This window comes from Convolutriloba macropyga, chromosome 7 (genome assembly GCF_964194025.1).
Source record: "Convolutriloba macropyga chromosome 7, txConMacr16.3, whole genome shotgun sequence".
Classification (NCBI taxonomy): domain Eukaryota; kingdom Metazoa; phylum Xenacoelomorpha; order Acoela; family Convolutidae; genus Convolutriloba; species Convolutriloba macropyga.
This window is the reverse complement of record NC_134474.1, coordinates 55,442,845-55,514,933: the sequence shown is the minus strand read 5'-3', so window position 1 is coordinate 55,514,933 and position 72,089 is coordinate 55,442,845. Positions and strand designations below refer to the sequence as shown.

General features: G+C 35.9%; 2 protein-coding genes across 3 annotated transcripts in view; both read left to right on the top strand.

Annotated features, from left to right (window-relative positions):
• The window catches only part of LOC142343169 (uncharacterized), a 6,433-nt gene extending 2,385 nt beyond the window's left edge, over positions 1 to 4,048 (top strand). The window contains exons 2-4 of the mRNA XM_075394870.1: positions 214 to 368; positions 2,645 to 3,000; positions 3,504 to 4,048. Coding sequence (XP_075250985.1) covers positions 214 to 368; positions 2,645 to 3,000; positions 3,504 to 3,933 — 941 coding nt within the window. The 3' untranslated portion in view covers positions 3,934 to 4,048. The remainder of the gene's footprint in view (positions 1 to 213; positions 369 to 2,644; positions 3,001 to 3,503) is intronic.
• A 17,571-nt stretch (positions 4,049 to 21,619) lies between these two features.
• LOC142343168 (uncharacterized) lies at positions 21,620 to 67,771 on the top strand. Of its 2 annotated transcripts, XM_075394869.1 has the most exons (13): positions 21,620 to 21,786; positions 30,175 to 30,268; positions 32,852 to 33,027; positions 37,036 to 37,171; positions 37,721 to 39,462; positions 39,760 to 40,747; positions 56,146 to 56,170; positions 56,246 to 56,269; positions 57,373 to 57,559; positions 57,956 to 58,213; positions 58,732 to 58,999; positions 63,821 to 64,037; positions 67,688 to 67,771. In XM_075394869.1, exons 1-12 carry the CDS (start codon positions 21,646 to 21,648, stop codon positions 64,027 to 64,029), a joined length of 4,248 nt encoding a protein of 1,415 aa, XP_075250984.1. In that variant the 5' UTR covers positions 21,620 to 21,645; the 3' UTR covers positions 64,030 to 64,037; positions 67,688 to 67,771. The 2 variants fall into 2 exon arrangements, with proteins under 2 accessions (XP_075250984.1, XP_075250983.1); XM_075394868.1 differs by having other exon boundaries at positions 37,721 to 40,747.
• Positions 67,772 to 72,089: the final 4,318 nt, after the last annotated feature.

The window sequence follows — 72,089 nt, the reverse complement described above, 5'->3', positions numbered from 1 at the left end:
GGCACATTGGGTATTTTGGAATTGGGTATTATGGCATTGGGTATTATGGTATTGGGTATATTGTCCTGACACCCTTCCGTCATTGCCTGCAAGAACCTGACTGATTTTGTGCAAAATTTATTATCTCAGAATAATTAAGTCGTCAGTTTTAAAGGCAAGCATTGTTTGAACTATTTCATGCATCGATGCTATGAACTAAGTTGCGTTTGTTAGGAGTGTCTGTTCGAAGAGCCAGCTCTCCACCTCCACTACTGCCAGAAATAGATGTGGCAGGTAGTGTCGATGGAGGTGTGGAAGTGGAGATTGTCTCCAGACACTGTTCTGATCTAACCGCCACTGATGAATTCATTGTGATTGCCGACAACAAGGTAAAAAGTTTTGGAACGATGTCAAATTTCACAAACAGAAATTAATAATAAATGATTGTGACGTCAGTAGCAGCATCGTTGCAAGAAGAAAAAATTTATCGAAGTTAAATTTGATGAAAACCATGATAAATTTTGTATGCTCAGAAAACGTCATACTATTTTGCTAAGATTTTCTAATTATGTATTTGTAGGTTTTCTAGAACCTTCTCATTGCGTGGTAGTATCAGAACAATATGATGTTCAATTGAAATTATAAAGTAATAAGTCTGAAATTCGTAAATGTGTCAGTTTTCTAGAGAAATGGTGCTTTGAGTCGAACTAAATTGTAGCGACCACAATTGATTTGAAACTCTTAAACGCTGAAGCCGCAAAAGCGTATGCTAAGGTTTTGATTCATTTACTCAGGTAGCGGCCAGTGGGCATTAAGTGCTCTTAGAGCCTTTCAGCTCACTAGTCTCCAAGTATGCGATTCACAGAAATTCTTTTGGAGACTTAAACTTATGGTGTGAAGGACAGTTCTTAAAGGTTGACCCCCTCCCTACATCAGTCCCCTCTCACTTCACACCACCCCCCCCCCCCCCTATCCCCAACCCTGCACATCGTTCAGGCCGTAAGGGCCCCGTGTAGCCAAACCCCCCAAATCATTTGGTATTTTTTTTACTTCAATAGCGCTAGTTTTTGTAGGCAATTTTGCAGAAGTGTAGTTTCCACTTCAGCAGCAAGAATCTTTTTTTTGAACAAGCTCTTCTTCTGTCTTTCAAAAATTGCAAATATCACATTACTGGAATTTTCTTTGCTATTGCTCTACTGCGTTTTTCACCAACATGTAAAGTTTAATTTCACAAAAAAATTGATCAATATTTACTTTTTTCAAACCATGCCTTTATCTAATGTGAAAACTGCTTTAAATTTTTAACTAGGGAAAAAAGTTTTAAGTAAATTTTCATTTTTGATACTGATTTTTTGTTCACGTGCGGCGTTTCTAATTTTGTTTTTCTGAATATTTTGTGTAGGCCATTCCTAGTAACTTCGAAGTCTAGCATTTGATATACTTTTCGAACGTTTGATTCATGTCAAAAGTTGAAGTTAAAAGTTGTTGCATGCTCAAACGCACTTAAAAGAGAGAACAAACAATATTTTTGTTGCTCCCAATAAGCTCGAAGTAATTTTCGTGAATGTTATTTTTTGTCTTGGATAAAATTTTGGGCGGACTGTTATAATTTTAGCTCAAAATTCTGGAACCTTCTTTTCTGCTCGCTTAAACTATTTAACTTGACTTTTCGGTTTAAAAAACTAGATAAAAATTTGTATCACATCTGTAAGCAGCAGCTCTTTGAGCTTTAGTATAGAGGCTCCCGATGAACGCTTGAAAACGCAGATATTCATGTTTTCAATCATGCTCACCCCCACCCAACACATACACTTTACCCATCACCAGCTTTTATATTCGCCCCTTGAGGCTAGCCTCCTTATGCTCAAACTAGCTACAACAAAAGTCAGCCTCATCTTTTTTCACGTAATGGTTTTCAAAGCTGTTTTTTTGCTTTTAATTTCACGTTTTTTTATCGAATTAATATCACTATTCTACAGTGTCAGCCTTGGAACTGTTTGGTGGCTGGATTTTAAGATATTAAGCTGGAGCTTTGTTTTTAATGCGTGTCCAACTGTTTTAATGATTTCGAGGTTTTTATTATTTTTTGGCTCATATTTTTGGTTTTTGTGACAGAGGAGGAATTGAGGAGCTAGCAGTTTTGTTGATGTTCGACTTTTTGAAATTTCTAAACAATTTGTGGAGCCGGATTTTTTTACTCTTTCGGGTTTCTCCAATTTGTAAACAATTAGTTGTGAAAATCAAAATGACATCTAGGAAGATTTATCCCCGAATTTTCATTATTTAATCGTTTCAGACGTTTGTCTACTGGTTTGAGAGGTTCTTGTTCATTCCCTCTGCTCGCAATTAAAATATCGTCAAGAAAACAATGTGAATTGTGATTACCCTAGTCGAGCTTACACGCCTATTTGGTAAGATCTTGTAAGAATCTTGCAAGACTCTTGTAAGATTATACAATTTGGTACAAGAGTCTTGCAAGATCTTACAAGATATCCCTGTAAGCTCAACTAGGGTAATGTATAGTCCATAGCTTTTTGCAATTCCTCTGGCATATCAGTGAGTCCATTGTATATGCTGTTGAATTATTGGTGGTATGAGCAGAAATGTGGGAAAATTTGTTATTAACGCATATAACTTTATAACTTACATAACGCACATTTGGCAGGCGATTGGATTTTACAATGTGGATGAGAGGAACACTTCAGTTACTCCGATTGCAACTCTGCCTGTTTCCAAGAAACCAGAAGTGGTCAAGATGTTATCAAAATCGAGCCTTCTATTCGGTGCCTATGAAGACGAGACCGTGCAATACATCTTCCAGATAATTCTGTTGACTTTTGACATTGATACTGGAGTGACCAGGGAACAGATTCTGCTTGCAGCTCCTGGGATAGCTTGTGTGGCATCCACTTTCGATGGTCAATTGGTTGGGAATGAGAATCTGTTTTTCGTGGTCCAGGCAGACGGAATGCTGCATCTCTTCAAAGGAGAAACGTCACTTCCTGTCATGTCTCAGAATTGGTGAGTGTAATTGAATGGAACTACTGAACAAGAGCATTTACGACAGAGCAGCAGTGTTTCTATTTGTTCAAGTTTAAAGCATTATTTCAATGCCAATTGAGAAAGATACGGCGAAGCACGATTGACGGATAACGCGTTACGAAGTCTTAATCAATGATTGTAAAAAGGAAATCTGTTTTTGGTGCTGACATTTTTACCGATTGCATCACAGAGAATTTCGACTATTGTATAGAAATATCCAACAAATTGTGTGAAGAAAAAATAGGACATGATCAACTCTGATACTGTACTGGCCCAATGTTTGCAATTTCTCTGATTCAGGATTGTTCAGTCTCAGCGTATGAGTTAATTCTATACTAAGTTTTGTGTTAGGCAGTGCTTAAACCCTCAGATCAGTTTTTAAATCGTTCCTTGAACAATTGATCCGATGTCTCAAAGCTATGGTAACCTTTGAAAAATTTATTGCTGTTGTATTCGATATCGAGTTGATATGTGATGTTTAGCTTCTCGGTGAATGTCTATGATTCTGATGCAACGTCCAATGGGTCTCAACAGTCTCTTGTTACGTCATGCTTCGAACATCTATCCTACATCGAAATAGTTGTGGTGAACCACCGTGACAACACTGCGACCCTATTCCAACAAATCATGGTTGACAAACCGAAGCGGGTGTTATTGCTCAACAGGCAAACCATCCTGATTGGTTCATTTCCTGACAACACAGCTGGCTGTGTGGTTGTTCTGAACAGAGCTAGCGACAGTTCACAAACGAGATTTCAGATCACGAAAAATGTGAACACGTTTTCCTGTTCACCTAGATTGGACAATATTTGGGGTTTGGGTTTGATGAGAAATAAAGTGGCTATTATGCACAAGAAGTCAGCTAATGGAAAAGCTAGAGTCACAATTATTCCATCGAATGAACTTCTTTGAAACTTCACTTCTCATTTGACTGATATTTTTTATCTGTACATAACCTTCTAGTTTAGCTGGACTCATTTTTTGTGCTGATAATGAGTGCTCATAAAATATCAAATATTTAAATTTATTGTTTGTTTTGTATATCAAAAGGAAGAGGAGTATAATAAGGGAAATGAAAGAATAGAAAATGAAAAGGAGTATAATAGTCAGTCGGGCTTTCTCAACTTTCGTAAATCTCGATAATACTCAGAAAATATAAGAAGTTATTCATACTAGGTTTGATGCTGCGTGCGATTTTAAATTTTAATAAAAGTAAAACCTTATTTGAACAATTTTTGCTTATCTTGGGCAAGTTTTTTGTTCACATGCGGCAGATTTTGAGATGTTGACATTATGATGTTGAGCCCTTAGCTTAAATGCTTTAAATGATGATTTCACAGGTAGGAATGGGCACTTTCTGGAAAAATCCTTTTGACAAATACAACTCTTCGATTCTTTTCCGGAATTCTTCGGGGCTATGATTTTGTTTTTCGTCAATTTTTTTTCGTGACACTGACTTCCTCGTGTTTGTATCGTTTTGCGGATTTTTTTTTGGACTCAAGCTAGTTTCATTCGAACACATTAACAGGGCAGCTGTTCTGCAAAACAATCTTGTATTTACACCGTTAAGCTCAAAAAATGAAATAAAAATAGAAACAGGGGAAACCTATAAAGCCCTCTTTGAGATGTCCGTGGATATGCTTTAGCTTGTTACAATATCACATGGGACGTTCCTCGTTTGTATCTGAAACTTTCTAAACGCCTTAGTTATGGTTGCTACCAAGAATGACCTCTCTGCACTTGAAGTATTCCTCTGAAAACAAGCCGAGAATCTAGTTATCTAGGGTTAATGATTTTCGCGCTCTTTTTCTATGCTGTACATTTATGTTTAACATAGATTATTTCAATTGGATAGTGTTTGTCCGTTTCACGTTTGAAATTTTAAATTACTCTCCAGGGCAGTTTGAATCAATTATTTTTAACGTGTGCGTATTTTTTCGCGAAATTTTTGCTTTGACCTTGTTTTAGAACCTCGCTCGCTTAAGAAATTTGACTTGTGGTGCTTGGCTCAAATTTTGCCGTATCTAAAATTCTCGGGTTCAAAAATGAAGTTTCTCGCTAAAGGTGATTATAAGCAGCAGTATGCAACGGCACTATAGCTTATTGGTTAATGTAGGACACTTTTATCCGGAGATCGCGGGTGCGAACTACTATGGCCGGGATTTTTGCACCATCATATATCTCTAGGCTACGCTCCCCTCTGAATTATATTGCCCTGCTTGTCGATCGAGAGCAATTCGACATCAGCCGATTTATTTTTGCTATTGCCAGCTTTTTCCCACGAAAGAGATCAATTTCGTCTAGTTCGAATGGAATGTTGTGAATGATTTAAAAATGAAGTAAGTTGAACCTAGCTTATCCCAACTGAAGAATTTTGAGCCTTTTTTTTGCAAAGTAGGTAGTTATAAAAATCCATCAACTTTTTCCTGCGAATATCTTATTACAAACGAGTGGCTCAACAGTGAAGTCAACTGATCATATGAGCTTTTATTCCTCTCAGTGTTCCTAATGATGCTGTTTTTGGTTGTGGTCTTTTGAATGCAATTTCAGCTTTCTGCCACTTTCTCAAAGACTCTGTGCTGGAGTTTTTTTAAAAATGAAATTGAAGCATATTACAACGTAATAAATGAGTAACGATTAAACTTCCAATGAAAAACGATTGTGCTAATTTTGAATAAACATTAAATACACTAGCAATTATTTCATATTTTGCGTTATCGGTAAATGTTATCCAAATGACAAAATTGTCCAACTTTCTAAGTGCTTTGATTTGCTTACAGTATAGTGAATTAAAATTATTTTGCGGCCTGACAATGTATTTGGACATTTTTATATAAAACCAAGCATGCATGGAGTGACCTGAACAGTTTTTCGAGTTCAAGGAATAAATTATTTCCTTTTATGGTTCAAACGACATTCTGCAATTATTTCGTAAAATGGAATATTTCGTAAAATGTTTGGTTTTGACTATTTTCACTTTTCGTCGTAACTTCCTTTGTATGCGCTGGCCTCCATAGTCTACTTGCTTTTACCAATTGTACTAATGAACCTCGACCAATAAGACGGGATAATTTTTGAGTCTATGAGAATACTTCGAAAAGATCTTTAATAAATTTTGATTTGGAATTTTTCTTGATTTCTGTGGACGTTTTTGACATCTAAAATAATTGTTTTGGCGATAATACTCACTGATTTTTTGGCAGAGTTAACTGTCTAATTTCAACAGATATGTGGCATAATCATGCAATAAATCTCCTTTCTATTAATAAATCAAACATAATTTTTTATAAGTTAGTTTCTTTGAGTTTTTGCGTTTGCAGAAAGTTGACGCCCTTCATTCGTCGCCCGACTTAGGAATTTTTGTCGATCAGTTTACTTAAAGTAACGATAAGTCGCTTTAATTTTTCTTTTTTGTCACGTAACATTTTGTTTTTTTTTTCATTTCAATGGTTGTTTTAACGGCAGCAGATTCCAAACAACACTAAAAGATAAGGGATTCCGTGACTGATTACAAGCGAAAGTTTGATATATCCGATAACAGTCAACGTCTTCAAAACTCAGCCCCTAAAAGTGCATTTACACAAAATCAAGTAACGTGGATGGCTCGCCTTGAACAACTTTAATGCAGTTCAAACATTTTTTGAACTGTGATTTAATGCTTTTTTCCGCAATTATTATCGATCTACTCTCTTTTTGAATAAAAGTTAAAGCAGTGTTTGTGGCATGTGTTCCCAATATTTTTTGCGAAATCCCTTAAATGAGTGTGTTGTATTTATTTATACGAGCTCTTTATATTACCAACGGTACCACATTATGCATTAAAGAAACAAATACAAAGGAGTGCATGAACATTGATGTAACTTGCAGTTTTTTGAGCGTCGATTTGGTCGTCTGTCTAATTTCTAAAACTTTCGATTTCCAACTGATTGAACCTTAAGTATGTTCTTTTTACTCCGGAAAATGATTCAAACTAGAGCTTTTTAATTTTCATGAGGCTTTTAACTGCCTTGAAAAGAATGCGTAAGCAACAAGGAGGTTCGGTAATGTGCGTTCGCACATAAAGTTTCGACCCCGCTCAACATTTTTGACATAAGTGTCTCTCAAATGAGGAACAGATAAAACAACCCAAAAACTAAAGGGTTTTTCAAAAAAACTGGTGCATTGACAAGAAAATTGCCTCCAACTCAAATAATCCGTTGGATTTAAAAAAAGCCGCATAAGATTGATGCGTTATGCCATTATTAAGAAAGCAAGGATAGACGAAATGAAATCAAACAACAACAAACATTAATTACATCCAAAACTTTACGTCCATTAAAAAAAACTTAATAACAAAGTCAAGATAGCGTCAGATAAAACTTGAAACTAAACAAAATAACTTGCACTTATTTGAACGGATGTGGGACCAGTTCATAAAAAGGCTGGGTAACAATTAGACAGAACAAAATTAGTTTCAAAAGTAATGAAAACCATTAGATATCAACTCAACTAAAAACATCCAAATGTTTTACATTAACCCAGTACTCTAATGCCTCTATGGGAAGGCTCTAAGACCTGTCGCTATTCCATTTTTATGCGGTTACAGAAAAAACAACAAACAGACAAAAATTCAGTTAAATTTTGCGAAAAAGCTGTCGAAGCCGTAAAGCCATATTTCGCCCCATAAAAATGTTTGACTGTGCCTTCTTCGATAAACCCAAAAAAGTGCTGTGTGACCTCTCATTCTTGACTAGGTAAAAAGTAGACAAAAATAGAAAAAGAGGAAAAATTAAGAAGTACTTTTGTATTTTTCGAAAACAATTATTTTCAAAGTCATGAACGCCATTAGCTACAAAATGAAATATTTATATAGGTACGTTTTTTCGTCCAAAGGAAGCGCTTGTGAACTTCTTTCTTCAGAATATGTCTCATTTCTACAAAAAGAACATCAGACATAGACAAAAACTCAAAATTAGTTAACTTTTTTGCGAAAAACCTGTGTGGAAGCCGGTAAAAATAAAACGAATTCTTTAAAAACATTACATTTTGTAAACTTGCACCTTCCCTTGACAACAGTATAGTCATCTGTGACCTGCAATTAACGAGATTAGGTAGCAAAAAGACGAATAGTACAAAAATGCAAAGTTGAAGTGATTTTTTTTAGAAATTTTTGAAAACAATTGTTTTCGAAGTCATGAAAACCGTCAGCTATCATTTCAAATCAGAACATAAGCGCATTTATTCCTCCATAAAAAATGAATGAGACCTGTCATTATCCAGGAAATTTCATTCGACTTTAAAGACAAAGTGAAAACGGTTAAAGACAAATGAAAAAAATTAATTTCTTCGAGAAAGGTGTGTCGAAGCCGTTGAAACCATAATCTATGCCTCTAAAGACCTTTTTTTCTTCTATGGTTCCTTATTTTGAGCGCCATTAATATAAAATGTGAACTGACCTGAATAAGATAATGTGATAAAACGAGAAAAACGTGAAAAATGGGCCCAAGCTTAAAAAAGTGAAATCTATTAGTATCAAAGCCAGAAAACCACAACTTAACGCGTAAAACGGCAAAAAAGATTAAATTTTAATTCAGGAGACAAATGAGCAAGAGGGAGCATTTTTTTTTCTTTGCTGACACTAAGCTACAAGTTGACCAAATACTGAGAAAAATAGTGGCAAAGTTCAATAATCATTGTTCATTTAATGATCAAACATTTTTCAAAGTCAAAACGCCCATAATTGTTCAGGTAAAGAAACTAGATACATTAATTTGGAACTGCTTAGGAAGCCATTTGGTCCTATCAACAGTGAGCTTTGATTTGAATTGTTCTGTTCTTTAATTTACAAAGAAAAGATCGAATTTATCTTTAAAATAAAAAGACCGACTGACAACAATCAGAATTATTTTTGGATTGTAACAGTGCAAGATTGGACCGAAACCAGCTTTTCTATTGCTGTTCGTCCATTAAGAACAGTCAATTGTTTCAAATGTTATAGATCTAGATAATTTGTTAGTTAAAAGATCAAAAACAAATTCTGCGTTTTTGATAATCATAGAGTAAAGTTAGCAGAAAACGGCAAAATTTTAATTCAAGACTACTCTCAGCGGATTTGGATGCAGTCATAGCTCTTTCTGTCGTTTAAGAAGGTTGTATTAGCAGTTTTTGGTTTCTCACTTCGGTAGATTTAATCAAAGTGGACTATAGAGGCTTATTTCGGGCAATTTTTGATGAAAGGCCGAATTTTGAGATATTTCGATAACTCGCTCTAGAACAAGAAATTCAAAGAAATCTTTTTAATTCCATATGTTACGCTGGACGGGCTTTTTAACGATACCACTCAAAACTCTGTTTGATGAATCTATCGACCGGTCAAAATTGTCTGAACAAAAAAACCATTTGTGTATATAGTTCCTCCCCCCTCAAGAGGGTCGGAACAATTTTTGTAGCTAGTGTGCCTCTTAAATACAAAAGTTTTCCCCTTCTTTTTTTTCTTTTTTGCCCACTTAGCAAATGTTTTATTTGCGTGACTTTTTCACGATTGGTTCTTCTGTGATTTAAATCGTTCTTTCAGACATTAAGCGTCAAACTTAATCCATGACGGTTCACTTCAAACAAGATTTTCAAAAGTTCACCGGGGGTTTATCTGCAAAGGAGTTTATTCATTTTGGTTTTTAATTGCTCTCAAACGAAGTTTGTGGCAACTATATTTTTAATCCTGTGGTATTTTTTAATGCAATTTTTTCTTGACCAATTTAATTATATGACGAGAAAGCCATATGAATATTGGAAAAAAAAGTTTGTGGCAACTATATTATTAATCCTGTGGTCTTTTTTAATGCAATTTTTGCTTGACCAACTTTTTAATACGACGAGAAAGCCATATGAATATTGGAAAGAAGAAAAGTTCTGAACATGCAAAGTATTTTGAAACAAACAAAAATTTGAAACAAACGGTTTAAACCAAGCTGAATTAAAACACGCCTGTTGTGCAACAATCAAGTCAGAAGTGAAACTTGAAAAGCATTGACTTTTGTCCTTATCGCAACCAAAACGAGTTGAATGTTCCCGCAACTAAAAACTGATATTAAAAAATGGGTAGAACTATGTAATTGAATCCTTATCTACATTCTCTTACATTTTATGGTTTACCCCTTGTTCAAAGAACAAAACCTGCCTTCTTTCTCGAAAACAATTTTGAGGACAAAAGTTGCCCCTGTTAACGTCAAATAGTTTCATAGGACAAAGAAAAGACACAGAAGAGACATAGAAAAGACAGAAAAGAACAGACAAGCGGTTTTTTCAGTCGTTGCCCAGCGAAGACGATTTTTTGTGAATTGGGTTTCAGACGTCACCCCGAGAAGAGGATCTAGTTTTTTTTCTGGTTTCAGACGTCACCAGCAGAAGTCCGCCCGAGGTCTCAGACGTTAACTCTGATGTCCTGTTCCCCGGTTAGATCCATCCAAAATCTCTACTTTTTTTCGACAAAAGCCTACAAAAAATTAATATTTGTCCCCCAAAAAACTTTTTTTGTTACTATAACACCTCGATTGATAAACCCTGACTAGTTTCAACGTTTTTAAAGCGAGTAAAGGCAATTTTCTCACTTTAAAAGAAAAATCAGCGAAAAAAAAACAAAAAACAGAGAAATGTTCCTTAAATCAGAAAATTCAAAGACAATTTAGTTTTTTGTCAGATCCGTTTGAATTGCGGGAAAAACTATGAAACCAGTCTTTTGAATTGGTTTTCGATCAAACAAAAAGCCACTTTTATCGATATATCATGCCAGCATTATATAAATAAGAAATGTCTGAAAAAAATTTTCGAATTCAGAAAATTAAAAAAAACACAATTTAGTGTTCTGACTGCAGATCTGTTTGAATTGCGGAAAAAAACTATGAAACCACTCTTTTGAATTGCTGTTCGATCAAAGAAAAAGCCACTTTTATCGACATATCATATTACCATTATATGAATAAGAATTGTCAGAAAATTTTTTGAATTCAGATAACTCAAAAAACAATTCAGTTTTCTGACTCCATATCCAATTGAATTGCGGAATAAACCATTGAAACTTTCTTTTGGATTGCTTTCAATCAAACAGAAAGCTATTTCCATCGGTTTATCAAATCAGTATCATATAAACAAGAAATTCAGAAAATTCAAAAAACGCAAGATAATTTTCTGACCTTATATTCTTTTGAATTGCTAAATAAACGACTAAACAAGCCCCTAAAACAAGTCATTGTCAGTCGTTTTGATATTTTCACGTATATAGGGAAGAAAATAGGAAGTCATTAGGCGCCACGCCAAAAATCAGAACTTTCATTTGACGAAAACAAATACTAATTTATTTTTTTTTGGAAAGAACTCCCAAAACTTGATTCTGCAAAAGTCCTCCGTCTCAAACGTTGCCGTCTGCCAAGTCCCTTTATCCCTATTGGTTTCAGACTTTACCATCAGCTATAGAGGAGTTTTCGAAGAAAATTGGTTACAGTAGTCTACAGAAAATTTGATGTCCTTTTTTTCTTACTTTCAAATTTTTGAAAGGCAGATCTCAGACCTTATATGTCGAAGAGCGCTTTGAAAGTTTAGTACAGTCAATGCATAATATAAATATCGAAGAGAGAGTGAAAAAGAGCAGATAAAGTCAAACATTTTTAAAGAAAACGAAAAAGTTTTTGCAGAACCCGAAAAAGACAATATCCGAAACAGTTCTAGAGTTTTCCACAATATGACTCATCTATGCAAATTTCTAGCATTCAGTAGCCCTGCTGTAACTCTTGTTGCCTAAACGCATGGCGTTTTGACAAATTTCTTAACTTTAGCCATCACAACAACAATAAATTCCTAGATAAAAAAACAGGTTTCAAAGTTATTAATTCGCAAAAACTGTGAGAGGTGTTTATTAATCATAGTGTTGTGTTAGGTTAAGGGAGCTCAGACAAAGTTTGCTTGGTAGTTTCAGAAGCTTTCTGGTTGGTAATTTATTTGTGTTTGAGAGAAACAGACGAGTTTTTTTAATGTTTCCAGAAAAAGGAGTTTAATGTAGCGATTATTTGAGTTCTGTTCTAATATTGGTTCAACTGCAGAATTGTAGCAAAGCACAAGTTTCCTGTCAACCACATTAGACAGACACGATAGTTAAAACAGTTAAAGCCAGCTATTTATCCAATAATTGTGTTTATTCAACACAAAACAAGCAATTATTTAGCTCTGTTGAACGAAAGTCGATTACAGCCCGCGAACGTTTGGGAAAATCTTTTAGGTTTTTTTAGTGCAAAAAGCTAGATTTAGCACACAAAAACATCGTAGGACGGCAGTGTTTGAGAAAATTTGCGTCTCTGGTCTTTTGAACAAGAAAAAATTTGGATCATTAGCATTCAAACCTTAGACAACTTTTTTTACATCAAAAATTTTCGTTGCTCCGGTTCTCAAAGACGTTTTTTACCTTCAGTGACGAGCTTCTTCACCAACAGCATCAACAATCAGCTAAAGAAAAGGAACAGCCACCAAGATGTTGAAGCAGAACAGCGCTGAATGTCAGTTTACCATCAATATGTTCAAAGCGACAGAAATGTCAATGAAGAAACTGCTCGACCTCCTTGAGAAAACTGTGGAGCAGAAAAAGAGTTTCCGACCATTGTCTTTGGTAATCAACAAAATCAAAGGCCAGGAAACAGAGCTCAGGAAACTCTCAGAGGAAGTAATGAGACAGCAGCCGCATCAAAGCACTGCATCATCAATAATTAATAGGCAAAAGACACTAATAACTCGCCTAAATGAACTGGAACTGCAAGTCGATCTGTTGGACGATGATGGACCACTCAGTCATTCTTCCAGTTGCATTAGAGATGATTTCAGCTTGATCTCCAGCAGAAGAAACCTGTCTCGGCAATCAATACCTGCGCCCAGTGACAAGGAACGAATTCAGCATCAGCGAGATATAGAAGAAAAGCAGACCAGTAGTAACATTTTCAATCAGCCGCCTCCAATACCACCACGGCCAAGGCAACCATCACTGGTTCTACAACCATCTAATGAAACAGGAGTTCATTTTCAACATGTGCTTGAAACCCATCAAAGAAATCCTTAAAAGAAAGTTAGTGAAAAGTCTTCTAAAATCAAAAAATATCCTTGGAAACTAAACAAAGGCTCCGAATCCTTTCCTCTGCTTTGACAAAGCTACCAGCCAAGAAATCACATCTCCGAAAAGATTAGGGAAACTCGAAATTGCCTCCAATCTGGTAAATAAAGATGTCCGCGAAATTGAAACAGCTCAAATCAACTTGAGTGACAACTTCAACACGTCGCAGAACCTTTGGATCCAACTCCTCAACTACATGCAGATGGTCTATTTGCCCAAAACTCGGGATTGGAGAAAACCTTCAATTTAAACTCGCCAAAGCAAAGAAATAATCATGATTCAAATGCCAACAGAATTTCTCAATACCATAATTTTTCCAATCTGCAACAGGTTTTTGGACATTCTCAAGCTCAAATAGGAACAGGTGGACACCTCGATAGTCAACTGTTGAACTGTGATCTGCAAAAATTCCCCTGCTTACCCACAGTGGCAAACAGAACCTCACATCTTGCAAGTTACACTAATAAAATAGTCGCAGGAAACCATTGCCTACAATCCAATCATTGTATTAATCCTATAACTGGGGAACATTCCGGAAATTTTCCTTCAATTACGGTGCCCCTGATGGAACAACAGCATCAAAATACCGCCTTAAACCCTGCAGCTTCTAGTTTTCTGCCAAACCAGGTAGCTTGACAATCAAACGGAATTGCTGCTCCTCTGCAATTTCCACAACCTGCTAACAGTCAACCCGGCCTCGCCAGCACTTTGCCAATTAAACAATATGTGGCACATTCCAGTCAGTTGCGCAACAACCAGTTTGTTCCTGGCTCTCAAGTTTCATCGAATTTTCAAGCTCCAGTAACTTCAACGATCCATGCCCCAATGTGCATTAATCAACAGCTAAATCCTGTTGGACAAAGTCAAATAAGCCAGCCCTTAATAAACCAGAGTTTACTACCCACTGTCAGCAAACATATTACCTCTGTACACTCGAACTCTAATGTAACACAGGAAAAAGGAAATGTTGTTTTCAAACATTCAATCAAATTGCCAACTCTGAATCTTCAAAATTTCAATGGAAACCCTATCCAATTTCACGAATGTATCAATAATTTCAACACAATGATTCACAACAACACTTCCAATACAGACACGCATTGTATAACTTTCTTGCAGAATTCTATAAGTGGGAAAGCAAAGGACCTGATTCAAGCCTATTCCTGCGATCCATCTTAATATCAGACAGCACTGAACGAACTAATCCGACATGTCGGTGATCGTTCTTCAATTGTGAATGCGTTCATAAACCAGCTCGAAAACTGGCAAATGAATTTCCAAAACAAGCAAAGCTTCATGGCAGTTTCCTCATTTTTGGAACGATTTGTGCAAGCCTTCCAAAATCTTGGCTTTACAGCAGACCTCCAGTCTACAACACTCCTTAAAAAATCCAACGAGAAAACACCACATCATTTGGTTCTGAAATGGACAGAACATTGTCTTACCGAGCTCAGCTCAGACCCGAATCTTGTGGATTTTCAACAATGGTTAGAGCTCCAAGCTCAAATCAACGTTAAAGTCAGTCGAGAAAGCGATCAAAGAACCATCAGTTCTCAAGCCTCAAAGTTTGTCAACTCGAACAACTTGCAAACCAAGCAATACAATAGCAACCTCTGTGTCAGTCAACAACGCATCAGCAGAAAACATTGGAACTTTGCGCCTCAGCGAAAACAACCGTCAAAATCACAAAGCGCTCCAAATAAAACTTTAGTCACAAAACGATCTTGTGAGAAGTGCAAATAAGAACACATCATTGCCACATGCCCTGAGTATCAGTTGTGCTCACCAAGTGATCGATACAACCCTGTCAGCCAAAACAATTTGTGTACAATCTGTTTGAGCAACAAACACCACAAACAATTGTGCCCATCGAAAGCGATGTCAGGTTTGCAGTTGATTTCACCACACAACTCTTCATGATCCTGCCAAGCAAATCAAACGCCCTACAGCAGTTTTTTCTACTGAAGTTTGTGGTAACAATCCAACAGCTTCATCTACTACTAAAGCTTAAAGTCAAACTCCAAGTACATCTTCTCATCAGAAAAGTCAAACAAACAAAGCCCACAACAGCCGTTTTGGCCAAACTTTCAACAACCCAAGCCAGCAAAACGTGCAACGACGTAATTTACACGGCGATGCAACCAACCAATCGTTCAGCATTAACCAATGCTCAGAAGAATTGGTATGAGCAATTGCAGCTTATTCCTGTTTCATTGTTCAAGGGGAATAAAGCTTTCGATACCTACGCCCTCATAGACCCCGTTAGCCAAATCAGCTTCGTATTAGACGCCATGGCTGAGTTTCTGGAGCTTCCCCCTGGAAACTCAACAGTCAGTGCCACTACAAATTCTCAATACAGAGAACAGCATGTCTCTCTCAAGAATTGTTGAGCGAGTCACAATAACTCAAAATAAGTCAACTGAAACATCGTTTGAACTCTCTCGAACGTTCAGCGCGCCCTCCTTGAACGTCGCAGCTGAAAAAATTACTGAACTTAATCAGATTTGTGATGTCTTCAACAGTTTGCGCCACATACACGTCCCAAATTTTGCCAATAGCAAAATAGGCACACTCCTCGGTGTTAACGCATTCGCATTCACCTACCCTACACATGTTATACCTGGCAGCCAAAATAAACTGTTCGGTGTAAAAACTAAACTTGGTTAGACCCTCGCCGGTGAATATGAGAATTGTATCTCAGCCACCTTTCAGCACCCCACATTTATTTTTCATGTGTCAAGAAACAGAATAGATGAACCCGGACTTGACGAACTTGTTCCTCAGTTCTGGAGTATTGAAGCAGATAGCATTCAGAAGGACCCTGAACAAGTTTACACAAAACAAGAACATTTTCTTAATATTTTGACGAACTCCATCAATCACAATAGTGAGATATGAAATCAAATTGCACGGGAAATCAGAAATAAAGTTAGAAAAGAACTTCTATTCTGCGCTGAACGAGCCAAAAGTCTCAACACACGCCTTCAGCGTAAACCTTTGTTGCAAGAAAAATACAATAAGACTCTCGTGACAGGCCTCTAGAAAACCTATGTCAAACCGGTGGAAATGCAAGATCCTCAACCAGACAGAATGTGGTACCTGCCACAACATCCTGTGGAAAATATCAATAAGCCCGAAAAAGTCCGCCCGTTTGCAAATGCAGCTTCAAAATTCCGCAGCCAATCGCTTAATTCAAACCTTCTTACAGGACCAGATCTCCCTTTTAACATTTTAGGTGTCTCGGTGAGATTTCGAGAACATCACGTTGCGGTCCTTGCGGACATCAGAGGCAGGTTTATGCAAATCGTCATCCATCAGATTGATCAATCTGCTCTTCGTTTTCTCTGGTTAGCAGACAATGAAATACATTAGTACCAATTTACCAGACTCATCTTTGGAGAAAATTGCTCTCCTTCGTGCGCAATATACGTTCTTAACCATTGTACCAAAGAGAATAGTCAACAATTCCCAGAAGCACTTTTACATGGATGACTACATCCAATCACATGCAACAGAAGAAGATGCCTGTAAGGCAGTTCTTGAAACAAAACATTGTCTGCAAACAGTTGGGTTTGGACTTACAAAATTTGTTTCAAACAGCCCTCTAGTCCTAAACCAAGTCCCTCCAGAAGACAAAGACAACCAGACAGATATTGTTAGAGTTCTTGGTTTTAAATGGAATTTTGAGAAAGACTTTTTTTAATGAAAACTCTCGCTAATTTCCCAAAAGATGCCTCAGCGTACACTCAACGTAAGATCTTTAGTCTTGTCTCCTCAACCTTCGACCCAATAGGATCCATCTACGATCCTTTTTAGAATAATTTTTCAAGAACTGTGGAAACTTGGGAAAAAATGGGACAAACAAATTGCCCCTCAAATAGTTAAACCACTTCAAAAGAATTTGGACTTACATTTTTTCTTCACCCGAATTAACATTGAACAGAATTTTAATTAAGAGTTGCCATTCACTAGAAAGTGAAAATGAAGTCCACATATATGTTGACGCCTCGGCTGTGGCAGTTGCAGGCGTTGCATACTTGAAAACGGTTCCTAACTTAGCAACTGATGTGGAAACCTGTTTCTTAATAGGCAAATGCAAAGTTGCCCCAATTAATCAAATCGGCGTACCTAAATTAGAGCTGGAAGCCGCAGCCATCGGAGTGCGCCTTCTTTCAGCCATCATGAAAGAGTCATCGTTTCACATTCCTCGCTCTACACTCTGGACAGATAGTCCAGTAGTACTTGACTGGTTATCCACAACAAAGGCAACCTGTTTTTGTTGCGAATCGCCTCAAAGAAATCCTTGCTTCAACTGATGCTGACCAATGGAAACACGTTACCACCAAAGAGAATCCAGCCCATCACGGGAGCCGTCGTCTCAATTCAGACCAAATTCCAGCTAAATGGCTAACAGCGCCAGCATTTATTTCCACGATACCGCTCAGCGTTCCTGAGAACTCTTCAAAGCATGTGTTAGGAACGCATGAAACTCCACGCAGTTTGTCGGAGCAAATAATCGACTCGACACGGTTTTCAATGTGGAACAAGTTGCTTCTGACTTTAGCAACAGTCTTCAATTTGATCTTTCGAATCAAAAAGCAAAGGCCTAAAGATCAACAGTATATAACATTAGACTTCGTTCTTGCAAGAAATCGGCTGATCAAAATGTCGCAGCAGAAGTTCTTCTTCTCAACAATCCAAACCCAGAGACGTGGTTCTAGGATAGATTCAAAGCGCAAAATCTGTTCGCTCAACCCATTGTTGGACAACAATGGAATCCATGGAATCTATCGGTCATGCGGAAGATTGCAATTTGCGCCAGATAACCTCGAAGTCGAGCCATTTCTGATTATATTGCACGCAAAAAACGAGGTAGCGAGACTCTTTATAGAGCATGCACACAACATTTGCGTTCACCAAGGAACAGAGCCAGTGAAAGCTTTAGTGCAGCAAAGATGCCACATCATTGGACTAAGTACAGATGTTTTCTCTGTAGACGATTTGCCGCTCAAAACTTTCAACCTGTCATGGCTCCCGTCCCTGCCTGCCGTTTCCCGACAGACTCTACCCAGTATTCTTTCGCGAACAGCGGAGTCGACTTTTTTGGACCTTTTATATGGAAGATGCCAAAAGACAGATTGAATAACACTACGGCCTCATCTCACTTGCCTGGTTACTAGGTGTGTCCATCTAGAAGCTTGTCCCGATCTCAACACTGACACTTTTTAAAACGCCTATCGACGTTTTGTAAGCCGCAAATGCCAGTCAACAACAATGCTCAGCGACAATGGCAAGACATTTATTGGTGCATCTGAGGAACTAAAAAGATTAAAGTTTTTTTCTTGACCTTTTTTTCGAAGCGGTTCTCTATGCAACTTGGGTTGACACCCTCTTTGACGATCTGGTCAAACGTCTGCAATATGTTAGTTGGCCCCTCTTTCCCCTGGAGCATGTTGTGCAACAATCAAGTCGGAAGTGAAACTTGAAAAAACATTGACTTTTGTCCTTATCGCAACCAAAACGAGTTGGTTCCTTAACTAAAATCTGATATAAAAAAACTTAACAAACTGTCTAGAACTATGTAATTGAATCCTTATCTACATTCTCTTCCCACGCCGCTGTTCAATTCAATCGAAGCTTTTTATTAAAATTTTGAAACAATTGTCAATCAAATTTAGAAATAAAGTTGAATGGAAGAAGAAGCGCAGACATTGGCCAGGCAAACTTTGGTCTGACCCTGGTCAAGCATTTTCCGTTTGACCTTTTTAACTTTTGGTCCTCAAAAACGGGATAAAGCCCGGAGGGCATTGAGTGGCTGAGCACCCCCCCCCCCCCCCCCATACACAAACACACTCAGTTCCCCCTACACAACAACATAGTTGCTCTTATATGAAACAATCCCCTAAATCGCATGTTAGGACGGTCTGCTGTCTGATAATCTATAGTTCAATAAAAAAGAGTTATTTTGGGACACAGGAGACAACAAATTCAATGGAACTTTCCATCTTGCATAGGTAATGTAGCGGAAGGTCTCCGTACTGAGAGCGTGTTCAGACATTTAAAATATTTCAATCCAATCGGCTGTTGTTACTGATCTCCAGAATTTGTTTTTTTTTCGGGATTTTTTTAATGGCTCGCAACTGAAGTTTGAATTTTAAAAGCGTTTTTTATGCCAACATTTTTCTCGATTGTTTCGTACTAGGTTGTTATTTCGCTCGCGTGATTGATTTAACCTTTCGAGTTGTTTTTTCAAGCCTGATTTGCTGGTATTGATTTTGATCTGAACTGTTCTTTCAGATTATAAATCGCTAACTGAAATTGCAGCAGTTTACACCACTAAAGGTGTCATCATAACTGCTCCGAAATTGATTTCATTTTGTCTATCTTTGTGCTGGAATAAATAAGGCTCTGAGCTCTAAGGGAGCTAACGCCTTTCGTTTGAGATATTTAGTCTGACTTAAGTCGTTTTATGATTTTTTACTGAGGTTTTAGGTCTTCAGTTAGCGTTTTTTCGCAAAAAAGCGTTCACTTCTTTCAAATTTGGATTTCCTATATTTCGCCCTTTTTGGTTCACAGATTAGTATTATGCCCTTGGCTGAATTCTATACGTCTTTTCGAATTGGGCATGGTATAAAGGTTTCGAGTAATCGGTTATAGATTGTTAGCATTGTTGATGTGTTTGAGGTTTCTTTCATATTTTGTTTTGAAAATTTGTAGTTAGTTCAGTACATTAACTGCTGTATCAATTAAAAGTCATAAAGCAAAGAGTCAGATTAGTTATATTTAGCTGTTAACTGACTACTGTTTGAACAACAACAATAATAATTTGAGCAGTATGGCCGGTAATAGTTCTGAGTCAGTCTTTTATACGAGAAAAAGTGCTGGTGCTAATTTTGAAAACTGGCCGTGGCCACATCCAAATGGAACAACAGCTGTTGAACAATCATCAGATTTTGGACCGCCTGTTTACAATAAGAGCATGGCATCTTCCGATGATCGTGGGCGGATTCTAACGGCATCAAGGCAGCATCGGTTTTCCTCTCAAAATGGGACGCTTTATGAACCCACGTTAAGTTTAAATGATATATGCGTTTTGTTTGTTCAATAAGATATAGCCATACGTTAATTAGCAAATATTTGTGTCGAAAAAATTCTGTATCAAAAAATTAAGTAAGATAAATATCATCAAATTCCAAACTAAACTCAAAGCTGCTGAAATTTTGATGATTTCATGAATTACCTAGAGACTTTGAATCTGTGCAGATCTGGACGGGACGAATACCCGCTTCTGGACTTGCTAACATTTTGCACTGCAACATAACGAACAGATTATTATTTGCGATTGTCTACCAATTGAGTATATTTGCAGGTAAAAATGCGAAGAATTGGTCGCAGTTGAAGGTTTGTCATCTTTTAATATCCAGAGAGAAAACCGATCTTCTTGCTAGATCTGATTCCGCAGTACCCGAGGATTTGACAAATAGAACTAAATGCGAATCAACGTTTGTTCAACTCTTAAGTTTTGGCGAGGCGTTGGCACCTCAGATTTTTGAATCAGTTGGTGTGTTTTTCCGCTTATTTTGGACATTGGCTTACCTGGGTTTACTTGGAGTGTTTGTGTATCAGTTTCTGTCTCTCGTCCAAAAGTACATCCGGTACCTTGTTGTGACCCAGATTACAATTGACAGAGAGACCCAATCCCAGTTTCCGGCAGTTACATTTTGCAACAACAATCCAGGAAAGTTGCGCGCTCTCTGCGCCATATTAATAATAATCGTCTGAGTATTAAATTGTCAGACCTCATCAGACAACAGGTGGGGAATACAACGTTGTAATTTGACCCTTTGGCAATATATAATATTTGTATGATCATTAAAAACACCGAATACTAACCATGATTCAGGAGTAAGATTATATCGATCTTTTTTTGATACTTCTAAAACATTGAATCGTATGAGAATAAGTGTAAGGACATTAAGGTAAACGTGTTTCAGGATAATTGCGATGCAGGTTTCAATACGTTAACAAAATTTAAAGTTTATTTACTTTGATGTTAATGGTGAAGTAAATCAAAATTTTCGGTCGTCTGCTAAAAGTCACGCACCGCCAAATCCAGGTATAGATTTGTAGCACACCCTCCAAAAATGGAGTGCTTGTTCGGTGCGTAAAAATTAGAATCGAAAATGCTTCGTCTTGCCATTATCAAGTTACTCACTTGTTGTCCCTTCGCGCAACAAATGGTTCCATGAGGCTGTATATATGCCGAACAGTAAAAGTTTTTGTAACCATTGTCCGCTGTTTGTATTGTCTGTAAACGTTTTGCTCACCCTATCATCTTATTTGAATCCAATTTATTGGACTGGGTAATATAAGTATTGATTCATTTCGTTTTCACGGCTTTCAAGTGCACAAAAACCTTTCATTTCTCTGTACAAATTAACATGGAACCACTATTGTAAAAGAGAGCGCTGCATTTGATTGCAGTTCGGGTGTCTGAGATGGCAAAATTAAAAAACTTCGTGGACTTGGCGAGTTTGGACGAGTACGTGGAGTCACAGCTGCTACTGCAGATCTCGGAAGACTACAGCTTCGAGTGGGATCTCGAATGTCCTGAGAGATACCTCGAGTGTCCATCAGGGGTAAGTCACTTCCTCTGAGATGAAAAAAGTATGTGAATATTTAAATTCAATAGAGAGAGAAAAGTAGCTCGATAGTTCATCTGCGAACAGTAATTAGTCTCGAATGAAAAGCAATTATTTTAAACCTGTGTTTTTTAATGCAAAAATTTAGCTAGAACATTTTTGCGCTTTTCTTCTAGAATAATCTTGGACCTCTCAAGTGACTTTTTCGCCCATTTCTTGATTTTTGAGTGATTTCAATTGCTCTCACTCCGAAATAAAGTTATGCTTGAACAAAACCGATAGTTAGATACGGTGCGAAGGTCCTGAGCGACGAGTGGTTAATGACTCTGTCGAGGTGAAGGAATAGGACTCAGTACTTCGGGGTTCAAGCCCCACCATATTTATTTTTTGCGCCAATAAAAAGTTTACGCCACACCGGTCATTCGAGAGCAGTTTTTCCGACGTTAGTGGGTTTATGTTTTAAAAAACTGATTGGTTTATAAGCAATTTACGCTTCAAGTATTGCTTCTATTTCGGGTAATATTACTTCAAATGCAGCTGGTTAAAGTCTATTGCGTGACTACAATCGTTAATTGGCAGGACAATCGATTAAAAACCTCAAGGGGAATTAAGAATTTTGAAAAGCAGATGTATCGTAGTCACTTAAAGATACATTTTTCATAACCAATAAAACATAAATTTTAACCACTTCAGTTTAAAACTAGAGAATCGAATTGCAGCTATCCCGGTGCAAAGGTTACAACTCTCAGAGTGGAACTTAAAAATTGACATTTAATCGAACGCGCTTTCCTTGAAAGTTCGAGAAACGAACGTTCTTAGTCAGCTTGTGTAATGCGACCGTGCATTATTTCAAAATCTGAACAATTCTACAATATTCCCAGACGTTGGTTGCAGTGGGTTTTAGCGCTATACCATTGATTTTCATCAGTAACCATTACTGTACCAGACAAATAGCAGTATAAATACTTTTGCCAGTCTGCCCAGATTTGATTAAGAAATATCCAAATCTGTCCTTCTTCGCAGACTCATTTACATTGTTAGTCTACACTGCACAGAATGTTTCACATCAGACTGTACATACAAATAACTGACAGACTGAACACAGCAAATTTTGAAAATTTCGAATAACGCGAGCACATGCACGATTTTTTTAAGATGGCGACACCCTCAAGAGCTATTCTAGCTCTAACTATACCATATATTGGTGCAATCACATCTTTCAGGTGGAAACGGTGGATGTCGGCGGAGGTCGGTGGCGGAGGTCGGTGGAGTCAGAATTAGTTGTTGAGTAGTAATAGAAGTATACAAGTACTGCAGGCTTCGGGCTTTTGTCCGTGGGTCGTCAATCCCAGTGTTAATCAGTCTATTTCAGTTTATTTTTTTCCTTGGTCTAAATAGTAGCCTCAATGGTCTCAATATGTTGTGTATTTCAGATTTGATTGATACTTTATGTCGGTTGAACTTTGTTGACTGTTTGATTGAATTCTTGTTTGTATTTTAATCATGGAAAATATACAGGTGATATTCAAATTTGATCAGTCGATCATTGCGTGCAAGGATACATAATTAGTTCTTCTTGTTACTCATCTGGATACAAAGACATGCCATGGCATAGTTACGTTGAGAAAGGTCGTAGAACTTTATGATGAAAGGGGCGAGCTGATTGTAAACATGAGAAAAAGACGGGCTCGAGTCAGACTGTGGTGGTGGCTGAGCGCAAGGTACGAGTGCGCGTACTGTGACTACAAGTCACGTGCGCAATACATCACTGCGCGTCGCGTATCACGGATTCATCAGCGGCGCATTCAACCGACAAAATGCGACCTCTGCGAGTTCCAAACCATATACAGATCAAATCTCAAGCGCCATCATGAAAGAGAACACAACAACATCAACATCAAGTCGGAGTCTTCGTAAATTCATTGAGTTCATAATCATTCATTCAGTCTTCATTGTTTACATCCTGTTTAGATCCGAAAGTTTGATTTGGGTCACGATTTCACTCATCCTATTTCACTCATCCTTTATGTCTGTCATCCTGTATGCGTTTACCTTGTATGTTATCCTCTTTAGCTTTTTATTTGTTTACATTAATTAAATCCGAACTTGATTTCTGCCTTTTTCTGTATTTCAGATGTATCATGTTTTAAAATTAATCTTTAATGAATTTCACCAAGGGCGATCCAATCCAAAATGCACGTATTGTATTTCGGAGTCATTCACAGTAATTAATTTTACACGTGCTACCTCTTCCGAGTCAATTGTGAACAATCCTCTGGATGGCAATCCAGTGGACTGGTCTGAGAAGTCAAAGGAAAAGACTGCAGGGAATACGAGTGAACTTCCTGCGTGTATTCAAACTTCCTACGATCGAGTATTCAAACTTCCTACGATTAAATCTACGATCAAACTTTCTAACATCAAATAGCCTACGGTCAAACTTCCTACGATCAAACTGCACATCAAACTGTATATCTAACTGCACAAACTGTACCTAACTGAAACTGTACCCTCGACCAATTTGTCCTCTACCAAACTGTACCAATTCTTTATTCCAATTCATTAGTAATCCAAAAAATATTGGTTTTGCTTCATGAGCATGCTTTTTGAGGCATTAATTTGAGGTATTAAATAGCGGAGTATAAGTAGCGCGGAGTATAAGTGGCATTTGTAGCGCGGAATATAAGTGGTTGCTGTACAAACGAAAGCGATAAAAGCGTGGGTAATTATCGCATGATTATGCTGTAGTTGATGCTGCTAAGAAACAAATATGGCGGGAATTGAGGTTGTTCAGAGAGCAGATATGATGTAAAAATAAATGCCCAGAGGACACACAGTCGTAAGTACCTAAATCGTAGATCAAAATCAGAAAGTGCAATTTGATGCTCGCGTGAGTCATTTCGTATAGCTCTGAAGAAAAGCTCTGTAATTTTAAAAGCGAAATGATCATAATAATTTTCATTAAGTTTTGCAGAATGATATTATTCTGTTTCGGTACTGAATTTGCCTGAGCGGTAAGTACGGGTTCTACAAACTCAGCAAAAAGTATTTAAAATTGGAATAACTTTTTCCTGGAAAAAAGAAGGAAGTTAAATTAAAACGCACAATTTTAACTTTTGTTAAAAGGGGCATCTGCTTCATCAATTTAAAGTTGCATCCAAAACGAACCTTTCAGCACTTTAGTTGAACCAAGCTAAAGGTATTTTAATTATAGTTGAGCAAAACTGAAAAAAAAAACATTTAAAACGTGGCGGTTGGTTTTAATCGAGTAGTTTTTTTCCTTAAAGAAATATTTCTGCTCAAGCATGAGTATTTTTGAAACAATGGTTAGATATTGAAGCAAAGATGTAGTATATTAGTTCCCTTTTCCTAAAACTGTAAATATCCGCCTGATATCAAAAGGGTCAAGAAGCAAGTTTACTCATTTTCCTTTGAAAGAGAAGCAAACTGTTGAAGTATAAATATTCAAAAGTTCCCAATAAATGGCTGAGAAACTAAAGCGAAATTTCAAATGTTTTGCTGTTTGATCCCAAAAAGTTAATTACAGTCCATTCGTAGCCAGTTTTTAGTTGTAAATTATTCATTGTGTGACTATATTGTGGAAACAAGTCTTATTTTTGGATACAATATTTTTCAATGAAACATCTGGAAACCAGATAGAACTTTGCAGAGCTAGAAACATAAGCAAAAGTTTATAGAGTGCTGATATTGGCTTGGAAATTGATATGAAGGATAAAAGAGATGTAAAAATGCTAAAATTGATAAAATTAGAATAAACACCTGTTGTTATTGACACATTTTTTCTGAAACAATTGATTTGGGGCCAATTAATCCGATGATGCTAAAGAAACTGCAACACCTAAAATAACAAAAATATGACAGTTTCACACAGTTAATTGATATCGATGGAGTCTTGAATATCAGGTTACTCGCGTAACTACAACTTTACTTAATTGAACTTTTTTGGGTATAATTTGAAGGAAAAGTAAGTGAAATTTAAGATAGATAATTCTTGACGATTTTCGAAACTCAAACATGACGACTTTCGAAAAACGATAAAAGCTATTATAATAATACCACTCGTATCTTTTTTTCCTGAATATACCAGTGAACCAAAGTTCACTGAGGTAAAGTACCTTATTGTGCAGTCCTCCCCTCCCGCAAAGTGTGGTCAGAAGATTAATTATTGTACATTTAACGTAACTGGTAAGCTCCTCATCTCGATAATATTAGAGTCTGTGTATTTAAATAGAACACCCAGATGGTATCATTTTCATCGGAAGATTAGTTTTGAAATAGCCGTTTTTGAGATTTTAAGCCCATTTTGCCATTTTTTCATCCCTACGTTTCCTTTGTTGTCTTAATTTTTTAATTCGAAAACTAGTCACGTTCAGAACGGATAATGTTTACGGAATGTTTGTTAACATTTTCTCCCAAATAAGTTCACTAATTTAAGGGTTGTGAAAGCATGCGATTTGGAGAAAGTGAAGAGCGACTACGGAATTTTTATAGACTGGTTAAAAAGAAGCGCTCTTATGTTGTTTGTTAGTACCTATCTTAGCACTTAAGCTTCATGTGAAATAAATAAAAAAAAATTTTGCGGACTGTGCACTACAAACAGTGCAAAACGGGACAAGATTGAGCGGTTTCTAAATTCTTAATAGTCGCGGTTAAAAAGGCAAATTGAAGATTAGTACAAACTTATATCCCAAAAGCTCTTAGGTATCTAAAGTATGTCTGATGTAACTTGTAGCAATACTTGTTAAATCACATAGGACAATTGAGTTTTTTTAGGAAAAACAATCCTCAAAAATTATTTTTTTTGATGCTGGAGGAATTTAGTGGTCATAAGCTTAAATAAAAGCTTTTGGACAAATTTTGGATTATAATGACAAAATCTTGTCACTAGTTTGTGCGCCGTTGCAAAATATCTCTGCAATGATAGTAACATGACGGACGCGTGAGTCTGTGCGTAGCACAGAATATTCTAACATGCATCTCAAAATCAACTTTCAAATTCTGTCAGAAATCGTTGGGAGTATCCGAAAGTGAATTGTATTCATTGGAGAAATTATCTTGTAATCTTTCAACCAAATAATATGACGTCTTTTTTCATAAGAACAAATAATAGAAAGATAAGTGTAGTATAATCCGAAGGACATAAAAACCCTAGGAACACACAGAGCACACATTAAACAAACAAACACCAATACAACCAATACACAAATTTCAAGCCCAACAAAAAACCGTTTTTTGGTTTTTGTTTTTGTCAATTTATAACCTCTCAAGGTTCGTCACTGTTCTTTTGGAACTTTTTAGTTGTTTTTTATAAAAAATATGTGTGTCTTTTTGAGGAAATTGTTTTGGTAACTGAAGTTTTGAAACTAAACTATGAAACGTAACTTTTTCAAATTTTTCGAAAAAATTTTCAATTTTGATGTTTCATGACCACAAGGGGTAAATGAAATTTTAATCTCTGGCAGAGCTGCCACCAGCAAAATTTAAATGCAGATTTTAGGATTTCAGTATTGGACACATATAGGGCCCCAGTTTCTAGCAAATATTATTTAGTTTTTCTAATTTTCTTTTTTTTCTGGCAGTTTTTGCACTCCGCCTCTATTTGTGTCTAACATTTGAATGATCTATCTGTCTCACACTAAATTTTTTTTCTCCCTCTCTCATCCACGTATACCACACATATAAACAATCGCACGCACTTATATGCACCAACAGCAGGGTGCGTGCACACAAAAATAAACAAATCTCACCACCAAAAAAATTTGCTGATCATTACTCAAACCACATCACCCTTTATATGTAGCTTGTCTTATTTTTTTTCGAAAAATTAGGCGTGGACTGCTTGAGGCAATTGTATCGGTAACTGCAAAATGGGCAGTAAAATCTGAAATGAACTTTTTGAAGGTTTTCGAATTCGTTTGTCATATTTGATGTTTCATGAGTATAACGGGACAATTATGCTTTGAAATCTCAAAAACATGTTATCAGCACGCTTAAAAACACAGATTTGGCATTGTACTTATTAAAATCCGCATCTTTCAGCAAAATTTATATAAATTTTTCTCATTTCACGACTTCTGCCAGTTTCTGCTCTCTCCCTCTATTTGTGTCTAATATTTTAAATATTTATCTCACACTTAATCTCTCTCTCTCTATCTCTCTCGCTCTCTCTTAACAAAATCCACGCATATTGAAAATATGAAAGAGCACACATCCGCCCACACAGGCGCGCACACACACGAAAACAAATACAAATCTCACCTTAAAAATTACTATTAAATTTTTCTTCTTGCCATCTGATCTTAACTCAATGTTTGTCACCTCTCATTTGCGTCTTGGTTGTTTTGTTGTGGAAAACTAGAAGTGAACTTCTTGAGGCATTTGTATCGGTAATCCGAAAACTGACAATAAAATTCAAAATGAGCTTTTTAACTTTATTCGAATTGTTTTGCCATTTTTGGTGTTTCCTGAACATTCGTTTAGATTGGATAGCGAGACATTTAGATAGAATTATTTTTTACAGTTATGTTTCTGAGCATTTTTAAAACCGCAGTTATTAGCAAACTTTTCTAAGTCCAGTAATTTCCTAACTTTTAATACTTCTGGCAGTTTTTGCACTCTGCCTCTTAGTTGTTTCTAACATGTAATTTTTAAATTATTTTGCAGCTTTTGGGAACATTGGTTATAAATTTGATGTTGTGGGTTTTCCCTTTTTTAAGTAAGAGTATTTTTAAAGAAATAGGTAAATTTAACTAATTCTTTGATAACTGAAATAAGAAATTTCTTTTTTCTTTCAAAAGAAGGTCATATGAAGAGTTTCGCAATCTTTGAAGAATCTATTTTTTGCCTAAACGCCCAAAGACTCGAAAGAATCAGTTCGAAGAGCAATTTCACAATACAGATATAAGAAGAATAATTTTCTCATTTTCAAAAAATGTAAATAACTTTTACATTTCTTAACCTGACAATCCATAAACTCGCTAATTTTCAACTTGATCTGTCTTTCATTTTGCTAGAGAAGATTCTTTCGAAACATCTGCTCTGACATTATGAAGAAAACATAAAAGTAAGATGTAAAAGTTTTCTATTTTTGATTATTAATTTGGTTTATTTGATGCTGATTTCATGATATGTGTTTGGCAACGTTTCAAGGTTCAAAAAACACAAATGGTTTGTTCTGACTAAATGAGATTTTTTTTTCGCAAAAACAACTCTAGAATTGAGAAAAGAATACATCTTTCTTTTTGTTTTACCTTTTCAATGTTGATTTATGCGATTTTGAGAGCTCTACTCTGCCTGAAGTCTTCAATTTCACATTTTTTGATACAGAGAATAAAAATGTTCGTACATTAGTTTTTAACAAGCGAAAAACAGAGAGACGGATAAAAATGTCTTTTAGACAGAGTTTTGAGAGAAAAATACAATTATTTTTTCTGGAAATTTTCAGTTATATAGTTCATTTTTTTTATTTTTAGGCCTGAGCATTATTTAAAAATCTCAATTTAAGCTAACTAAATTTACTGCAATGTTTTTTTCGTTTCTTCCTTAAATTGCGATCTCTTTCTCTCTTCAGTGCGATCTGCCCCTCCCCCACTTGCCTCGCCTCCAAGCAATCGTTCTTTTTCCTTCTCATTTTTTTCGAAAATTTCATTTTTTTTTTCGAATTTCTAATAATTTTTTTTGAAAAAGAAACCTAGATCGCGAGGGCTAAAATGGTTTTTTTTTCTCTACGATGCATAAACAAAAAGTGAAATTGACAAGAGAGAAGCCGGACTCGCATATTTATTCCCCGATTTCTGAAAAAATTTTGGAACATTTAGGGATTAGTTCAATTTTGAGGTAACTAAGCAAACTTTAGCTACTTTACTTCAATGCTTACAACTCTAATCTTTAAACATGTTAACGAGAAAATTACATCTTCGAATTTTTATACTCGGTATAAACAGTTGTTTTTCAGGTAATGTACTTGAGAGTCAATTCCTACAAAAGAAAACTCTGCAGCGCCTCCCAAAATTTTATTGGAATTCACCAACAGAATTTTAGCTGTGCAAATCTCTCCCTGATAGTGTTATTATTGGCGACACTGTTAACGATATTTTGATAACTCCTCAGCCTTTTCTCCAATAATCAATTGCTTCTATACGCTGAGATTTGTTTTTCAGTTTTATATTAGTGAACACAAATTTGTGTGAAATCGGTGCAGATCAAAAAATTCGAGTTTTTTCACGACTGAAAAACAAAAATTAAACTCAACAATTGCCAGCTGAACTTGTTTCGTTTCATATAATATTTATGGAACGATTAATGATGTAGTGTTGCGTATTTTGTATTCTGCAGTTTTGTGAGTTTTCTGCTGTAAATGTCTAGGAGTGTGTTTCGGAGTTGTGGTTGTGTGATGGGACATGCGAGTGTGAAGACTGTTGGGATGAGGGAGGACTACCATCGGAGTATGATAACTTCAGTAAGAATATAGTCAACTTGATCTTGTTAATTATAAATGCTCGCATATTATTGATGGTTTTTTCGCTTAGCATAAGATCGAACTCTCGACGGAATGTTGTAGGAACCATCAGTAATCCAATAGAATAATGGAAATCTTACGAGAAGCTTGCAAACAAACTTTTAATAGAATGCCTGCTTTTTGCTAAATTTTGAATCAACTGGAAAGATTTTGCATGATTTTTGAATTTTTAAACACAATGAAGGATTCGTGCAAATATTCGAATCCTCTAATCACTGGGTTTTAATTTTATTTCGGAAAATATGCTAGACAGTGATTACGTTAATGTGTGTTAACTTAAGCTGTTAACATCAAACTGATCTTTAACCAATTGTATATTTAACATTGACGAGACATAGAATATACTATTTCTTGATTGGGCAAAACCGTTTAGAAAAAATTCCAGCAAAAAAGAATTCGGAAAAACAATACAAATCAAAACGAAAACATCGCATCTGAATATAAAAAACACTAGCGAGAAAGCAATTTTTTGCCCATACACCGTTTTTTCGATCAAAAGACAGTAAACATAATGGATTATAACAGTTTTGCAGACCTGGTTGCTCGTATTGTTTCCAAACGAGTAGTTTGGAGATGAAGGGAATCGACAACAAAAATAGGGAAGCAAAAATATGAAACAGCTGGCAGATCGCCACAAATTAACATTGTAGGTGAATAATCTTCAAAAAGGGTGGAATGCGTAGTTGAACATCTCTCTGTCAATTAAATTGAGCAAGAATCGATACGAGAGATCAAAAGCCCTGTTGAGCGTGAGATGAGTCATAGTGACCATTAAATGAGCCATACAATTCAACCATAATAAACTCGCTCTAATGAGAGTGAAAAATAACGTCAGACATGCAGTTCAGTCTAAATTGCTTGAATAGAAGAACAAAAAGTCAGATTTGAAGTGACGACGTACGAGACGGAAGTGACGTTAAAAACCAAATAGCATAATGCAGATTTAGTCAGTATTATACATGGTCTGAAAATAGTTGAAAAGGTTGAAATTGTATAGGTCTAATCCCTTACGCTACCGACGCCTGTTCCCTGTGCCTATTGAACTGACCACATACGCACGAATTTTACCTAAATAGCTGCTTGCGAAACAGACTTACGTGATTCATACTATAGATAGCAACAGATACAAAATCAAAATGATGCAGTTGCCAACATTTTTAATGACTAAAACGTTTTCAAGTTAAACAGTTGTTTCTAAAAAGAACAATTTCGTTATTTTAATGTGGTCGCAATGCTTTATTATTAACATTGATCATTTTGAGCATATAATGTCCATTTCATTTTTCATAATTCAAGACTGCTTTTGGTTTAACTAATTTGTACTATGGGTAGTCAGACTCGCAGGACAGGGGCAGAGAAGTTGGCCTGATCTGTCTTTTATAGGTAGATTTAAATTTGACACATTACAAAGAACCAATTTTTAAAGAGAAAGGACAGTAAAAAATGCTGTTGACATATTGATGGATTAATCATTTAACAATTTTTAAGAGCTATTTGCTCGTTTTGTTTCCAAGCGAGTAGTTTAGAGATAAAGGGAATCGACAGCAAAATTAGGGAAACAAAAACATGAAATAGTTGGCAGATTGACAGAAATTAACATTTTAATTGAATAATCTTTAAAGAGGGTGGAATGCGTTGTTGAACTTATCTGCTTCTATTAAATTAAGCAGAAATAAATACAAGAGAACAAAACCCCTCTTCGACGGGAGGAGTGAAAAATAACGTCAGACATGCAGTTGAGTCTAAATTGCATGAATAAACGAACAAAAAATCAGATTTCAAGTGACGACGTACGAGACGGAAGTGACGTTAAAAACCGAATAGCATAATGCAGGTTTAGTTAGTGTTATATATGGTCTGAAAAAAGTTGAAAGGATTCAAAATAGTTGTATATGTCTAATGCCGTACGCTACCGACGCCTGTTGCTTCTGACTGTTTTGAACTGACTACATACGCAAATTTTTGATCAATGGCTTTTTTTGTCTCGCTGGTTTTTGCTGCATGCTTAATGAGCACAAGAACATGTGCAGATCAGGAGCTTAACCATGTTGGTGTAGGCTGACGTTTAAGGATTGTTAAAACATGTGAAGATAGGAGCAATGCTACTCATTACGCTCAAGTGCGACTTACATTTAATGTAATAGATCTGATTCATAACGTAAAATGTCATGGAGTACTTTTTAACTGTTTCCGAATGTCGGAATCCAACCACAGTGCACAATGAAGCCAGAAGCAATGATGAGGGTTTATTTTTCTAGAATGGTTTTGTCCACCCCAGATTTTTGTACTACAATTAACTATTTAGTTTTTATCATGGGTTTGGAGTGAGCGTGATGCGAATATCGAATTGATACAAATTTTTCTCATCCTTTTGACTGATATAATAATTTGACTAATAATTTTCTCAGTGGTCAAATATACTAATAAAATTTTGTCCAATATTTATTTCATCATTAAAGCTGTTTCATGTTTCATTCACGCTTAAGGTTCATTTTGAATATACGTGGTGATGCGTTTCGGCAGCTGCAATCAACTGTTCCACATACTGGACTGATCAGGAGCCGGATGAGTGGGTCGAGTTTGCAGGGGACTGTCTGGATGGGTATATAGAGTGTGGGGACGCTGACCCCATTTGTGCTCTGCCTTGTGATGGGGTTGTAGAGTGTCTAGACGGGATTGACGAGTCAAAGGGTCCTCCAGTGAGTGACTAGTTAGACAATTTAATAAAAGGCATTCTTGCATTTTGTCTTCACCCATTGAACTTGTAATGCAAGTCTCCTAGACAAAGCTGTCGCAATTTAAATTCTCATTATTTGATTACGTCGGTCGTTTGTAGTTCTATTTTGGACAGAGTAAAGGAAGAATTCCCTACTTTCACTTCACAGTTGCAAGCTGTATCCATAACAACTGCAGGGGAGAATGATGTGCAAAACTAGTGGCTCCAGTATGAGGTCATTTATGTTGGTGGTAACGCATGTTACTCTGAAAACAGTTCCAAAAAGCAAAAATGGGACTAGTCTAACAAAAAGCGTGCGAGGGCGGAAACCGGAAATATGATTATGCAGCAGGGCGTTTTTACGTTCAACGCACGATGTTAGGTCGTCCAGGATACATCTAGCATGCGCCATACATGTCTAGCTGTTAGAACAGTGGCGGTTAAGAGACTATACGTGGCGGTTAAGAGTTCTCAATCCTTTCGGATTTATGACTTGGAGCTGGCTGGATTCTGACTGAACTTATTGTGCCAGGGTGCAGAAAATAAAGAATGAGTGATCAAGAAAACGATTGGAGGGTGGGGGGGGGGGGGGTGACATTTGCACGGGGTCGCGAAATCGACATACACTGCTGGCCTTCTAGATGTTATTTGAACAATTAGTTGCGTTGCATTTTCAAGCATTCCAGCTTATTCGATGCCCTTGAATTTGTAGTTTGTGGTTTTCATCAAAGCTATGAATGCTGTTTGTGTTCCGATTCACTTTAGTGGGGGAACTACATGCTAACCGATCGATATATTCATCGTACAGAGTTGTGAGTGGCATCATTAGAAAGCTCGTCAAGCGTAGAATATGAAATCCAAAAGATTGGTACTGATTTTTGCTTTTCCGAGGAGCTACGAAGGATTGAAGATTTGTGATTGTTAGCCTCACTTTTGTTGTTTTATTCGTGATTTTTGCCGAGATTCTGACCAATTTTGCACAAAAAATGCTAAAATTGTTATTGATAGTCTCTTTATTTTTCTTTGTACTGATCCAAAGTAAGTTTTTAAATTGTTTGAACCGTCTTTTTTTTGTTAAAGTTCAAAAATTTTTCCTCTTTTTTCCATGAAAAGTGGCACCAAATACGCTTATTTAGCCCACTTTGTCAAAGTGGTCCGGTAGTGCAGACCTGAAAACTGCTGAAACAATCTGTGATTACTTATATGAGGGCTATTTTTACCTCCGGCTCCTAAGAAAGTGTTCTGAAACTCAAATTCTTGCGGCCTTCCGGATTGTGCTTTGGGTATGTCTTTATTAAATTTTTTTTCTGCATTTTTACCACCGCATTAACAGACGAGTCTGTTTTCGTTTAGGAGTTCAATTAATGGGAGGTCACGTTTTTGTTCGATTGAGAACCATCGAATAGATGTTTTGCCTTTTGAGTAATGTGCATGGTTTTTATGGCTTCGAGAAAGTGTTTTCTTAAATTTTTTAACGAACTCTTGAGTTTTTCCAGTATTCGTTGTTCTTTTTTGTAGTTTTATGACCGCGTTTAGTTGATGACAGGATGATTTCGCTTTAAGGAGTTGTTAGTTAAACTATCTATTATTTGCAGAGAAAACTTACTTGTTTTTTGCTAATCTATCTTTTAATTTTGATATTTCCTTAAGTTATCTATTTCGGCAATAAATGGACAATTTATTTCAATGGACAAACAACTTTGTTCTACCTGTGGATTTTAAATTTGTTTTAAAAAATAAGACAGATTTTAATGGGAGGTGTCGTCTTTTTTAAAAATATAATTTGCCTTTTTTGCGTGTTAATTACGGACCAGATTGACTTCTAATCAAAACCTAATTCTTAAAAGATCAAAAGTTCAGCTGTGCCTGTTTTCGTTAATTTTTTTAAAGCCTTGTCTCACTAATGACATCTCTCATTGGCGTCGTAATCATAAAATTAATCTCTTCACTATTTGTTTGTGGAAAGCTTATTGTTGATGTGACTGAAGGTTTTAAAAAATTGTTTGAAATTTTTGTTATTAATAGCCGCACAGCGATAGCTGGGGCTATTATTGGCCTTCTCTTGGTTTTTTTATTTCGTCGTCATGATTTTTGTTACGACCATATGACGTCACAGCCACTTTTTTTTCATTCGTTCATGCAATTTCAACTGAATTGCATGTGTGACGTCATTTTTCGCTCTTAGTGGAGCGAGTTTTTTTGTTCATGCGCGTGATTAAATTTTTGGTCACACTTGACTTACCTCACTCTCAAAAATGACTTCCTCACTTTAAAATTGACTTTTATTTACTTTAATTCAAAGAGATAAGGTCAAATGGGTGTGTGTCACTCTAAATGAAGGTTATTTGAGATCAGCTAATAGAGGCAGCAATAACTTATACAGATTTTTAATCAAAATATAACAGATCAGCCTTCAATGAAAAGACGAATTTTTTTGGTCTGTCTTTTTTAATGTTGTTTTTAGACTGCCGATCTACGAATCTATTGCGGCTATTTTCTGGCAATCTGCCAGCTATGTTTTTCTTAGATTTGTAACTTTTCATTTTTTGCCACTTGTAGCATGGCTCAGCAAAAAAGAGGTCGCTTCGTCTTTTGGCTGACTTATAATATAGTCTTCCTTGCTGTTAAATCTTTCAAATATTTGTTTTGGCTCTGATACTACGAGTTTCCGTAATTTTTTTAAGATCTATTCTGTTGTAGCCCACCCAGCTTAGTGTACACAAACTTTTTTTGGCCCTCAGGCGTGCTGCGTATTTTCTTACATAGTAACGTGCTGTATAACAACTTATAATTTGTAACTGAGGGTCATAAAAAACACGGGGGTGCCGAAACAGAACAGATCCCTTTTTATCTTTGCTGTCTTGTCCCATTATCTCATATGTGACACATTAGTGACAAGTCACAATTCACATTATAGTGACGTTGGAAGAAGGCGCAATTGATTCTTTTTAATATTTTTATTCGATAGACTATGATTTTAACGGCATCGACACCGTTTTCTCGCAAAATTTAATGGACTTCTTGATTTTTGCCTGTATTTGATAATTTTGTTGTTGTATGACGCTTTGGATAGTGAAAAGTCTTAATGGCGTCATACGGAAGTTTAGACGAAACTTTACAATGATTTCAACTTTTAGCTAATGGTTTTCGTTACTATGAAATTAAATGTTTTCAGAAGGTATAATTTTTTGTCTTTTTCATGGTTGTTTTCAATATAGACAGGATCAGTAATGTTTCTATTGAGATGCAAGTTTGTTTGCTTCGTTTAGATTATATCTGGCTATTTTGACTGTTTATCAATTTCTTTTTCAAATAGATAGATAATGAGTTTTGGTCGTAATTAATGCTTGTTGTTTTATTTGATTTTGTCTTTTCTCTTAGTCTGCTTAATGGCTGGTTTTATGGCCCGCGAACGAGGCACCATCAGTTTGTTGTGGTTTGAGCTTAAAGTTTTTTTTACATGGATACACCAATTATGTTCGATCTTTTTATAAGTTTTCGATCTCTTCTTAATTTGGTAGAGAAGTAATTCGAAGACGTGGGTGAGCCGGGTCGGAGCATTATATGCGAACGCACATTACCGATCAGCCTTGTTCGTCTTTTGTCGTGAAACAAAAGCAAAATTGATAGACGACATAATTTAGGAAAGAGGTATCCCCATTTTTTTACCCGAGCACTTTGTCAGTTTTTGCTTGGTCTCAATGATGACGTGGTGTTTTAAAAAAGTAGTATTCTGGAGGTTTTGTATGAAAGGCATTTCGTGCTTTGATGTCATCTTTGAAAGTTTGATATGTTTACCGGATGCTTAGTTTTCATGGCCGCAAAGAATAGTGTGTGCCTAAGTGTGCGTTGCGACGAAAAGTTTCGTCTGAAAGTGAAACCTTTTTCAGCCCATGTTTTGAAGCAAAAAAGTTTTAACTTAATTAACGTATAGAGAAGTTAAGATCTGAAAAGTCAAGTCATTTGGTGCAGTAAAACATTTCTGTTTTAGTTCAACTGTGTTAAAAATTGTTCATGGACGTTGACAGCCTTAGATGGGGAGCAGTTCTTCACCTCAGTTGGATATGAGAACAGAACACTGTATGAGAATGGACTCGATTGCGAATGGAATATTCAGTCTCAAAATGGTTGGGCTTTTTCTTCTTAAATGTGAATTTGAACATACCAGAAATGGATTTTTTTTAAGTTGTAAGACTTTTCCAACCGGAAAAGGAATGCGGTACGATATTTTGCTGCTGCTGTAGCTATGATAAACAGCTATTGCCAGCAGAATTTTGGTTCACCGTTGATTCGCCGTACTTTTTACTGGAAACCTATTGGACGGAGACTTGGTAATATTAGTGGTTGAATTTCTACATATCTGAAGTGTCAAGGATAGTAGAGCCGTTTGATGAATTGCCACCAGCTTTTGTTGATGTCACAATTTTTTAAAAAATCTGAAACATGTTAATTGACCGAGCGGTTAAAGTTACATGATGACAAATTATAAATCAAACGCAAAATTAATTTAAAAAATTTGACCCCCCCCCCCCCCAAGGTTCAATTTTCTGGAATTATTCTTTTTCAACTATTTAAATCCTGCTATTCTATTGTCCCCTATTGGAACTATATCGGGCCTTTTCAGCATTTGTTCTCTCATTTTTCCTGAAGTTTCCGGCTGGTTTTTTCTTTTTTAGACAGCAAAGGCGTTGCAATAATTATCAATCCACTTTTGGATATTCAATTCGCAAATACAGTTGGTGAACGGAAAGATTGCATCGATTATTTGCTTTTTCTTGACGGAACGGACGATTCTGTTCTTCAGTTCGAGGGCGAAGATCGAGTGTGTGGAATAATAACAACATCACTTGTTGGTTCATCCGACCGATCGTTGATCGTTCGGTCACCTTCCAATATGTTGACAGTCCAATTTGTAACTGATTTCTCAGTCCGCAAGCTCGGCTTTAACATTTCGTATTTGCAGTACCCTCTACAGGGTTCCGGAACTTGGGTTCCTACTGAGGCGCAACCAACGACTACTTCAACCACCAGAACAACTTCAATCTCAACCTCGAGCTCATCAAGTTCGACTACCACGTCCACTGTTCTAACATCTGTTTCAACATCATATCCACAGCCCTCGAGCTCAAGCTCATCCATTTCAGGCACAGCGACAAATTTTAGCGCTTTCTCAACAACGGATGCGACTACAACGGTTCTTACAACTGCCATTAATACAACTTCGACAGATCCTGCAACTACAATTAACACAACTTCGACAGCACCTCCTACCACTACAATAAACACAACTTCGACAGTACCTACTACTACAAAAAACACAACTTCGACAGCACCTACTACTACAACAATAAACACAACTGCGACACTGCCTAATACTACAATAAACACAACTTCGACAGCACCTACTACTACAACAATTGACACAACTTTGACAGTACCTACTACTACAATTAATACAACTTCGACAGTACCTACTATTACATTTAATACAACTTCGACAGTACCTACTACTACATATAATACAACTTCGACAGTACCTACTACTGCAATTAATACAACTTCGACAGCGCCTACTACTACAGTTAACACAACTTCGACAGTACCTACTACTACAATTAACACAAGTTCGACAGTACCTTCTACTACAATTAACACAATTTCGACAGAACCTACTTTTCTATTTAATACTTCGACAGTACCTACTACTACATTTAATACAACTTCGACAGCGACTACTACTACAATTAACACAACTTCGACAGTACCTACTACTAAATTTAATACAACTTCGACAGTACCTACTACTGCATTTAATACAACATCGACAGTACCTACTACTAAATTTAATACAACTTCGACAGTACCTACTACTGCAATTAATACAACTTCGACAGCGCCTACTACTACAGTTAACACAACTTCGACAGTACCTTCTACTACAATTAACACAATTTCGACAGAACCTACTTTTCTATTTAATACTTCGACAGTACCTACTACTACATTTAATACAACTTCGACAGCGACTACTACTACAATTAACACAACTTCGACAGTACCTACTACTAAATTTAATACAACTTCGACAGTACCTACTACTGCATTTAATACAACATCGACAGTACCTACTACTACATTTAATACAACTTCGACAGTACCTACTACTACATTTAATACAACTTCGACAGTACCTACTACTACATTTAGTACAATTTCGACAGTACCTACTACTACATTTAATACAACTTCGACAGTACCTACTACTACATTTAATACAACTTTGACTTTACCTTCTACTACATTTAATACAACTTCGACAGTACCTACTACTACATTTAATACAACTTCGACAGTACCTACTACTACATTTAATACAACTTCGACAGTACCTGCTACTGCATTTAATACAACATCGAAAGTACCTACTACTACTACTACTACTACAATTAATACAACTTCGACAGTACCTACTACTAAATTTAATACATCCTCGACGGTACCTACTACCAATTTTAATACAACATCGACACTACCTACTAGTACTACAACATTTAACACAACTTCGACATTCTCTACTATAACTAATACAACATCGAAAAGACCCACTACTGCATTTAATATAACATCGATTGTACCAACTACTACATTTAGTACAACATCGACAGTACCTACTACCACATTTAGCACAGCTTCCACTGTACCTACTTCATTTCAGACTTCTTCGACAGGACCAACTACTTCGTCTAATACAACATCGACAGTACCCTTTTCTACTTTTAATACAACGTCGACGGTACTTTCTACTATATTTAATACAACCTCGACTGTTCCTACTACTACATTTAACACAACTTCCACAGTGTCTACTACATTTACTACAACATCGACAGTGCCCACCTCTACATCAAATACATCGACAGTACTCTCTACTTTATTTAATACAACTTGGACTGTACCTAATACCACATTTAATACAACATCGACAGTGCCTACTTCTACAACATTTAACACAACTTCGACAGTCCTTACTACCTTTAGTACGACATCGAATGTGCCGACTGCTGCATTTAATACAACTTCGACAGTACCTAATACTCTATTTAATACAACTTCGACAGTACCTAATACTCTATTTAATACAACTTCGACAGTACCTACTACCACATTTAATACAACGTCGACACTACCAACTACTACATTTAACACAACTTCGACAGTGCTGTCTAATACATTTAGTACAACATCAACAGGACCTACTACTACATTGAACGCTACTTTGACAGTCCCAGGGAATACTGCCTCACGTACCAATTCATCGGTTACCACTTCTACGTTGTTGGCGAATACGACTTCTAATGGGGTCTCAACTTCTGAGAGTACGAGTTCCGAATCGCCACTTTTGATGCCGATTTCAATACCAATTGATGAGGAAACCGAGACTTCTGCAACCACTTCTAGGATAACCCAGCCTCTGGTAGGAGATGTGGTCCCTAGGTTGAAACGACATTCAAATACACTCACAGCTGATCAGAAGTTAGAAGTTTTGTATCATAACTACTTGAAGGAATCTGAAAGAAGAGCCGAAAGGAGGAAAATGAAAAGGCAGGTTGACCGAGAACGCGTTATGCAAAATAGAAAAATGTACAGTAGAAGAGTTCGTAGAACTGGTGATGTCACTACTAGCACTCCGACAACAACAACCGGTTAGAATAAGATTTTGCTCTAATTTATCATAAAGTGTCAATTAAGTAAATTTCAGCTCTAAGTTAATCTTTCAGCTCAAACCACTGCAATAATAATAAATTAGTTCTCGAGTTTATTCCATTGCTTGCATTTATAAATTTACAAACAACAAAACAAAACTCGAAAGGACATCAATAGGTCACTAGACCTGTCAAGTGATGCCTATTACTTCTTCTCAAAGTCTACTTATTTTGGTAATTCAAACCCGCTCAAATCATATTTTACCCTGGTAAAACCCTTTTCTAATTAACCTTTAGAAAATGTCTAATAAGAAGACCAATTTTACAAAAAAAATGCAGCTCGATAAACATTCAAGTAAAAGCACTAGCCCTAGAACCTTGTTCCTTACCACAAAAAGGTTAACAAAAATCTGTTATCCATAATAAATGACTCCCTAAAACAATGTAAAAAGTTTGTTAAATCCTGTGCATTAAATGAGCCAATTTTTTGAACAATACTTTCATCCAGTTTAGTTTAAACATTATATATTCTTCTTAATCTATTTATGAGCGACTGGTTTCTTTGCTTCGTTTGCAAAATTTTTGTTTTGACCAGATTAGTCCTTTTATTAATAGCCGTACAGCGATAGCTGGGGCTATTATTGGCCTTCTCTTGGTTTTTTGTGTTTACATCGCAGTTCGTCAATGCTTTGCAATCTTAGTTGAAAAAAAATCAAACGAAAAATTCTGTTTTGCCACCACTCTTATTTTTGAGATTGCTTTTATTGGCCACTCCATACAACAAAACCCTGTACTGTGATTTTGATTAAACGTAATCTTTGTATAATCGGACTAGTTTGTGTCTATTGAGAAAGTTTTTATATTGATGGATGACCGCTGTTAACGAATTCATCCGACTATTTTCATCGCAGTTCGTCAGTGCTTTGCAATCTCTTAGTTGAAAAAAAAACAAACGAAAAATTCTGTTTTGCCACCACTCTTATTTTTTAGATTCCTTTTATTGGCCACTCCATACAACAAAACCCTGTACTGTGATTTTGGTTAAACGTAATCTTTGTATAATCGGACTAGTTTGTGTCTATTGAGAAAGTTTTTATATTGATAGATGACCGCTGTTAACGAATTCATCCGACTAACTATTTTCTCGATGTTATTTGAAGCTCAGTTGACTATCTATGTGTACACCCAAATATTTATTGTGGTAGACAAATTCGATGTTGTAATCATGAGTTTCAGGTGTCTCATTAGTACCACCAAAACTTATAGCCTTGCTTTTATTTCTATTTTTTGCGAACTTATTTGATTCCATCCGAACTGACATTTTTCTATTGTATAATTAATTCCGTCATCCACCTTTCCGTAAATATTTGTATCATCAGTAAACATATTTACATTACAGTTTGTACCGAAATCAGGCAAATGGTTTACATAAATCAAAAACAGAAGTGGCCCTAAAACAGAACCCTACGGTACACTGCAAAATTGCTTTCAAAGGATGATTGCTGCTTGCTAACTGAAACAAAAACATTGTTGTCTGTTGGTCAAATATGTGAATTAAGAATGTCATAAAATTTCCCCCTCAAACCATACGCAAAACATTTTTGGAGCAAAATATCATGACTCACAGTACCAAAAGCTTTCGATGAATCAATGAAAACCCCATAGTAACTTTCTGTCGAGCCCAAATAATTTTTGTTTCAACAACCTCCGACACAGCATCAATTGTGCTTTTCTTATCACAATGTGCTTTCCAAACTGTGCTTTGTTTATAACAATTTTTGAAATAACTGTGAGCAGTGATATTGGTCTATAATTACTAAATGCATTTTCGTTACCATTTCTGTACAGAGGTATAACATTGGCAATTTTCAGAGTTCCAGGGAAAGGCCCCTCATCAAATTAAAGATTAATTATTTTGCCAATGCTTCACACAAGCTTGGATTGATGAACTTAATCAGTTTATTTGAAATGTTAATCAGATCCGAAGCATTTTTTTAGCATTTGCTGAATAATTTCGAAAACTTTTGTTGTGACGTTAAATAAGAACATGGATTTCTCTAACCTTCAGACCCGCCTGAGGTGTGACGACTGATAACAACTTTGAGATAGTTTCTTTCCTCTTTCAACAAAATACTTATTGATTTCATCAGCTTTCAGGTTGTCATTTTTCTTTTTCATTTTTGTTCCCTTAATATCGTCTATTATTAAAAATAAGTTCTTATTTTTGTTTGCATTTTCAATTTTTTGTTCATTAAATTCTATTTCCTTTTTTGTTAGGTTTTTAGGTTTTTTTAACGGTAACGCAGCTTATTATATTCTCTATTTTCGGCAGACTGTTCGTTCCTCAATCTTTGATAGGCTTTTAGTTTTTTAAGACAGATTTTTGATCTGGTTATCCAACCATGGTTTTTGAACCTGTTTAGATTGTTGTTAGTGTGCTTTTTGAACTGTTGCAAGGGTACATGACGATGCAATTCCTATTTTATCACTCTCGTTAAATCTGTAAAACAGAAATCTCAATCGGAAGATAAATAAAGCTTATTTCTCGTTCCCAGTTTTGTTACAATACTGTAAATTTAATCGAACCTAAGTTCCTTATTTTGAAGTTTTTAGGGGCCTAAAATGAAATTTTTTGTCTGGGTGTTCAAGATCAAGTCTTGTTTCCTTGCTGCTCAATTCTACTCCTTTTTGGTCAGAGATCATTGTATCTTTCACATTTACGGAGGCTTCAAAATTCGCAAAAAAAACGTCAATGCAGGTTGCCGTTCAAGAAGTGACTTTTATCGGTTCTGATCCATGAGAAAAAAATCCAAAACCCTGTCAATTTTGTTCGTTTGTTCAATCACATTTAAATTGAAATCTCAACAATAAATTTGCAAAATCTCCGGTTTGATAGTGAACTTATTAATGTCTTCTTGACAAACGTTTATGTACTCATCTATACGATATTTCAAAGTTTTATAACCAACAGTTATCACTATTTCCTTTTGATATCCTAAGAACGCCACTCTCAAAAGTTGTAGGTGTTCATTGTTTGTTTTTGTTTAATTTGAACTTTGATGCCTTTCCTAATAAAAAATCCTACACCTCCACCTCTTCTTTCTCTGTCACTCCTCAACAACTGGCCATATCCATTCACCTGGTAAGCATTTTGGAGAGTATACTGATTGCTCCAGGTTTCTGTTAATGCAATCACATCAGGTTTTGACTTCTCTTGATTTATAAATTGGTCTAGCTCATTAAAGTTTATATGAATTGATCTTAAAATATGAAGTAAGATCCTAAAAGTCATATATGTTAACGAAGTATTCTGACAAAATTGCAGCCATAAACCCATTTTTTTCTGTTTTTGCTGCCTTTTCTCTATTCAGTTTCCTGCTACCGCGGAATCGCAATGCAGAACAGAAAAACCTCAATGATTTATTGAGTCAAATGTTTTGTTGTTGAAAAAAAGATAAAGAAGTTTAGAGGATCATAAGAGGACTTACAAGAGACTAAGGGGACGATTGTTGTTTGAGAGCTGACAAAGTGTCGCTGATAAATTCTTCAACCCCTCTGAAGCCAACGAATACACTGTTCCAATCATCTTTTCAGTTTTTGTGGATCAATCATGTTTTATTGCATTTTTTATTATAGATCGGCCGCAGTTGAGAATTGAGAATGTTTGTCTCTAAAGTGATTGCGCAAGGAGAATTGGTAATATGCGCTTTAACATATTATTTCAAGCCCTTCGAGTCCCCGCTGTTTTTCAGAACTTCAAAAACAAAAATCTGTCTGAATAAGATGCACATCTAAATATTTATACCTAATCTGTACTGTACCTTGAACTACAAGAGCGGGTTGATCAGTAACTAGGCAATTATTCCAAGGTCTACATGCTGTCACATTTATTGTTGAATGTTTGTTCATGTTTTTCGTTTGTTCAAGCTTCAGCTTTCATACTTGAAGAAAATTGAACGATGGGGACCATTGGAGCAGTCATGTGGAACATATGCTTCAGTGGAACCAATTTGTCAGCAGGATATTCAGAACACGGTAGCGCAGCAACACCAATGAGACGGTACGAAATATGGCGCCTTAAAGATTGACGCTGTTTAAGCTTAATGGAATCAGAAAAAATAATGTATTCAGAAAGATTTATTAATTTGAGGTTCAAAAAGAGAGAAAATTTGACAAAAATAGTCGTATATATAATTTGAAGTATAAAATTTAAAATATACAGTTTACATTTGAGAAAAAACTCACATAGAAAAGTGAGGCGAATTAGGGGCGTATCAGGTATTGCTTTTGGACATTTCCATGCAAAAATTTACGTCACTTGAAAAAAGTCCACAAAGTTCTATTGATCATTCAATATTAGAAGATAAATATCAGGAATTGACAGATATAAAGCGTCAGCCTGATTTATATTCCTTTCCTAAACTGTCAGCTACAATTATGGTTATGAACTGGTAAGCTTGTTTTCTTTGTGATTACATAAAAATACTTGCAAGTTTTTTAGCTCTGAGTTATTTTCTTAGTTCTCCTCTTTGCTTCAATACCCCACTCAAGTGGTTGCTGCTAGGTCTGAATATGGCTTCGCTCAACAATTTTGCTTGATATTGTTGCACTTTCACTTGTGAAAGCGCCTTCGTCTTAAGGTCAGCCGCCTTCGTAAGGCGCTACACTTTCACTTGTGATAGCGCCTTCGTCTAATGGTCACCCGCCATCACATCTGCTGTTGTGTAGATCACCGAAATTGTGTTGTAGTCTGCGTTTTCTATGATGAAGGGGTACTTTGCATCTTTATGCTTCGGTCTGTTGTGAAGGACTGAAAAATCTGCCGGTTTTCAACTTTAATTGTCCTATCCGATAGTTGTAAGCTCACGATATTCATGCCCCAAACTTGAGAAGGCCTCGCATGAAAAATGCTTCTGGAGCTTAGGCTTCTATCTTTTGGTACTCGGAATTGCATGAGAGTGACAAGGTCTGTTGTTTCTTACATACCAACTGACCGATCCTCCTCTGTTTCGCATCATGAAAATGCAGCCTGCCGTCGAACGTCTAACATTGCCATCGTCACTACACTCTGCATCTGTTTCTTCTACTATAGCAACGTTGCTGGTTGATGGGTAGAAAGTTAGCACGCTGAAGATATCTCAGCATGGTTTTGCCAGCCCTGCAGTGCTTAAAAGTTGGATTTTTCAAGACGTGAGATAAACTTTGATCCACATTCCGTCTGGTCTGGTTTGCTTCACAACAGAAATCAGAGATCCTACCAATTATTTAAATTGATGTGCATGTACGTTTACTGAGTCTCCATGTGTCCCCTAAAGTTCAAGTTATTTTTCGGCCGGTGTCCTACCGGGGTACATTATTGCATTCTAAACTTTTTGAAAATATTTCTTGTGTACATTTTATAATTCTTCTTTTGCTGGTAATTTTCCCATACCTAGAAACCTTTCAAGATTTCCACTTTCGTCCATTTTGAACTTCGAGTTTTTTCTCAGTTCCTTAATTTGTATTTCAAAGTTCCGTCTGTAACTAAACCGTCAACTTAATTTGAAATGACTCATTTTTCTTCTGCTTTCGGGAAAAAACTGCTATCATGCTTGTTTCTGTCAAACCTTCCCTCTCGTAGTAAATTTAAGGTTTATTTATTGGTTGCAATTTTCGGCTGCTTGCTTTAGTCTATAAATTGATTTTTAAGTTTACACACTATTTTTTTATCGATTTTTTTTGCTGGATGCCTTTTGGTTACACTAAGAAAATTAATTCCTCTGCTGTCGGATGTAAATTGGTTTACATCCATTTTATTTAACAAGAATTTGTTCCTTGCTACTAAAGCTCAAAATATTTAAAAGTTACTACTCTGCTATTTGGAGCGAAAGGTTCTGAATATTCGGTTCCTTTTAACCTGTTTTGCGACCTATCGAGCTTTAAATTGATCATCCTTTCCTTAAAAATTTTGTTGGATTTTGTCTACTCAACGTCCTGGAATGACGTTTTGCACTTAACCTCTAAATAAGTTCCAGATTGGGTTTCCTCCAATCTATTCATTTCTGTTTTTGTTGCTTCACACCATTTTTCTTTTTTGCTTCGAAGCAATTGCATCCTCGAAAATTTTAGATTCAAAACATTTAACCGTTTTTGAGTTTTTTACAATGTTAGAGTAGCTTTTGTTATACCTCTCCTGAGGTCTGGAGACCTGTCTTCAGTTTTAGGTTCTTTTTTTGCAGAGGATTCTCTTCGTAAATTTTTCATCTCGTAATCTGATCAAATCTGCGTTGTCTATTCGCCTACTGCGGTAGTTAGAATTTGACATACCTTTCCTAACAATTAAAAACTTGATAGCTTTATACTTTTTGATAGGTACTCGTATTTTTGAGAGTTTTAGTTCTATCTGTTTTACTGAAACTTTGGAATTGAATTTTATACTATTCGTTAATTTTGTTTTTGTTCTAATTCTTTTTCAACTACAGTTTCTGATATTCATGGGCATCCCTCGGCCTTTTCCATTTCAGTTAAACCTACTTCTGCAGATAACACACTAAGGTCACTGGTAGCCTGATAGGCTGGTGGGCTGTGCTCATAATAACTTGTGTTTCGCTAAGAAGCAAGTTTGTTTGTCTCTATGCTTTGAATCAACTAGGCTGTTGTGTTCTTATATAACAAATAAATGAGCACTGATGGTTCTGAATCAAATTTTGTTTTGAATAGCATTACGTTTTTTTAATTCGCTACACAACCAACCACTTCTCGATAACGGGCTCTCAGTTTTCTGCCAATGGTCATTCCGAAGGCTGATTTTTATTTTTATGTCTTCCGATTAGGTTTATAGCGTAGCACGCCGTGTCTGCTGACCCCCTTTTTTGGCAACGTTTTAGTCTGTCGAAAGGCGTTATTCAGCCTGTACTGCTGTTCTTTTTAACTGTCCAACAACAACGTTTAGCATAGAGGTCTTTTTTGCCAAATGTTCGCGGCGTAGAGCTTCCAGTCAAGTTTGTGAGATGGAGTTTACCTTCTCTTCTGTTATGTAGGAAATTTTTCCTCGTGTTATTATGAAGCTTTTTTTTGCTTCCTAATTTAAGTACCGACTCAACGTTAGTGCGAAACAGTTCATTGTTTATTGATTTAAATTGATAATGAGAGTATCTTTTGATCTCAGATACATCCGTTTTTTGTTGTGCAGCTGTAGTGTCTCAATATCTTCTTTTCATATTTCTTCTACTTATATTTTTTCTCATTTGGACTTCTAAATGTAGTATCTTGTTTCTGATTGGTTTTGATCCACTTTCCATCTATCATCATATGGTCAGTGCTACCTGAGTCTAAAGTGTTGGAAACCTCAAACTCACTCCGAGATGCAAACCTTTGAGCTCCCTTTTGTTTTTGTTTACATGCATTAGCCTAAATGGCTTTTTATAGTGATGTTTTTGTAAACATATAGTGATGTTTTTGTAAGACTCAACAGCTGTGTGTCCAATTTGGTTACATAAAATACATAATTTAGGCTCTTTAAAACTACCAGTCATAGAAAAGTTTTTCTAAGATGTTATCTGATTGAGGAGTGTATGTCAGTCTGATTAGAATTTTTTTGATGGCTGGGCGACTTGCTGATCTTCCACCAGATCATTTTGTTGTCTGGCGCTCTGCTCAAAGTTTGTGAGACGTGTTCTGTTTCACTAAAGGTTGAGCATGATGGAAGCTCTCGGGCACCACGAAATGCTCGCGGCTTTGTGGAAGCGCATTTTGAACCATGGCATTGAAGAGCGTATCAGAGAGCTCTTCCCAGCAATATGCAACCGAGTGACCAACTCTTCTCCTCTGATGAAGATCTGGTGGATGGCATCATCTTCGCGGAGTTTTAGTTGGCTAACTGTGGCGTAAAGTTTATCACCGTAGTTGTATCATCACTTTTAAAGTGTTGCGGCAGAAGTTGCACAATCTTTGTGATCATCCATCACTGAGACCCTTGCTGATCACACAATACTGCCTATTGATCATTAGGTTGCTGGTGTCAATTGTCATAGCCTGATAGCGCCATATATAGTTTTTGCTCTTTACAATATCTTTCACCTCTGCTGCTCTAGCTTGTGTCTCTGCCTCACTTTGTCTTCTGTGTTTACGATTGGCGTACTCTGCTAGTGCTATGGGCCGTGCTGTTTCAAATAAACTCTCAGTCTGAGCAAAGACTTAGAATGGAGGGATTGTCCTCTGTTAGCCCACTGAATGTTATCTTGTTCAAACTGTTGTTGGATGACTCTATTTTGAACTTTGGGATGCTACTTTTGATTTTGATATAAAATTTTTGGCGAAAGGTTTGTTAGGTCTCAGTTCCCTTGTCAATCTGACCGAGCAAAAACTGTCGACAAACACAACAATCTCAATCATAACTCTATTAGCGTATGAACGGTTTGAAGGCTTGGACCATAATAATTGGGCACCGTAGCGCAACAATGCCAATAGGGGGGTTATGGCATGTTTTTGGGTGAAGCTGTTTAAACTCAAAGAATTCCGAGAGACTGAGATAAATTAATTTTTTGGAAAATCAAAAATATAAGTTTCAGCGAAAAATGTCCGTAGAGATGGTCCGAAAAAAAACATAATATATAATGGTTACATTTAGGAAAGTGTTAACATAGAAAAGATCAGGCGATTTAGTGGCGTATTGGATAGTGCTGTTTCATTATTACACGCAAAAGTTTACTTAACCTAAAATAGATCACAAAGTTTCATTGATTGTTTCCAAAGTTTCTTGTATCTTGAAATTTAATTCCTTGTAAATTTCTTGGTATGATTTTTGGTTTGTCGCTTATATTCATACCAGTACGATGGCCATTAATTTCTTCAGATCTATTTGTTTTTTGAAGGCATTTTACATGTTTAAGACCGTTGAAATTATTTAAAAACTGGTTAAAAGACGGTTTAAAGTGAACTAAGAAGAATGTGAGAATCATTGCGCAAACGTTTGTCATAAAAATTGTCATCCTGGCTTTGGAGTTGTTCTTTGTGCGAAATTTGTGATTCTTTGAAATTTTTTAGAGGGAATTTAGAAAATTATGGAATGTTTTATGAGCGGAGTTGTTTGATTTAGTTGCTAGTGTGGTTAGCTGGCTCCTCTTTTCAAAACAAATCAAACTAATCTTCGGAATGCAGAGTTTGTTATAATTCCCGGTCCGCTCGATTTCCTCTCAGACGAGGACTGTGGACTGACTCCTAATTTTGTCGGCCTAAAAAACGTTTTCAAAATATAATTTCACTGAGAAGGAACCTTGGGACCGCTGGCCCTTGGATTTTGAGATACTTGTTGAGAACCGACTTGTAAATGACTTGCGGGGAAATAAAAATCGCAGGAAATTTGGCGGGAATTAGGAAACTTTTAAAGGGAGTAAAGTTTGCGGGACTTTGAACAAATTGGTCCTCATAGCTTTAAAAATTAGCATTTTTTGGAAGAACTTTGGTGACGAAAAAAAGCTAATTATGTCAAAAATAATGGTAGACTTCGTTTCAGTGGACTTCAAAAAAGTTCTTAACAGTCCACTTTCCTACGAAAAACGGTTCTTCTTTGTTATTTATCGAGACATGCAGGTTTTCATCGTCTAAAAGAAATTCAAAATTACCTCAAACAATTCGAAAAAACTCAATTTAGGTTTGATTGTCGGTTTGTAATGTCAAGACTTACATAAATTGCTCTTCTACATTGATTTGTACATCAAATCAAAACCTGTTATAGTGACTTTCTCTACAGTTGGCTAGTGAACTTTTAGAATATGACTCACAAAATGGCTACCTGTAGTTTTGCCTCAATTAAACACTCCAAATTTTTTGCCTGTTTTTACAATCTTTCTGATACAGAACTACAGCCTACAAGTATTCAACCTAAAAATAGGAAAATAATTTTAAAACTTTAAATTGAAAAGATGCAGCAGAGGAGAAATTATAAATTATAACTGGAATTTTTGAAAATTGTTTTGGAGATATTTGCACGTATTTTGCAATTATATTGACTTCACCTGAAATAAATTGCTGTAGGTCTGGTATCCGAGGATTCAAAAATGAATTCGAAAATTTCTACTTGAAACATTAACTGGAAAGCACTTAAATAAAAACAAATTACTGCCTTAAAACTTTGTAAAATCATATATATTTCTGGCTGACCTTAAGGACATGACCGAAAAATAGTTTTTTTTCTTGAGTTAAATTAAAGAGAGTGGTTCTTTTTTCTATTCAATATTTCTCAGACTCTTTTAATATTATTCTAATTTGCTCACGCTGTTTGCGTCTACACTGTTTGCCACTACACTGTTTCATTAGCAGTTTAATGTCTTTTTTCTTTTTAACATTCTTCTATATTTACGCTAACGTAATAGGGCGAGAAGAAGGCAATTTCTTTTGAAAACTTTTACTTCAATTTTTCTTTGATAAATCATAAAAGTTGAATGATCTCTTCAAGGATTGACTCATTTTTTCAGGGGCTCCTCAATTGTTCCATTTTTGTCTCGCTCCGCAAAAGATATAGAACGGTTAAAATTGACTGAACAGAAAAACAAAGCCAGGCTGGAATAATGTTCGTAACCCCTATTTCATGGAGGGTTGGAACAACTGGAAAGACTGGTTAGCGTGTTTTCTTATTCTCCTATCACATTAAGGTTGGAATAATTCGCCTAGCCTAATACCGACGGCTATCTTGCAAGATATTGCAAGAGTCTTGCAAGAGTCTTGTAAGATTACGCATCATCTTGCAAGATTCTTGCAAGATCTTGCAAGATAGCCGTCGGATATGCAAGAATCTTTCAAGATAAGCGCCGATCTTGTAATTAGTATTTCAAATACTTTGTCGACGGTAAAGTTGATATAAAACTTTTCGTTAAGACCCGAGAAAAAAATCATTATCAGGCAAAAAAATCGACCACAATTTAATCATGAAACTTTGTGTAAACCTCAGCAGGAGTGCCGTTCTGTTGTAGGATGAGTTTAGAACAGATTGGAAGGTTGCGAAATGCGGCCATTTACGATTTTCGCCCGGTGCATCTTTAATTAGTGAAAAACGTTATGTTATCGCAACAAAAAATATGTAATTGACAATTTAGCAGAAAATATGTGCTCTCTCACTCTCAGCTGTGTACTAAAATTTGGTTTTTGTGGTACTTGTTACCTAATAGGGATTCAAAAAGATTAGAGTGACAGAAACGTCTAATTTAATAAACAAATTGTTGACTGAAACGTTTTCTGTCATTAGCTGGGAGGTACTGGGGGCCTTTTTGTCTACTTGTTCCTTGCCTACTTAACAGTTCAAGTTTTTTGTGGATAGAACAAAGCATTTAAACGGTCATTGGAATTTTTTTTATGGAAATGAGTTTTTGCAAATAAGTTATTGTAGGCAGAAGTGATATGAGCGTTTCTCTTTCGAACAGAGATCTCCCTTAGACGGTCTGAACTCATAAGAAAAAATGATCTTTGAGTTAATAGGACTTTAAAATTTCTCTTTTTTGTTAAACATTTTTCGACGTCTATCTTGCAAGGTTCTTGCAAGATGGCCGTCAGGATCTTGCATCTTGCAAGATAAGCGTCATTTGCGAGAATCTCGCAAGATCTTGCAAGATAGGCGTCATTTGCTAGAATCGTGCAAGATCTTGCAAGATAAGCGTCGGAGTTCGACTACGGTAATTGAGCTAACAATAGAAGTTAAGAGCTTAATTTGTTTTTGCGCCAATGAGACCTTTGAATGTGAAGTCAATTTGGAGTGATGATTTGACCACGCCTAGATAGGAAGTGGAGCGAAATAGCGAGCGGTTTAAAGTGGTGTAAAAATTTTTGCTCTGATTTTATAGTAGAGTGAGAAAATGGTGTTTGGACAAAAATTTGCTTTCTCGCTGGTGGTTTTTTTCACATGCGCAATTTTTGTATTGATTTTTTGTTTTTTCTGAATTTTTATCTGATTTTTTTTCAAAATGGTTTTCCGAGAATTTTTTATCTGATTTTTTTTCTAAATGGTTTTTCTAAATGGTTTTTCTAAATGGTTTTTTTAAATGGTTTTTCTAAATGGTTAAAACATCTTAAATTTTATTTTGTTGTAAGATGTTTTAACACATATTTCATGACTTGATCTTTCAAACCGGGATAAACAGGTAAGGCCCTGTGGTCAATAAGTTTCGTTAGAGGCACAAAGCCGGCCTTAATAGTCCTTGAAGTGCTTAGGGTGGCGAAGATACTAGGAATGGGTTAATTCAAGGTTAAAAAGTAATTTTCGGAAGTTTTTGAGCACAAAATGGTGTAATTTCGCACGTTTTTTGGTCATTTTTTGAGTTTTTTGTTTGATAAGTTTCGAATTAATGTCCGTCAAAATTGATAGAAGACTTTTGCAAGACAATTTTTTCCGGTTATTTTATGAGCTTTATGTTTTGGTAGTGCAAACAGGATAGTTGCTAGGGGCATCGGATTGGTTTTGATCATTCAGTATCACGAATTTTTGCAATACCCTTGATAACTTTTATTTTTTTCAATACTTCTGAATTTTCCTGTTTCACTGGATAGTCTTTTGAGACAATGAAGTGGTTCTGAAGATGAAAATATTACACTTTAAGCAACATTTCATTAAATTCGGCAGTTGTCTTCAAGTTTCTTTGGCTTTTTCTACTAAAGTTATCAATCTTTACCGCACAATGAATTTTTTTTACGCTTGCGGATGGGTCATTGTACAGATTCTGGGGACAAAAAAGTAGTTTTTAGCTTTTTTTCGCAAAATTTTAATTGCATTTCTCATTTTTATGTGCTTGTCATCTTTCTCATTTTTTTTCTATCTATTTTGGTCAATAAATCTGTTTCAAGACTCAGGATAATGGGTATATTTGAATGGATCAACATTGGCCTTCAGTTTAAATGCTGCAAAAGTTTCAACATTGATTATATTATTGCTTAGTTTGTTTGCTTATTTTAGCTTCTCATCTTCTGAGATTGTCTTTCTTTTTGGCTGGAATTTTCAATTGGTCTGCTGATCAGGTAAATTGTTTCTAAGTTTTCCATTCAAGTCTCTGTGTGGTATTTCAGGACTCGTCCTGCTATTTTCAAGATCCGTTCACACGTTTTTTTGAATGTGAAGTCATATTGGAGTGATGATTTGATCACGCCGATAGGAAGTCGAGCGAAATAGCGATTGGTATAAAAAGGTGTAAAAATCTTTTGCTCTGACTTTATTATAGAGTGAGAAAATGGTATTTGGACAAAAATTTGTTTTCTCGCTGTTTTTTGTTCACATGCGCAATTTTGGCCTTGATTGTTTTGTTTTTTTTTCAATTTTTTGTATCTGATTTTTTTCTAAATTGTTTTCCGAGCCCAATCATTGCATATTCTGAGTATAATTTTTCAAGTGAGTCAATAAAATTTCTTTGAACCGTATGTCAGGTCTTGGCCCGCTATGTTTTTAATTCAAAGAATTTGAGTTGTATTGGGGCGCTGTCTTTTTTTAACATCTGTTCTTATATTTTCATGATTTTCAGGTGCTCTGTCTTTCTTCAATACAAGAGTTGCATTGTATTGGTGCAACGTATTTTTTGTAAGATGTTTTAACATATTCTTCATGACTTGATCTTTCAAACCGGGATAAACAGGTAAGGCCCTGTGGTCATTAAATTTCGTTAGAGGCACAAAGCCGGCCTGTGTAGTCCCTGAAGTGCTTAGGGTGGCGCAGATACTAGGAATGGGTTAATTCAAGATTAAAATGTTATTTTTTGAATTTTTCGAGCACAAATGGTGTAATTTCGCACGTTTTTTTTGTCATTTTTCGAGTTTTTTGTTTGATCAGTTTCGAATTAATGTCCGTCAAAGTTGATAGAGGACTTTTGCAAGACATAGTTTTTTTTCGGTCATTTTATGAGCTATATGTTTTGGTACTGCAAACAGAAACGGGAAACATGATGCTAATTTTTGCAAGTTTTGTCGAACTTTTTTTTACCTCAAGGGCCATAAACCTCCTCTAGGGTTTGATATTAGTCTTCTGCAAAGATTTTAGTGTCAATAGACTGGTCTTCAACATTTTCATGTTACAAAAATAGGCATTTTTTTTGTTTTTTCTCGCTTGTTTTTTTTGTTCACATGCGCTCTTTTAGCATTGATTTTTATTGTTTTTTCGATTTTTTTTTGGATCTGATTGTTTTTTCTAAATGGTTTTCCGAGCCCAAACATTGCATTTTCTGAATCTAGTTTTTCAATTTAGTCAATAGAAATTCTTTGAACCGTATGTCAGGACTTGTCCTGCTATGTTTTTACAATTCAAATAATGTGATTTGTATTGGGTCGCTGTCTTTTTTTAAAGATCTGTTCACATATTTTCATGATTTTTGAAGTCAAATTGGAGTAGTGTTTATGACCATGCCTAAACAGGAAGTGGAGCTAAAAAGCAAGCGGTTTTTGAGGCCTGAAATTTTTTGCTCTAATTTTCAAGTAGGTTGAGAAAACAGTGTTTGAACAAAAATTCGCGTTCTCGCTAGTGGTTTTTTTTGTTCACATGCGGCCATTTCACTTTGATTTTTACGGTTTTGTCGACTTTTTGGATCGGTTTTCTAAACGGTTTTCCCAATCCTTTCATAGCTCATCCTAGTTTTTTGTTTGAACCAAATTTCCATACCTCACTAGTGGTTTTTTTGTTCTCATGTGGCATTTTGACATTGATTTTGTTTTTTTTTTAATTTTTTGATCTGATTTTTCAAAAACGGTTTTCCCATTTCACTCATAGTCCGTTCTAGGTCTAGTTTTTTGTTCAATCAATGAAAATCCTTTGAATTGTATGTCAGGACTTGACCTGCTATGTTTTTTTCATTTCGTCGGACAAAAATTTGTTTCGCTTTACCTCGTTTTGCCGCTGTTTCGACATTTTACGAGACATTTTTTGACGTCACTAGACTAGTTTTACTCTTTTCTCATTCCGTTAAAAGTTAAAAGTGTTTTTAGACAGTAGTTGCTCAGCAAAGCCATTATTCAAAATGAACAGTCAGTATCAAAAAACGAAATCAGAAATAGAAAAGTTAAACCCATGAAGCCCATTTTTAGATGCCCGTTTTGTTCTCATAAGCTGAAGTTACCGCCCCTAATGCTTATTCGTATTGATACTAGGCCCTGTATCCTCTAACTGAGAAACATTAATATGTTCAACTACGAAATGATATCAAAAAAGTTTGCTCTTCAAAAATAGTTTTGTACAAAAATTATTTTTTTCCATTGTTTTGTGTTATATAATTCCCCAATTCTGGTTATGGGAATCAATGGTGGCTATTTTCCGGCAATCTAATCTACCGGGTATGTTATTTGATTAGCTGCAGAATTTGTTGAAACTATGGTGGAAATTTTATCATGATTTATTTCTGAATAGAAAATATAAGTTTTACGTCCTTCCTCTTAGTTACTACTTAGTTTCTTTTTAGAGCCGTCCTGGAGGTCAAAAGGATAGTGAGTATACTTTTGCTGCATTAGTAATAATTTGAACTTTTTAACTTTGTCAAATTATTAATTTCTGTGTTTCAGTGATTACTGGCCCACCGAGTACTTGTAAGTAACAAGGTCTAATAATGGTTATGTTTAAAGTAATGAGACTTTTAAGTTTTACATTCAAATGCTAGTTCGTAAGTGTTAGCTTTGCAAGAAGCAAACTGTCCAAATGGTTAAAAAAGTTGGCGGACTTTATAATGCTGTCTATAGATGATTCGATTTTCCTCGATTTTATGAACCGAAATAGGGCGAATGAGGAAGATTTTGTGGGACTATGATTCGGTTGTGTCCAATTAGGATTCGAATTGAAGCGTGCATATCAGACTTTTTGCGACTATGGCTCGTTGATGCCAGACTATGAGTAGAAATAGTGCGACCAAAAAGTTTGGTCCAGACCGTGTATTTATCGTCTGGGAGGGGTACCCCCAGACAAAAAATTGTCGAATCATATTTCGACCACCTCAACTCGGGTACCCGCACGTTACATTGTTATATATAAGCCTTCTATTATAGCAGATTCTCATTCAATAAATGGTAGCAGTTGTGATCGATGAAGGGGAGTCTCTAATTCTTTATCTAGATAGTTGGAAAAAGTTGAATAAAGTAGAATGAAATGGATGGCTAAGACTGCAGAGTTGTGGCTCTGCAAGAAAACCGATTCTCTTCTGAATGTGGCAGAAAAAGTCTTAAAGTTCAACATAGCCAATTAGGGATTTCCTTAGGCATTGAACAGGAATAAAGTCTTCGAAATGAAACATTGAAAAAAATTATTGTTTCATCTCTAAATAAAGCGTTAGTTCGGGCAAATTTTCAAACCATTGAACGCGTAAAGTTGACAGTTTCATATGTAAAAAAAACTATGAGCTCAAATAGATTTTAAGCAATTACAATCCATTGAAATCGATTTTTGTAATACCTGAGACTTCCCATTCTCTGTTAGATATTGAAGTTGAAGTTGTAAAACTTTGCAAAAACTTAATTTTGTATAAATTCTGATCGAGTAATTCGATTTTCGATGATTAAATCAAATGTTCTAGTGAGTCCGGCTTTGCTGCTCTGTTCATTCTTTTACCCATGCAGGCTCTTGTAAAGAAATTTTAGTTCAAACTTCCAACATTTAGCAATATTCTTGATTGATATTTGCGTTCTATTATTAATATTAGTGAGGAGTGGTATTGGAACAATTACGATGTTTACTATTGGAACTGGGATCCCTTCAAGTCATTTAACGTACCCATTGAACCCTATGACTGGGTAGCTGTGTATGAACTAGCCAGAATGCCAGACTACAGTGACTTTGAACGATTTGCAACCTTCAATGAGTTTGAGCTGAACCATTTTGGAACGCAGGTAAGCATTATTGAGCTTATTGTTTAACAATTGCTTATTGCTTAAAGCAATTTTTTTATTATAGCAGAGGAAGTTTTTGGTACCCATTGACTTGTAGTGTTGTCAATCAATAAAGTAAATTTATCTCAATTTTGAATTATTAATTACTTGCTCTCTGTGACCATCTTTTTCCCGTAGTGTAAAATTTAAAAAACATAAGGGGTTGCCTTATGTACTAAATTGCTCGTGAGGAGCAGAGAATACACATATCTGTCTCGAGATATCGCCCCTAGATTATTCCCAGAATTTTGCCCCTAATGTTCAGTGTAGCTTTTTTTAAAAGAATTCCCGATTTCTACACTACTAGATGAGTTTCTCTTATAAGGGTTTTCAATAAATTGCATCTTTTCATTTCAGTACGAAGACTTCGTGGTCCAATGTACGTTCGATGGTCGCCTCTGTAAGTCGGGAGACTTTGAGAAGTTCCAGAACCCAAAGTACGGCAATTGTTTCACGTTCAACTCCATCTTGAACAAAGATAGAGACAATATCACTGGAGATTTCGAGAGGATCCGGACATCGTCCAGGACTGGCCAGCAGTATGGGTTGAAAGTGACTCTGTTTCTAGACTTCGATAACTATGTGGGGTCTCTCGCTCATGATGGAGGGGCACAGGTTTGAATTAATCAGAGTGGTATCAAAATGAAAATTAATTTGTGAAACTATCAGGACTAGCAGATGGAAACTATAGCTAGAAGAGGGTTATTTTGTGCCGCTGTGAAGAATTCTGGGACGCATTGGACGTTTTGTTTGCTGTTTAATTTAATAATCTCAATGATTTTTGTCTCCAGGGTATTCCAAGCTAAATGAACGCATCAAAATGCACCTCTGTTGTTGTTGATAAAGTAATTTTTCAATTGAAAAAGATGCTTCTTTGATTTCAGCTAATGGGTAACGAAACGGTTCATTTGACAACAGGTTCGGACTCAAATTCCGATGCGAACCCGTGATTAGTCTCACAATTTTATTGCAATAAAGTTAACGCCATACCTGAATTACTCAATTCTTGGGCAAAATTGTTTTACAATCTAGATCACTTGGGTAAAATTAACCTGGGTTATGTTCATTTCTATTATTAAATTGAGAAATTTTTGAGTCATATTAGTTGATTTCAGTAATCATTTGAATTCTAGGTTGTCATAGACCCAATGGACCAGTACCCAATCCCAGAAGCCTATGGTATAACTGTATCATCAGGAACTGTTGCCAAAATTGCCATCCGGAAAGAAATTGTTGAACGGCTTGGGGGAAGATTTGGACCTTGCGTGAACGAATTCCCAGATGAGCTGGACATTCCGGATGAGATCAGACAGCAATGGCCTTACAGTTCAAGAGTGTGTGATCTGTTTTGTCTACAGACGCTGTTGTGGGATCGATGTCACTGTGTGGATAATTTCATTGGTAAGTATCGATCCTGCTACTTTTGAAACTCAAGCCAATCTGTTTCCAAATTTTTGAAGGAGTTGAACACTTCTGCTCATCCTGATTGTCAAGCCAGAACCAAAAGATTTTATGAAGGCATGCTGCACGTTGTTGCTAAAAGAATTTGAACAGTAACTGAGGTCAAGGATTATTTTTCTTATAAAATTGTTTTCAGTTTTCTTAATTGATGCTACCATTTTTACGCGGATGAGGAATTATATATGCTCGTTGTAAGTTAGTCATCCGATTTTGAGTAATGAATATATCATCCGAATTCTGTGCGCTACTCCAAAAAGAATTTGAGAATTAGGATTTGCGTTTTCTATTTTTGGTCAATTTCATTATTAGATTTTGCTGTTGATTTGTTCATTTTCAGTCGATGACTCACTTTTTGCTAGACTTTTTTGCTCAAGAACAGTCAAAGTTGAGATAAGTTTTAATAATTCTGTCTCTTAATAATTGATTGATAAAATCCAAACTGTTCTGTGCACCAATTTTAATCTTAAAGATGTCTTGAGGCAAGATCACATAAAATTAAAGGTTTTAAAACTTAATAGAGCCAATAGTTCAATACGATGTTTCTGTATACGGGTCAGGGACAATCCCACCAATTAGTGGAATAAGCGAAATTATCAAACTTCTACTTAGACTAATTTTTCATCGGGAAAAAAATTTAGTGAATTTAGGAGAAAAAGGGGATACATAGGTTTTTACTTAGCAGCAGAGTTACGTGCTCAAATAAATACTCAACAAATCTGAGAGGGCGTCTGCACATTTCAGAAGACTTTCATATACAAAATTCCTGAGATCAAAAGTGAGAAGTTAATCAAAAACAAAGTTATTTTTGGTTAAAATCTCTTTCATAGTACTTCTATTGCAATCAGGATGCGGCGGGTCATAAAAATGCTTCCTGGTTGCGATGATCAAAAAAAAATTTGACCATCAGTTCTTACATAGTTGAAATTCAGGTGACAAGGATATAAAAAGATTGTTGTGCGAGTCAATCTCTTAGATAAAAAGTTTGCCTATTTCTCGATTTTTTTTGTGAAAAATTCAGAACCTTTTTAATTTTAATTTTCATTCTTCAAAAAGATAATTTTAAAAAGGCAACTGAATCTTCCAGAGTCACTTTTAGAGAATTTGTTTGTTTAAGTGATTTTTGAAGATGCTGAATGATTGCTGAAAACATTTTTTTTTATCCTTTTAAAAAGTTTCGAAATTTAGTTTCTCTCATTTTTAGTTAATAATTTTTAATAGTATTTCTTCATCTGAAATTGTTGAGTCAGATTTTATCTGGCTGCGTCAGTTACTGATGCAGCCTAAATTCAGAATTTAACTCAATTTAATTTCACCTATCATTTTCTTTACTTAAATGCCTAATATCTGGTTTTAATTCGTTCTAGAGGTTTTTTTCGAGGTCGCAACCGCTTAATTTCAGCACGCTTCAATTTTCAACAGTCATCATGCTTGATGATACGTTTTCAACGTTATTTGCAAATATTTGGGTATGGTCAGATTTTTTTTAAGACAAAAGATGTTCTTAGAAGACTTCAAAGCAATCGGCAACCATTCAGTGTTAACGATTTCTTAGGGTTCAAAGTTTTTCAACCTCGAATTATTTGTTTTTGTTTCATCTTCCAATGATTATACATCAAATGAGTGGGACATTGCTATAAAAACACTTGAAACGGATCTTCAACAAAATGGGTGATTATGGATGGCTTTCATGTGGCTTTGTTGCTTATAGTTGATTTTTTTTATTGTTGTTGGAGTAAAACACTCAGATCTTGGAATAGGAAAATTGGTTAAGATTTTACAACTTTTAAAGGCTTATCAAAATGATGACTGGTTTCTGAGGTTTTTTCTGAAAATATGTAGATCATGCAGAGCATCTCAGATGACATTGGTATATCAGGTTTTTTTTTTACCCAATTTTGAGCTGCAAAATATTTGTGAAGCCTTGTTTTTATTGTTATTACTAAATATTGTAATGCTTTTTAATAGCCGCGTCCTCAATTCCAGGCGGTGATTATAGCGCTCCTAATTTTTTACAATTCAAAGAATTTGAATTGTATTGGTGCGCTGTGTGTTTTTTTTAGGTGTGTTCACACATTTTTCAATGACGGGATAAACAGGTAAAACCCAGCGGGCATTAAGTTTCATTAGAGGCCCAATGGGCCAAGTGGGCTTTAGTAGTACTTCAAGTGCTTATAGTGCTGCAGCTGCTGGAATGGCCTTAATTTACGGTTAAAAGTTCATTTTTAGGAGTTTTTGGGCTCAATATGGAGCAATTTTTCATGTTTTTTGTGATTTTTTTGAGTTTTTTTATTAGTGTTAGGTTGAAGTTTTTAAAAGTTGATGAAGGCTTTTTGCGAGACAAAATTACTTGCTATGACCATTTTATGAGCTATATGTTTTGGTACTACAAACACAAACACGCAAAATGATACTGATTTTTGCAATTTTTTTCAGGTTTTTTGAAAATTTGTTGAGTTTTTTTAAGTTTTTTCAGCCCTAGGTGTCAAGAAGCCTCCTCTAGGGTTTTAGATAATAGATTTTGGCATAGTTTATAGTGGTAATCGAATGGTTTTCAACTTTTTGCCATCACGTATTTTTGCATTTTTTGACAAAACTTGCAATTATTTTTCCTTTTTAATATTTATTGTCATTATTCAGGTTGCTAGAGTCCCAGGGTCCAGAAAACCTAATCAGGGGTTGGGTAATAAGTTACTGAAAATTTTTTAGTTGCAATGGAATAGGTTTCAAATTTTGAATATCACAAATTATAGCAATTTTTTGACAAAACTCGCATTTTTTTCAGGTTTGAAAATTTTCGTCATTTTTTGAGTTTTTCCAGCTTCAAGGACCAAGCAATCTCCTCGAAAATTTAATAATAGGACACTGAATTTCTTCTAGTAACAATGGATTGCTTTCCAACGTTTCAATGCCTCGAATTTTAGCATTTTTTTAAATAAAAGCTGCAATTTTTTCAGGTTTCCTAAAGTGTTTGTCAATTTTTGATATTTGTCCATTCTCAAGTGCGAGAAGGCCTATTCCACGTTCTGATAAAAAAGTAACTGCATGGTTGCTAGTTTCAATAGATTTGTTTTCAACAATTTAACTTTTAGGTTTTCAGAAGCTTTTTGAAAAATTGGCTTTTTTCAAGTTTTTTCAACATTTGTTTTATTTAGTTTTTCTTGCCTCAGTAGCCAGGTAACCTCATCCAGGGTTTGATAGTATGTTATTAAATAGTTGCTAGGGGGCAATTGAACGGCTTTCAACATTTTTATAGACCGAATTTCTATTTTTGCCCGATCTTTGAGCCAATGAATTGTTTAAGGCTTTGAATTGGGTTAGTGCACAGCTTCTAGAGACACAGAAATGATTTTGAAGATATTGATATCACGATTTTCAGCAACATTTCATAATTTGCATTTCATTCCTTTTTTAAAAATTTTTTTTGGTCATTTTCGAGTTAATCGATCTTCAAGGGCCAATGAATTTTTTTCAGGTCTTGCAGATATAATATTGGACCAATTTCAGAAACAAAAATTTGTTTTGAACATATTTTTGAAATAAGTGTTTTTAAAGGAAAAAAATTTTTTGCCTTAAGTTTAAAAGCTTCAAGAGTTTTAGCAATGAGTATATTTTTGTTTAGTTTGTTTGATTGTTTTTGTTTCTCAATTTTTCGAGATGGTTTTGTGTTTTGGCTGGCATTGTTGTTCAATTGATCTGCTTGTCAGGAAGAGTACTTTTGAGTTTTTCATTCAATTCTTTGAATTGTATTTCAGGACTTGTCCTGCTATGTTTTTTTACTTCTTCTAACAGATTTTTGTTTCGTCTTACCCTGACTTCTTGGAATTGACTTTTTCAATGACTTACCTCACTCAAAAAAATGACTTCTGAACTCACTTATGGAACTTTAAATTTTATGAACATTTACTTATTAAAGGTCAATAGTGTGCATCTAAGTAGTGCCAAACATATATGCTCTAATTCTTGATTATTAGAGTCTTGAGTTTTTGATTTCGAATATTAATTTTGGGATGTTCTTCGTTTGTGCCCCCCAGTACGTTATGCGCCCCCCAGTTACAGAGCACGTGCCATTACATATTAAGTCATTATGTAAAAAATATTGCACGTGCATCTGAGGGGTGCAAATAATATGCGCCCACTAAGCTGGGGGGGCACAAACGGAAAAGATCCTAATTTTGAAATACCGTATTAGGGCTTTCTCCTTCTAGAGCTTACGTGTCTCATAAAAATGACAGTCCAAAGCTAACCTAAAGGGCTGGTGGTCGATCTGTCTATCTAATCTCTTTAGTTGTTTCAATTCATGGAAGGCCCCAAGCGTCTATGGCGGCTATTTTCCGGCAATCTACCGTCTATGTTTCAAAATTTTTTTAAGTTTTGGAACTAATGGATCAGAATTTGTCATATTATTCTGAAATTATATCAGAGTTTTCAGAAATTATATCAGAGGTTATGTCAGAGATTTTTTGGCTTCAAAATGTAGCAAGAGGAATCATTAAGAAGGTTTTGTGTTTACGATTATGAAAACGTGTTCAAATCTAAGTGACTTCTGAAAACGTAGTGAATATTTTGTTTGGGCAATCTCATTGAATTTTTAACAAGGAATCGTCTTCATAAATTCTTGAAAATATAAAGTTTTGATTCACCTCTAGATTGTAAAAAGCACTTATAATGTGGGTATACTTTATGTGAGCAGCTGACTGTTTGTAAAAAAAACTTTTGGGAGGACGGCAATACGGCAATAGTTCTACAATAGTGTTTTATCAGGTGACTTTTACGATGGCAACGACACGACTACTAACAAGATCTGTCAGGGGTGGGACAGGGAGGAGAGGGAGTGTGTGAGTGAAGTTCACAAACTGGTCAATGCGGGAGACCCATCTGTCGAGTGTCCATGTGCGCCCGAGTGTCGCAGTGAAGATTACCAGACTTCAGTGTCCGAGTCTGGATGGCCCACTATTCAGGGATCTGATTAATTGAAAAAGTATTCTAAATTGTTTGGACAGCGCAAATCGAACCAATACAGAAACACTTCTTTGACTGATCGACCGTTTCTGTCTTGTCTGTTTTTTCATGAGAATCCTTTACAGGGAAATTCAAGGAAACCCGATATTTTAAATATAGAAACCCGAAGATATAGAAACCCGAGAAATTTTTATAATTTTATTGTCAGTCTGGGCTATACCAGTTTTGGGCCGTTTACTTCATCTTGGGTGACCGAAATGAATCGATAATAGGTCTGTTGGGTCTGCCACCACTGCTTTGGAAGATTTCTGAAGGCTGTTTCTAGCTCATGGGCCATAAAGCTAATTGCGTTTCCTTGAGGTATTAGTATGGAGTCAGTTATCAAGAATCGTTTAAATACTGGCTATGTAGATTAGAAAAGTGTGTCTAATTTTTTGCTGGTAAAGAGATTTTCTGGTATCTGTAACTACGTATTTACAATACCTGCAAAATTTTAATGCTCAAAATTTAGATTAATTTTTTGACCAAGAGTTTAACTGTTAATTGATCTTTTGGCGGGTAACTTTGCAATAGGGCGTTACCTTTTGAATTGGTTTAAGAGTGCAGTAAGACTTGAAAAAAAGCACAAAAAATGACGAAGTTCTATGTGGCCTAACAAAAATAGTTATCATATCTTCTTTCATTCAGCTGAAAAAGGAGGTTAATGCGCAATCTCTTTTGACCACAGCTATTTTTCCTCATGTCGAGTATTATTTTACGGGATTTTTTTGTAACCAGGCCAAGTACTGGCTTTGAATCAATTTTTAGACGCCAATTAGGAGTAATTAATTTCTCTCGAACCAAGTAGCTATTATAGTCCTGTGGTCTTTTTAATGCCAGTTTTCGCTTGACGGATTTCTCGCCTGACCCTTTTAACTTATCGTCCTCAAAAACGGGAGAAACAGGTAAAGCACTGGGAGGGGGGATAAAGTGACTGGGCAGTTCTCTTAGAGCCTTACGCCTTACTAGTCTCTGAGCGTGCGATAAACCAAAATTGTTTTGAGGAGACAATTCCATGGTGTGTCAGTCTTGTATATTTGTTTTTGATCCCTTTTGACTAGCCGGGGGGATGGAATACTATGCGAGAGCTCGATATTAGTCAAAAAAGATTTTTGTAGCTAGCCAGTAGGCGGGTTTTGTTGGACATCAGGAGAATACCAATTAAAAATAGCCCCCTTTCCTTTCGCGTAGTACCCCCCCCCCCCCCAGCCCTACTCATCAAGACTCATGACTTCTGTGTTAACTCACGCAAAGCAATTAAAACAGTTAAAAAGCAAGTTAAAAGCTAAAACAGTTCAAAAAAGTGAATTAAAAACTTCAACTAATTGACGTTCGATATAGTTCACCTAATATAAGCACTATGATTTTATGTGAATTTTCACATTTTCTTATAAAAAGATTTGCAATAAAAAGATTTGAAAAAGGTACTGCGAATTTAGTTTTTTCCCTAAGCGTATTTTTTTTGGTTTTTGAGTGGTCAATTAGTTTCAAGTAGAGCCATAAGCAGTTTCTGTTGGCTTCTAACCGTTAATCTATCAATAAGCTACCTAGAATGACAAAACCATTTTCCGGATATTTTCGGCTAGCGCCCCCAGTCATATATAGTCAAAATTGTCCTGGTCAGAGAAAACAAAAAATTTTAACTATAAATAACTTCGTCTAAGAGACATTTTGAGCTTATTAGCACAGGTTTGAGAAGAAAGCCCACAGTAGGTAGTTAACTCAACAATTTTTTTGTTCGACTAGCGAAATAGTCACAAACAAGAGTTTAGGCACCCCCCAAAAATTAATATTGTGATCTCTTCTGAAACGGTTATTTATTTTCCTAAAAAAAGCGTTCCTGGTATAATACATCAACAACCATATATGTAACACTTTTCAAGAAAATTATAGTAGTAGATACCTTTACAAAGGTCGTAATTACTAAAAAATGCAATAAGAACATATTTTTGGTTGATGTTTACATTATATGCAGTGACTTACATTGTATGCAGTGACTTACATTGTATGCAGTGAGTTACATTATATGCGAAAGTTGTCTACAGGACTAATCAACCCTCGATTGGAATAGCAGAAAAATAAACTTAAAAAATACCTGCATATATGATATTAATTTAGATTTATTACATGTTTTCTAGACTTGATATGTTTTTGTTTCAAAAATTTTCAAAATGAGGATATTTATTCGGTACCGGCTTTTTTATTCTCTGATTTTTTCATTCTTTATTTACGCATCGTTGAGAAAAAAGAAACGTCAATTTTTAGCTCTTAGAGAATAATTTTGATTTTTAGTTTTGAGTACTAAATTTATTGCAGGTTGGAAGGAAAACTGTTCAAAAAATGAAAACAAGAACAGGAAAAGTTTTGTTGGGTGGGGGAGGGTTGAGGATACCAAATTATTGATTTGTTTTAAAACAATTGCTAGCAGAAAAGAGCCCATTTTCTTCTACCAAACCTACTTGAGCTGAAATTTATGAAACACTATTTAAAATAATAGTGCTAATAGTATTGGTAGATTAGCGCTGTACAGTAGGATAAATTTCTTCATTCTGATTGGCACTACTAGACTAATTTATGAAAAAGATAAAAACAAATCCCTGTATCAATAGTCTTTAAGTCATATGTTCATTTCATTGTTTTTATGAGGTGTATGTACTGCCTATAGTCAAATATGCGTTTCTTTTATGATGCGGCGTGGTAAACAACGTTGGAGCCCTTGAAGTATAATTTGAATCATTTCATTAGAATTTTATGGGACTCAGAAAGAACGATTAAATTGTCCTGGTCAGAGAAAACAAAAAATTTTAACTATAAATAACTTCGTTTTAGAGAAATTTTGAGCTTATTAGCATAGGTTTGAGAAGAAAGCCCACAGTAGGTGGTTAACTCAACAATTTTTTTGTTCGACTAGAGAAATAGTCACAAACAAGAGTAATCTGTGCATCCATCTAATCGTTCTATTAACTGAACGGGCTGTAAGTCTTAAATAGTTGAAATGGAAAGTTCTTCTGTATTATGCCCAAGAGCAAACCTGACTATGCAGTCCGCGTGAAGGAAAAAGACAGAAGAAATGGAAACAGTTTTTTTATCTATACTCGATGTTACATTCACAGTAGTGCTTCCTTATTATCAAAATATCACTAGTTTTTGTTTTTATTTCAATTAGGTGTGTTTCCTCATAATTGATTTTATTTTTTCCCTGTAGTAAAAAAAAATTGACTAGTGAAATATTTGTGAAAAGATGGAATTCTGCCCAAGTGTTTTTGAAAATCTAGATTGCAGCACTGAACTAGGCTTTCTAGAGGCCTTGTTGAAGCTCAAGCTTCAATATTTCGCAAGTTTCTTAATTTGACTTTTGCATGATTTGATTTCTAACTTTAGCGCTTATGTTTCCATGCTAATTTACCGCTGAAACCAAAGTTTGTGAATTTACTATTGTCAAATCGATCTTATAAGCAAGTTGGTCAACATTGGGGACCCCGAAACAACGAACTGCAATTAAAAACATCTGAGATAAAATTAAAATTGTAGACCTTAAAAAAAAATTGACGTAAAGACAGGGAGTACCTTTGAATTCTTTTCAATACCGAATATCTGTATTCACATAACTCAATGTTTTCTTTATTTTAGAACAATTTAGAACTGCAACTACAGCCCGCCAACGAATACGAAAAAAGAGAGAGGAAAAATTCAAAACTTACAAAAAAGAAGGAGAACAGAAAAAATACAGAAATAGCATAATCAAATACAAATTCCAAAAGAGAAGGAAAATAGTTTCGGAATATGAAAGTAAAGCATTGTTTGCCAGCAACTAATTTTTTATAGTTCTATCTTTCTAACAAAGAACTAAGTAACAAAAGTAAAAGGGTCTCAATCAGAAGTAACCTATATCTATATAAGCCTATTTTACCTATATATATATTTATATACCTAATATCATATTTATAAACAAAAAGACTTTGTCCACGCGTCTTTGTTATCATTGAAAAAGTTTTATTGTGCAAAAAGGCCTAAACAGCATCACAACTTATTGCAAAAAAAACCACCTCCTTTTTTTAGAAAGCAGTTTAATAGCTGTAGATGCGTGTACATCGTTCTTTGCTTTGAAGTAGATAGTGTTCAATCATATACACACACATAAAGAAAATAACAACACAATAAAATTTGTTTTTTATCGTAGATAGATATCGAAGTTTTGGAATTTTCAATCTCTTCAAAATGTAAAGCAAGAAAGAACACGGCAATTACAGTCAAACACTTTCTACTTCAGAGGGCACGTTAAACAGTAGACAAAGCTTCGGATTTAGGTTGTTCGTTGCAGAGAAGATTTAAACGTCAAGTAGTAACCCCACGTATCAAAAGTCGGCAAAAAATAATTTCTTTTGACAATAATTTTCCTTAAAAAAATTGACGTTCTCTGACCATCTGCAAAGTCCAACAGACCCAACCAAGTTTAGGATAAAAGAAACTCAGACCATACCTTCACTAATATCACAACAATATAAAAGCACACTCGGCTCTGAGATAAATTTTGCTCTTTTAACATATCACCATAACAAAGGAATTTTCTTTCGAAAAAAGTAAAAATAATCGTTTATCAGCAAATAGGCTGACAATTAAAAGAACTCACAACCATTAGACTGCATACAGATTGGAGAATACTAGTTAAAAAACAGACAACGGAAGTAGAAAGAGCAGCTTCTTTACCAACCTCAAGTAACACTGAATACTCTTGCGCGCAACAATACAGGGTTTCTCATTGATAGTGCTGTTTAAATTTGCATAGAAACTGAAATTGTTCAAAACTGCAAACTAATTAAGCACTAAGCAAGAATAACCCGAACAATTCCAAACAGCAATTAGACCGAAACAAATGGCACCAAAAACAAATAAAAGGAAAGAGACGTTGATCCAACAAATGAGACGTGAAGTTGAGTGGGGCTCAGCAGTTAACTTTCTTGAGGAACAGTATCAGACCGATGACGTTGACGTTCTTCAACTCACGTATGACACACTGCTGGAACATAAGGCATGCTTGGACAAGCTATTGGATAATATCTCCGAGTTTACCCTTACAACTAACGAGAACATCACAGTTGCCGAACGCTCAGGTGAACGCACAACAACATTGCTGAAATGGAAGAAAATTATAAATGGTTTGTCTAGATCAAAGATGAACACAGTTGGTGCTTCAGGAGGCAATCCTATTACAAAAACAACAATGTATGCGCCTTCATCGAAATTATATCAAACAGATACACCAGGCACAAAGAAAATGCAGCCCAAAATCACACAGAGGTACAACTTACGAAAAGACATAATTCATCTAACAACTCGAGAGAATCATCATCAGATAGAAGTCTGCGCATCTCTATATCACAGCCACAAGACTCATGCCCGACACTGACCGAAAGAAACAATACCAGTTGTTCTGTCTCAAATGAAATCGCACTCAGCATTGATAGATATCAATCACTGAATTTTCGAAATGACACTGACAATTCTTCGCCTGACAGTCATCGAAAAAACGGCAGAGATACAGTTGTGTCGAATAAATCCTGCAAACGTATCATTGGAGAAACTGTAGAAAACACAGCAAACAACAGCATAGGAATTAGTAATCAACGAATAGATTGGGAGCGGAACAGTTTACAACAGGGGTCTTCTCAAACATTTGTTGAACAGACCTCCAATAGTGAACCTAAAGATTCAAACGAAGGAAACGAACGACAACCTGAACTTTCCAAGGGAACCCAGAGCAATCAACATAACGAGTGCATTGGAACAAATTGGCATAATCAATTTGCCGAACCATTTCAGTTTGTGAAACCCAACAAAAACAATCAGGACCCCCAAACAACATCAATAGTAAATCACTCAGCAATATTTAAAAGCCATCAGCTTCCAGATAAACAACTCAGAAATTCAAAACTGCTCATAGCACAAAAAGGTATTAGCAATTGTCCCTCAGAGGACAGCTGTGACGACAGTGACAGTGACAGCGATGAAGAGACAAACCAACGAAACGATTCGCGTGCAAAAGTTTCCTCAAAGAACCAAGCATCCAAACTACAATTTATTGTGGGAAGCACAACTCACCAACAATCAACACAACAGGAAAGTTGCCTAACAAATTCACGAACTCTTGCTTCGAATAAACAAAAACAAACAAGGGATAGAAACATTTTCTCACCCGAGAATCGGAATCAACCTCGTTGCAATGAGAATACCATGTTAACACAGACAACCTACAGCCGTCCAACAGTATCAGCAGACACATCTGACACGGAAATACAGACAAGGTCTTGCCGCAGCGAGTCTCATGCAATACACGAAATCAGAGAGAACAGTATGGAGAGATACGAGGACAGCTCCAATGTCAGACAACCCACAGTTCACTGCGAATCTGCTACACAACTACATGAATATCACACAACCAATTCAACCAACGAACATTTTCGCAATCTGCAATTTACACCAAATCAGAGAAACCCGTACATAATATCAATTTGCCAAAGACACAACTGAAGACATACAACGGAGACCCCCTCAAATGGCACGAGTGGTATTGTTATTTCAAATCAACAATACATGATAACGTGTCTCTTTCGGACGCACGGAAAATCACCTATCTCCAAAACGCTCTCACAGATCGCGCAAAGGAAAGCGTTTTTGGATACTCATATAATGGAGAATTTTACCACGATGTAATAACTGAACTCAAGAGAAGATTTGGAAGACCACAAACTGTTATTGCAGCATATCTTGAAAAACTGGAACGCTGGCCCAAGCCTTCGACAGACAACCCAGACAGCTTCATTTCATTTGCAGCGTTTCTCAGACAATTAGTACAAACTTTTCTTCTTCACGAGTTTACGCCGGACCTGCAATCATCCGCCGTTCTCAGAGTAGCCAAAGAAAAACTACCTCCTGCAATGATAATAAAGTGGAACGAAAATGTCATCCGCAAAGAACTTGTTAACCCAAATTTGATTCCTTTCAAAGATTGGATAGACAAGTATGCCGAAGCGTGCGAAGATATGCCACGCACTCACAACAGAAATTCATTCTATGAGAGAACACACCAACGTGGAAAATCTGAACAAAGGATCAACGCCAGAAAGAATTGCCCGCTTTGTTCACAAAGCCACAATTTAGGAAAATGTCAAAAATTTTTGAGTGAAAACGTGTACGACAGACAGCAGACAGTGCGACAACTGCACTTATGCCCAAATTGTCTTACTGAACATCCAAAAGGACAATGCAACAGCAAATACAGATGCCAGGTAGACAATTGTAACGGTTTTCATCACTCAACAATACACCGTAACAATTTCAACACAACACAGCCTAGTAATCAAGGACAAAACCAATCAACATCTGAATATCGACACAATGCAGATAACTTGTACAGAAACCAGTTCAATTTCACAAACAACAGTTCTTCGTGGAACAAAAATTTGAGCAGCAGTAACCCCAACTGCAATCACCAAACTAGACAAAATGGTAACAGTGGTTACAACCGGCAACGCAGCAGAAGCCGATACAACAGCAGCAACAACAACAACTACAACAGCAACAGCAGCATCAACAGCAACAGCAACAATAGCACAAATGGTAACTACAACAATAGTAACAGCTACAACAGACATAACCGGAACTTCTATTACGGGCAATCACATCAAGTGCCCAATACGCCCAATGTTCAACAACAGCAGCCAACATCAGGAAACTTTAATCAACAATATCAGCACTCAACAGACCAAAATTCGCAAAGCTTCTCAGGCAGCAATAACCGACACCAGAACTGCACTTGCAGTAATAACCAGCTGAGCAGTTGGATCCGACCACATTTTCAGCTCCAAGCAATACCGGTAACAGTGTTTTCGGAGACGGTCTCCATTGAAACTTACGCTCTCCTTGACAGTGGAAGTGACAATACGCAAATTACCAAGACAATAGCAGATGCTTTAGGAATTCGTGATAGGAAATGTGTTACAATACCCGTAGCATCACTATACCAAGAACACAC

What these genes read in the sequence shown, in the direction of transcription:
- LOC142343168 (XM_075394868.1), top strand. Translation starts at nt 21,646, where the DNA reads ATGGCAAAATTAAAAAACTTCGTGGACTTGGCGAGTTTGGACGAGTAC. An exon ending in ACCTCGAGTGTCCATCAGGG is followed by an intron (nt 21,787 to 30,174) that starts GTAAGTCACTTC and finishes GTAAATGTCTAG; the next exon opens with GAGTGTGTTTCGGAGTTGTG. An exon ending in GAATATTCAGTCTCAAAATG is followed by an intron (nt 37,172 to 37,720) that starts GTTGGGCTTTTT and finishes TTTCTTTTTTAG; the next exon opens with ACAGCAAAGGCGTTGCAATA.